A 64,416-nucleotide genomic window follows, 5' to 3' on the forward strand; every position below is an offset into this window, starting at 1 on the left:
AACACCTGCTCTGGGAACCGATAACCTTGGGAGAAACGACCACACGCGTCCGGACAGAGACCCGCGCAGCTGGGCATTCGCCGCGCCCAAGACTGGCCGCCATCCGGATGTCCGCCGGCCGGAGCGTTGAGAAACAGCCGTGGCTGCCAACTGGCAGCAGACGGAAGGGACTATTGTCTCATCCTGTGACAGGGAAGAGCCCAAAGGCTGTGTGAGCAATGAGAAGCGGCCGCGCACAGGGCCCCACGCTCCGTCGCAGGACGTTCCCGGGGGGGCCGGGCCGCGGGGGACGGAGCCAGGCGGGGGGCGGCCTGGGGCTGGGGGACAGCACCGGCTGAGGCTCAGCGGGGACTTCGGGGATGAGATGTTCCGTTCCCCGACCGTGGTGGTTACACGACTGCCTCTGAGTCAAAACTCATTGACCTGCACATTTCTGGAGGGTAAATTTCTCTGTGAATCATGGCTCCGTCGCCTGACTTTCAACGGGTACATTTGCATAAGAAGATACAACACGGTGCCGGCGAGGGTGGGCTGGCCGGAGGATGAGGGGACACAACCCGTCACATCTAGCCGGCTGACAACGGGCACAGCCCGATGACAAAAAGGCCCGTGCCCGTGTGCACAGGAGGCTTGTCCGGGACCAGGCCTGGCGCTCCACGGTCACAGCCAAAAAGGAAAGGAAGGAGTGGGGAGGAAGCGAACCCAGTGTTGCCCATCGGACACATGAACAAGAAAGGTGGGCTTTCCCCGCGCGCCGCACCACCAGGCAGCAGCCAGCGCTCCACCCACCGGCACGGGCAAGCCTCAGACACACAGCGTGGGACACAAGAGCCCGCTGCCCTCAGACAGGTCACAGCCTGAGCCTTCGGAACACGCCACCCAGCACCACGCGTCATGCATACGATCACGCACGCAACGGAAGCCCAGGAGGAACGCCAAATGCTTTGGGTGGGCGCGGGGGGACAAAGCGTGAGAAATAAGCACCTCAGGGTGGCTTGAACATTTTCTTTCTTTTCTTAAGTAATCTCTACACCCATCATGGGGTTCGAACTCACAACCCCGAGAGCAAGAGTCCCATGCTGTACTGAGTGAGCCCGCCAGGTGCCCCTAACGTTTTATTTCTTCAGGCAACTGATATTTTCTGTACTTTTTTGTGTGTGAAATGTTTCCCGTATTTTTTAATGTCTCTTATTATAAGAGAGAGGGAGTGTGCGAGAGCGCACGCAAGTGGGCGAGGGGCAGAAAGAGAAGGAGAGAGAGAATCTGTCTGTGCGCACCGTCAGCACAGAGCCCGACACGGGGTTCCATCCCACGAGCCGTGAGCCTAAATCAAGAGCCGGACAAGGTGGGGCCTGGGTGGCTCCGTGAGTTAGGTAAGCATCAACTTCGGCTCAGGTCGTGATCTCACGGTTCACGGGTTCAAGCACCGTGTCTGGCTGTGCTGACAGCTCAGATCCTGCTTCAGATCCTCTGTCTCCCTCTCTCTACCCCTCCCCCGCTTCCTCTCTCTCTCTCAAAAATAAATAAACATTTAAAAAAAAAGTCAAATGCTTAATCAACTGAGCCACCCAGGCGCCCCTCAGATGTGATACTTCTCATTCACGAGGGCTCTTTCTCGTTTCTCCACCTGTTTCCCCAAAATGTCCTGTTCTTGTTGCGGGGGCGCCTCACCTTTTGCTGTCACTGCAGGGTGACCGGCGTGGCCCCAGCGTTTCTGACCTCTTGTTCTGCTTCCTCCCGCATCCGCCTTGCCCTCGGCTCTTGGTCTCCACAGCACATCTGCTGGTCTTCCATTTTCCGTTCATGTCTAAGAGCGAGGTGCCAGGACGCTGCCTGGGCTTTAGCCGGGTCCGATCTGACGGGTCTCATCTAAGTGCAGGGGCGCTCAGATAGGCACCCAGTCCCCTCTTGTCGATAGAAGGGGACATTCATGTGACAAGCTGTGGTGAGGAGCACAAAGCCCGGAACAAAACCACGTCCCAGGTCAGGCAGCGGCGCCCAGGGAAGTCGCCCGGAGGCAACCATCCAGGCTGCCAACGCGGCTCTGCCGGGGGCTCTGGCTGGCGGTGGACCCCCCTTCCCGCTCCACCTTCTTTACTGCAGCCCTGACGCGCCTCCGACCCGGGCTCCCTCTGCCCGGGGTTTCTGTTCTGCTGGGGCCACCGGTCTGGCCAGCCGAGAACATGAGGGCGGGCGCCTGTCTGGTTCTCTGCAGACGCGCAGCAGGTGCCCCGAGGCCGGCCGAGCACCTGAAGCGGGCCCCGCGGCGGCCTTCCCCGTGGTGCGGACACGGAGCCCGCGCTCCGTCCGCACCCTGGGTGTCCCCAGAGCAACACGCCTGTGCCAGCATGCCTCCAGGGACACGCCACTCCCAGCAGAGCCCTGGGGACTCCGGGGGCTCTGCAGAGGGCAGGCGCCCCCCCACACTCAGGGCTCCGGCTGCGTGGGAAGGCCCAGCCCCCTCCATTCCCAGCTCCCCACTTGTTCTGTCTTATGACTCCAGTTACGTAAATAGAGGCAGCCCAGCCCTGGGAGGCTTCCCACCCCGTCTGTCCCATCCCCTTCTGACGCCCCGATGCCCCCGCGTCCTCAGTCCACACATCACAGGCCTTGAGCCCCCATCCTCCTCCAACTCTTTAGGTTGGGACCCAGCCAGGACCATCTCCCTCGGTCACCGAAGGGGAGCCACCCAGGTCTGTCCCCACCCCAGAAAAGTGGGGGGGACCGAAGGGGATGGGGGAGGGCAGACAGAGGCAAAGGGAGTCTTTGGAAGCTAGCGCCCCGCCCCCAGCACCTGCACCCTGCTTCCCGTAGCCTCTACGCGGAGCCAGAATTTCTGACCTTTGCCTCTGACCTTTGCCTTCTGCCCATTCCCAGAAGGAAAACAGAAAGGCTAGCTCTGGGGGCAGGGTCTCGGGTGGGCTGGTAAGAACGGGGTCTGGAGGTCACCCCCACTCCGGGAGCGCCTCCTCTTGAGTCTTGACGCAGCAGCTGGGCACAGAGATGCGCGAGAGACCAGCTACCTGTGGCTCCGCGGGCCCAGCTTTAGATCTGCTCTGGCCGCAGGAGGGGCGCAGCGTGGCCCGCAGGTTCCAGTGCCCCCTGAAACAGAAGTGCAGTGGAGAGAAGGGTCCCAAAGACAGAGGACGGCATCTAAAACAGGAGCCGGGCCAGGGAGGGCGTGCTGGGTGACAGCGGATGGCCCGACAGGGGTTGACAGTGGAGAGGAGGCCCAGACGGATTCCAGAGAGACACAGGAGAACGGAGATCTGCTGATGGACAGGAGGCCTTGGGACACAGCCAGGTGTCCAGAAGCGGGTGGGTGGAGGAAGTGCCTCTGGGAGATGGGGGTTTGGGGGAGGGCCCCAGCGGGGGGGGGGGTGCTGAGCACCTGGAGGCCCAGGTGGACTGGGGAGCTGTGGGAAGGAGAGTGAGAGAGCAGGGGAGTGCAGAGGATGAGGTGGGAGTGCCACCCTGGAAGCCACAGACATGAGAGAATGTTCTAGAAGGAGGACAGGACGGTTAGGGTCCCAGGATGTTGAAAGGGCAGGAAAGAGGAGGCCCCAAAGTGTTCACGGGGTCTGGTGACCCTGAACTCACTGGAAGCCTAGCAGGGGCTGGGGGGATTCAGGCTTTACACTCAGGGGGGTGGGCGGGGGAAATGGGGGAGGAGAGGGCACCCTCAGGAGGGTGAGTGAGGGCAGAAGTCTGAGGGGGAGGGGGTGTCCCACCTGGCTCCACTGAGCAGCAGCCCCCGCAGGAGTCGGGTTGGCGGACTGCCAGTGAGCCGAGCTGGAGGGGCCCTGAGAGCCCAGGTCAAGGGGACACCCAAGGGGCCGCCCTGCCCCCACCCAGCCGGCCTGGCCCGGGGCGCACTCGGAGGAAGTGTCCCCCAGGGCCGCGGTGGGGGTAAGTGGAGTCCAGTCCCTGAGCAAGTCAGCGCGGCACCCGGGAAAGGAGCGGGGGGCACGGGCGGGGCGGGGCGGGGCCGGAGGAGGGGACGTCGAGTCACAGCCCCCCCCCCCCGCGTCTCCTGGGCCCGGGGATGGCGCAGGCCCGTCGTCACCCAGCCTCTGCCGGCCAGTCCCAGGGGTGGGGGTCCGCGGGGTAGCCATGCGCAGGCAGGGGACCGGGCGCGTCCCGAGGCCGGAGGCGGGGGCGGGGGCGGGCGCCAAGGAGGGGGCGGGCGGGACCCTCCGTGCCGCCCCCTCCCCCCACCCCGCCCCCCGCGGGGCCGCTCCCGCCCCCGCCCCTCCGCCTCCGCCGCCGCCGCCGCCGCCACCCAGCGTCGCCGCCGCCGGAAAGTTTGCGCGCGGCTGGCGCGGGAGCGGAGCCGGCGCCGACCGAGAGCGCGGAGGGCAGCGAGGAGCGGGATCCGGAGCGGGATCCGGAGCGGCACACGGTGAGCACCCGGCCCGGAGGGGACGCCCCGGAGCCGACCCGGCCGGGGGGCTGCGGAGTAGGCAGCTGGCGGGGACCCCTGTCTTGGGACGGGCGGTCTCAGGGCCCCGCGGTGTCGCCGTCCTCACCCGGTGACACCTCCGTCCGGATCCGATTCGCCCTTCCAGCCCAGATGGGTCAACCAGGTCCCGCACCGTCGGGCAGTCTGGGGTCTCTTCCCTGGGGCGGCAGCCGGGGTTGCGAGGTGGCCCCGGCTGCTGAGCCCTGCCCCGCGCCGGGTCAGCTCTCCGCTCCCACCAGCTCCGCCGTTGGCCGCCCCCCAGGGGCTCCCCAGAGACCCCCGGCCTGAGCAGCCCTGCTTCCCGATTTGGCTCCAGCTCCCCAGGACTCCCTCAGCATCATCCCGTCTACCTGCCGGGCCCCAGGAGGGGGCGAGGGGCACCAGGACCCCACCACGCCCATTCCTCCGTGGGGCCCACACTTGTCACTTTGACCCCCAGCGGCGGCCAGTCGCTGTCCTCTGCTCGGCGCCGCTGCCACCACCCCAGGACCCCACCCCTTGCCCACTTCCAGGCCTGGGGGTGTCTGTCCCCACCCTGAACCGACTGACCCCTGACGTCTGGGCACCCGCATGATCAGGGGTCTGGCCCTGGCTGTGTCCGGGTCCTTCTGTGCTGGGGACGAGGGGACGAGCTGGGGAAGTGAACCCTGGCGGGCATCCAGCTCTGCCCCGCCCCTCAGGGGTGGGGAGGACACAGGACTCAGGCTTTGTCAACAGCCGGTGGCCCCTGATCCTGCCCTGGGGCCATGACCTTCCAGCTACTTGCTCTGGTTTCACAAAAACACTCCCCCCTCACCTTCCACCTCATACCCTTCTGAGGCTGGGAATCCTCAAACCCGCCCATTTGGATTAGGGGACAAATGGGGGTGGGGGTGACCAGTGCCGCCTCGCCGGTTCCATGGGCCATCGCCCCATCTGGGGGCCCCTCCTCCGGCTCCAGCCTGGGAGTGCGTCAGCTGGTGGGATGGCGGCCGGGCCCTGAGCACCCAGGAGTGGTGCCTTCGGCCAGGCTTGGGGCAGGGCGCCCCCGGCAGGCAGGCGGAGGGCGAGGGGAGCATCCAAGGGGGGAGGGAGAGGGCTGGGAAGGGGGACTGGAGGGGAGCTGGGGCCTGGGGAAAGACCTCCCGAGAGGCCCCTGACTCTGACTATCCACTTGAGCCCCTGCCCACATCTCCAGCACTGGGCTGACGTTTGTGCAGGGGCAGTAGGGAGGAGGGTCGGGTCCCCAGAGGCCGTGCCCCACCCCCACTGGCTCAGGCTCGGGTAATAAGGTGGAAAAGAGCGAGCTCTGGGGCTGCGGCCAATGGGAGGCTGGGGGGCCCCGGAGCTGCACCTCTGCTTCTGAGCACCTCATCATCTCGGCTTCAGCCGCCATCCGATTCAGCAAATATTTATCCCGGGGCTGGGTTTCTGTGCTCCCCCTCGGTGGGGGGGCGGGGGCTGGGCGCGGTCATCCGTGTGGCAAAGCTCATTTACTCTTCAAGATGAGGAAGCAGGGATCCCCACTTTACAAATGGGGAAACTGAGCCTCTGAGAAGTTAAATTCTTTGCCTTTGGTCCCAGGGTCAGAACGGGGCTGGCATGTGATGTGCCCGCCCTTGTGGGGCCGGCCTCACGTCTGGGGGCTGAGAGTGGGGGGCCTGAGCCCCTCAGCCTTGAGCTGCCGAAAGTCAGCAAGGTGAGCTCCCCCTTTCCGGCCTGTTAGTGAGGGGCCTCCGGGCCTGCCCGGCCGCCACCCCCAGCTGTGGTGTGAGCGACTGGCTGGCCCTGCAGCTCTGCCGCCCCATCCCTAGCTGCGGGCAGTGTCCTTCCCCCCATGCCCCCTCCCTACCTGCAGCTCCGCTGGGCGCTGGGCCCCAGCCAGCCCTTGCCTCCCCCTCCTTGCCTCTCAGGCCACCCCTGCACCGCTGAGCCTGCCACCCGGCCCTCCCCTCCCGCCTGCTCCTCACCCTCCAGCTCAGGGGGGCGGGGCGGCAGACCGTGCTGGCCGGTCAGCATCAGGAGCCAAGGGCCCCTGGGCGGCCCCCGGGGCTGGGGATACCTGAACTCCCCTCGTTCTCCATCTGCCGCTTTCTTTGCCAAAAGAGTCCTCCGTGCTGCGGCTCCTCCACTTCTGAGCCCTCAGCTTGCGTGTCCCCTCACCGGGCTCGGAGCCGGGACCAGGGGCCGTCGGGTGAGGCTTCCACCGGGCCGGGCCTGCACCCGTGATCAGGGGCTGGGTCAGGAACCCCACGTCGGTGCCCATCCTGCATCACTGAGCTCTCACGCCACGTGGTGATGTCTCAGGGTCCCCTCAGGGGTGAGGGTGAATCTCAGGGGAGCCTTAGGTTGCGCTGGCCCCGCAAGGGCCCAGCTGGACCCTGATAAGAGGAGGCTGAAACCTTCCACCTGCCTGCACCCCGTCCCGCCCCCCCTTCCCCCGGCCGTTCACTGTCTTCCAGCCAACTGGTTGTCTATCTGTCCGCCCATCCATCCGTCACTTGCTCACTCCTTGCCAGGGTGCCCAGAGAAGGGCCCATCCAGAGCCCTGGAGCATGCAAGTCACTCCCACACTCAGGCCTTCAGGGGCCCCTCCCTCCTGCCCTCCTGGGATTCAGTCAGAGCAGAAGACGTCTCTGGAAGCGAAGAAAGGAGAACTGATCTGCTGCCGCAGATCTCCGCTCAGACTCAGGCCGGGCCCGGGGCGCCCCTGCCGGCACCCCCAGGGCAGGGGGCCCGAGCCTGGGTGCCTGGCAGCCAGCGTTAATCACCCCAAAGGCACGTGCCGCCAGCCACCTGCACGATGTGCCCCACGGGACCCGGAAAGCCAGGCCTGATCCTCGGGTGGGGCCGAGAGGGCACACCTGGACCCCCAGTCCCGGGAAGAGGGCATGTGTGTGACGGGACCATCCTAGGCATGTGCCCGGCACCCCTGGACCCCAGACGAGGCCGGGAGCTGGCCGGGGCCATCTTGATAACCCCAGCGCCGTGATGGATGGCCCTGGCACCCCGCCCCAGCCTGGCAAGCCGCCTTTCCCAGGGGCTAAGAATAGGTGGGGAGGATGGCGAGAGCCGAAGGGAGGAGGGGGAGCTAGGGGCGCTGCTTCAAGCTGCTTTGCTGCCAGGCAGGATGGTGGCCGCCACCGGCACGGGGCGGGGGGGCGGGGAGGCCGCGGGGCTCCGGGGCTGTCAGAGCTGCAAGACGGAGCCACCAGCCGTGGGAAACCCAGCTCCACCCGGGGGAGACGGCACAGCCTCCACAACCCGGGGCAGCGCCTCCTGGCACAGGGCCGGACCCCGACCCCGTCGTTGGCAAAGAGCGACTTCTTATGGCATCTTCTCCCTCCCAGCCCCCACCTCGCCAGTAGGACCGGAGGCTCAGAGGGGCGGCTTCAGGGAAGCAGGAAAGCCTGCCGGTCCGGCAGAGCCCAGCTGGCTCTCCTCACCCGGTGGGGGTCCCTCCGCAGGCCCCGCCGCTGCCCCTGCACAGCCCCGGAGGCGCGTGCGTGCCCAGGAGGACCCCTTGGCCTCGGCGGTGTCGTCCCAGCCAGATGTGGGGGGCGGCCGCTCAGAGGCATGCCCCCCGCCCGACCACGCCGCCGCCACCTCCTCCTGCTGCTGCTGCTGGCCTGTCAGGTGAGCGCCGCCAGGGGCCCCGCCAGCCTCCCCGCGCTCACGCCCACCGCCTGCCTCCCCCTGACGCAGCCCGTCCCCTGTCCCCTCGCCCCCCTGCCCAGCCACAGGTCCCCCTCGCCCAGGTGATGGACTTCCTGTTTGAGAAGTGGAAGCTGTACGGCGACCAGTGTCTCTACAACCTGAGCCTGCTGCCCCCCCCCACCGGTGAGCCCCCAGCCTCTCACCACGTCCCGTCCCCCCACCCCCTGTTTACAGGGGAGCCTCAGAAAGGCCAGTCAGCGACTTACCCAAGGCCACACACCAGGAAGGAAAAGAGCTGGCCCAGAACCGGGGGCTGCGCAGCGCCCCTCACCCCCGTCGCTGGTCCCAGGGCTCACGTCTTTACCCCGTGGAGCCTCAGGCCCGGCGGGTGGACGGCGTGGCGGGCGAGGCCCGGGCACAGGGGCAGATGGGCCGCCGCGCAGACGGCCCAGGCGGGCACGGGGTGCACAAGTTCGAGGGTCACTTGGCGTGGAGCGAGACATCAGGGCGGGCGGAGCTGCCCGGAGCCCGGGAGCCACTGTCCGGCGGAGGGAGAGGGCCCGTGCCGGGCAGAGCAGAGGAGGGCGTGCGAGCCACAGAGTCGGTGCGGCCCCCAGAGAGGGAGGCACCGCAAGGGGGGCGTTGGGAGTGTGTGCGGGGAGGTAGCCGGGGTGGGGGTGGGGGTGGGGGGGCGTCTGAGACTCAGTCCCCGCCCCCGCCCTGCCTTGCAGAGCTGGTCTGTAATAGGACCTTCGATAAGTACTCCTGCTGGCCAGACACCCCTCCCAACACCACGGCCAGCACCTCCTGCCCCTGGTACCTGCCCTGGCACCACAAAGGTAACCGCGGGGGGGAGGCGGGCTTGGCCTGGGGGGCCCGGGCCGGGCGCTGACCTGCCCCTGCCCCTCCAGTGCAGCACCGCCTCGTCTTCAAGAAGTGTGGGCCCGACGGGCAGTGGGTGCGCGGGCCCCGGGGGCAGCCGTGGCGAAATGCTTCTCAGTGCCAGATGGACGACGAGGAGATTGAGGTCCAGGTCGGCCCGCGGCGCGGGGACGGCAGGGGCGGCGGGGGGCGGGGCGCGGTGGCACCCCATCCCTGACCGGCCCCCACGCTTTGCAGAAGGACGTGGCCAAGATGTACAGCAGCTTCCAGGTGATGTACACGGTCGGGTACTCTCTCTCCCTGGGGGCCCTGCTCCTGGCCCTCGCCACCCTGCTGGGCCTCAGGTACACCCGCCCACCCTGCGCGCCCCCCCCCCCCGAGGCAGGGCGGGGCGGCAGGTGCGCATCGACTCACTGTCCCCGCAGGAAGCTGCACTGCACGCGAAACTACATCCACGCGAACCTGTTCGCGTCCTTCGTGCTCAAGGCCAGTTCCGTGCTGGTCATCGACACGCTGCTCAAGACCCGCTACAGCCAGAAGATCGGTGACGACCTCAGCGTGAGCCTCTGGCTGAGTGACGGGGTGAGCACCCAGCCCCGGCCTCCGGGCCTCCCAGCCCCCGGGCGGCGGGCGGCCGCGGGACCGGCGCTCACGCTGCCCCTGCGGCCAGGCGGTGGCCGGCTGCCGGGTGGCCGCGGTGTTCATGCAGTACGGCGTCGTGGCCAACTACTGCTGGCTGCTGGCGGAGGGCGTGTACCTGTACAGCCTGCTGGGCCTCGCCGCCTTCCCGGACAGGAGCTGCTTCGCCCTCTACCTGGGCATCGGCTGGGGTGAGTGGGCTGGGGCGGGGCGGAGCGGAGCCGGCTGGCCGGGGCTGCGGGACCACAGCTGCCCCCTCCCCGCAGGCGCCCCCGTGCTCTTCGTCGTCCCCTGGGCAGTGGTCAAGTGTCTGTTCGAGAACGTCCAGTGAGTGTGGGCCGGCCTGAGGAGAGGTGCGGGGGTGGCGGGGGGCTCGGCTCTCCTGGCCCCCAGGGTGCTGGGCTGGGTGTGCGGGCAGTGGCTGGATGGCACTGGGGGGGGGTCTCGAGGCAGGGGTAGGGACGGGGGTGGGGGCTGGGGGGAAGCAGCCTGCCCAAGGGTGAGGGTCATCTATGACGGTCTCCCTCCCTCCCCCGAGGCACTACTGAGACCCCCACGGGCGGGGGCGGGGGAGGCGCAGGCGGGACGCGGACCGGCTCCGCCTTGCAGGTGCTGGACTAGCAACGGCAACATGGGCTTCTGGTGGATCCTGCGCTTCCCTGTCTTCCTGGCAACCCTGGTGAGGACGCGAGGCGCCACGGGGAGGGCAGAGGCTGGCCGCGCTCGGCCCGGCCTCTCCTGTGCCGGCCTGGGGGCCCGAGGAGGCAGCCAGCAGTCCTGGCGGACAGGGAGGGAGGCCCTGGCCCTCAGCTGGGGCGCTGGCCGGGCACCCACCGGCGCCAGGCCCAGCCACAGGAGGGCCAGGTGGGGGCGCAGGGGCTGCCCTGAGCTCTGCCGTCCACACACAGATCAACTTCTTCATCTTCATCCGCGTCCTTCTCATCCTCGTGGCCAAACTGCGAGCCCGCCAGATGCGCTACACTGACTACAAGTTCCGGTGGGTGCGGGGCGCTTACAGACCCAGAGACCGGCAGGGACCGGGGGAGGGGGGAGCGGGGGGGCGGGGAACAGGTCCCCCGCGGGCAGGGCTGGGGCCGGCGGCTCAGGCTCCCTTCCGCAGGCTGGCGAAGTCCACGCTGACCCTCATCCCCTTGCTGGGGGTCCACGAAGTGGTGTTTGCCTTCGTGACCGACGAGCACGCCCAGGGGACCCTGCGCTCCGCCAAGCTCTTCTTCGACCTCTTCCTCAGCTCTTTCCAGGTGCCGGCCCTGTCCTGCAGCCGCCTGGCCCCCTCCTGGCCCAGGTGCGGCCCTGACTGCCTTCTCTCTCCAGGGCTTGCTGGTGGCTGTTCTGTACTGTTTCCTCAACAAGGAGGTAGGTGGGGAGGTCTGGGGCCAGGCCTGCGGTTGGGGTCGGAGGGGAGCATAGGTGCCCTGGCCTCACCCATGCAGGGGGGTGGGGCACTCGTGTCCATCTGCGTGGTCACGCTCACCACGATGCCGAGTGCTGGCCCCAAGACGGCCAGCCTTAGCCTGGCGCTCATGCTGTGCACGGTGAAGCGGGGGGCCAGGAATCGGAAGACCCCAGGGTCCCGTGGTGGTGCAGCCTGCCTTGCTCTACACCCAGGGCACCCAGCAGTCCTTCAAGGCTGGGAAGTTGGGGGTCCTGGGGGGGGTGGGACTGGCCTAACCTGCCCCGCCCCCGCCCACCCCCCCCCCAGGTGCAGTCGGAGCTGCTGCGGCGCTGGCACCGCTGGCACGTGGGCAACTCGCTGCGGGCGCAGCGCCACGTGCGCGGGCCCTCGGCCTCAGCCCGGCCCGGGGGCGGCCCCCCCGGCGAGAAGCCACTGCTCTCCAGGGGCGGAGGCGGCAGCAACGGGGCCAGCCAGGACCCCTCTGCAGAGACCTGCCTGGTCAGCAGCCTCCCTGGGGCAGTTGAGAGCCCCTTCTAAAGGCCCCTGGGGCCCCGGTGGAGACCGGAGTCGGGCGCCAAGAGAGGGCACCTGCTGGACAACCCAGAACCCAGGCCGGAGGGGCAGGAGCCAGACAGTGGCCCCACCGCCCCCCTGCCCCCCAGTGTCCTGGTCTGAGGAGTGGGGCCTCCCTTCTACACGCCTGCCCTGTGCTGCAGAGTGGGGGGCGGGGTCCGAGGGGAAGCTGCTCTGTGAGTGCCTTGCAGGTGTCCCTGGTGCTTAGGGACGTGTCTCCTCCAACAATAAAGAGTCTGAGCAGCGGCTGCACCCCGTGGAGAGCTGGGCTGAAAGAGGGCTGGGCCGGGCCCCGGGCCTCCCCATGGAAGGGAGCAGCCTTGGACGGGGCCTGCAGCTGGTGTGCTGCCTCTGGGAGCCCCCCATTTTGCCGATAACTTGGAGCTGGAACCCCTCGTGGGGCGGGGGGGTCCCAAAGCATGAGCAGTGGCTGACAGCGCTCCTCCCCATCCCCGCTGGAGCAGTGTCTGGCCACCCTCCCATGCTGGTTTAGGTGGGGCTCACCCACACCCTGGGCCAGAGTGGATGGTCCCTTCGTTTTGGCTCCCAAACCCCAGATGGTCACATCTGCCAGCAGAGGGATGCGAAGGGGCAGGTGATGGCTGAGGAAGGTCGGCAGGCACCACGCTCCTTCCGTGAACCCCATGCGAATACTTCTGGTTCTTTCCTGGAGCCAGGGCTGAGCTCAGGCCCGATAGGGGCATCAGCAGACAATCCAGGACTGAATATCTTCTACTGGCCTCTACTCAGTCCCGGCTCTGGCCACACCAATTCACAGACCATATAGCAGACGAAGCGGGAAGGAACAGCTCGTGCCCCCCCCCCGCCCCCCAAATTGAAATGGTAGGAGTGATGGCAGTGGCGCCATTTTCCCAAGACCTCTGCGCAGTCCCGAGATGTTCGTTTAGCAAAGAGGCCCGATCCACACCACTCAAGCGTGTGGAAGGGCAGGCAGCCGTGGGCAGCAAGGACACTTCCCACGGCATGATGAGTGGGCACCTGCTTGGCGGGCAGCAAGGGCTGGTGTTCACCAGGGAAGAGTGGAGGCTCAGGAAGACCCAGGCAGTGCACTTAGGCGGGGAACCCAGTTGCTTGGGGATGCGCCCTAAGGTGCAGGCTGCCATCTTGGGGATAGTGTGCGTGATGCAAGGGGCGGGGGCAGGGGCAGGGGCCGGAGCCGGTGTGGGGACTGTGGTCACCCCTCCAAGTGCCTGCGCGGCCAGTGCTGTGACACCGGCGTGGAGGTGTCAGAGGAGGAAGGAGCCAGAGGAACAGAGCACAAGCTAGACCAGCCTGCCGGGTGTCCCTGCTTCAAGGACCTGGGAGGTGACCACTGGGCGCTGGGGTGTGGGGTGCCCACAGCCCCCACAGGCCACGTGGGCTGGAGCTGCTCAGGCAGAGCCAGGCTAATTGGAGAAAATGAGAGGACAGAAGGCCTCTCAGGAAAGGTAAATAAAATTACTCACCCGCCAGGCACTGGGGCCCTCCTGAGGGGGCCTTCACCCTGTGCCGCCCACGCCCACTGCAGGCCCGGATGTGGCAGGGAGTGAAGTGAGGAGGGGTGGCCAGGGAGGGGCTGGAGACTAGTTAGGGGAGACTGAGCTCTTGCGTGACCGAGGTGGGTCGCCAGCGTCACTGCGATTGACGGGAGTCTGCAGAGCAGACTGTACCTCTATAGGACTGGTGGGCAGTGCCAGTCATGCAGCTGGAAGACTGAGGGCCTTGACGTAGAGGCTTCAGGCTACCTCTTGTGCCAGAACCTCCCAAGCCCCTGCCCACAGGCCACCCCTACCAGCCAGCCCTGGATGCCTGGAAGCCTGTGTGGGCACAAGGACAGCCTAAGTTCTCCTTCACGCCAGCTGAGCTCAGGGGTGGTGACTGCCTTGGGGAGTATGCCACTCACCTAGTGGCCCCTGACAGCCCCCCCCATCCTGACTCCCTCTGCCCTTATCCTCCTTCACCCTTGTCCCTGTCCCCAAGGGAACTGGAGCAGACCGGTAGAGCCGAGGGTGGAGGCAGAGGTCTGGCAGGGGCTGGACTTGCCCAGCCAATAAACACTGGCTCTGACCAGGCAGCTGTGCAAGTAGGGAGGAGGGGGGTGGTTTGAGAAACCCGCTTTCTCATAGCCCAGCAACCCCACATCTCTCTGCCCAGGAGAATGAACACTCCAGGCCCTCTGCCTTCCTCACCTCTACTACAGTCCTTCACCTCAGGCCTTTCCCCCCAGAGAATACATGGGTACTGTCTTGCATGTGTGCACATGCATATGTGTGTACATACATGCTACTAAAATGAGTGTGAAGAACCAGAAAGAGGAAAACCTGGACTACAATAAACAGGGATCAAACCTAAGAGAGTTGAGGGGTCATTCCCCAGAATGGCAGCTGTCTAGCAGGCTGAATGCATCACTAGAGGCAGGGGGCTTCAAGCAGGGCAGAAAGCTCCAGGAGAGACACCCTCAAGAGGACCAAAGTAACTAAACAAACCGAGGGGAAATTTGGATGACATGGTGGAGAGTTCAGGACTTAACTAGTGTTAGTACATAGAAAATTAGGCAAATGAAAAAGGAAGGCAATTAATAACTTCAAGGAAAACAAAAAGTTGGGCAGAACAGAAAAACTTTCACAACTTACCACATGGTTCAGCTCCGAATACAAATATAGTCACCATAATATAATCAACACTGATGTAACCAAAGTTAGGGGAGAAAAAAAACCGTCTAGGAAGAATGGTGGACGGGAAGAGCATATGTATGTAGCAGTAGCGTGGGGAAGAGGAGAATGAGATCGGAAAATCAAGAAGGAACAGCGTATATATGCTATTTAGAAATAGAAATACAAATCAAAGAATCAGCTGAAGATCTGAAAAAGGTTGCTTGTGGGTGGGGGGAGAGTGGGGAGAAGACAGGGCTGCTGGCCCACTCTGAGCTGCCTTCATCTCTTCCTGGATGTCTTGGCCACCCTCAGCCCCAGGTCCTCCCCGTGCTTGCTCTTTCTCTGACCTCATTTTCCACCGCTCAGTCCCTTTTCCTGCTTCCTCCTCCCCTGCCTGACAGCGCCACCCAAGGATCAGGCCACCATCCTCCCTTCTTCAATCTGTGAAAACTTATCTTTCTAGATGGTTCCCAATTTTATCTCCAGCCCCTGTGGCTCTCCCATATCCACACTTTGGACCCATCTTCCTACTTAACACCTCAAATCCCACAATCCACCTAGAGCTCCTCACCGGCTCACCCCCACCCCCAGCTTCCTCTTTCTCGAGTTCACTGAGGTAGCCCTAATGGGTCTACTTCTACCCTGAATCTGCCTACAACCCGGTCTCAACATTAGCAGCCAGAGTGATCATATTACATCCAAGGTCTCTTCCTATGAATCCCATCAGGCCTTTATATCTCACTTCAGTTTACGGAAATGCGGGGGACAGAGGAGCCCAATAACAGAAGGATGTGACTGGGCAAATCCAAAATGTGGGAGACTCCACTCTGAAGCACCCAAGGGTCTTCAATACCGTAATGGGGCAGGGCAGCTCTAAGACTCAGGGGACGTGTCACGCAGAAGCAGCTGATGCACTTTGCCTTCCCACCCTGAGTTCAAAACCCACTGAAAACGTTTTTAGATAAGGGAAATGTGGACTGGGTATTAAATATTTGGGAATTCTTTTTCATGCTCAATACACATGAACATGCTCAGTATTTACTAAATTAAAATTTTGACAAAAACTAAAGGCCTAAAATGTGGATAAGGTCAGTATCTTATAGGAGGCCACCATTTCATTTGTGAACATAGGGTAATAAAACTTGCCCCACAGAGTTGTCAAGATAGAATGAGACGGCGCTGTGCACATGTGCAGCATAGAACGTGGAGAAACGGATGCAGCCCTCGCCCACCACGCTGCCCGCTGCCTCGCTGTTGAGAGGTGAGGCGTCCCCAGCCACTGGCAGGCAGCCACACAGCGCCGCTGAAGACCCCCAGTGCTTGGACGGGGAGGTGGCAGCACAGCTGGGGCTGGGCTCAGACCATAGGACCCATGCCCATCAGGGAGCTGGGCCAGGCCAACAGGGAGGACTTCCGCCCAACCACCACCTCCCACGAGCTAGCACCCCTCCACCCCATGTCTGCCCCTTCCCCCTGGTCCCCAAGACCCCCTTTATGATCACAGAGTCCTCACCCATGAGTCATAATCTCCAAATGGGGTATCTGGACCTCAAGTTAGGGAAAGGGCGGCTCCACACCTGACCAGTATGCCTCCTCCGACCCCCACCCATCCCCTGCCCCCAGAGCCTCCACCTCCAGTGTCGCCGTCGGAACCCCACCCACCCTCCTAGCACATTCCCCCCTTCCAGGTGTTCTTGGCAGAGACCGCAGGCTGAGGGCCTCCATTTCACAGAAAACCTAAGTGGGCAGGGACATGGAGAGTAAAAAGGCTCTGAGGGGTGTCCTGTGGTGGGGTGTACCGGTCCCCCACACGCAGTGGTGGGGTGTACAGGTCCGCGGATATCACCACTAGTGCAAGAAGCCGGGGAAGGTAGCTGTGGGCATTCAAGCCCTCAGCAAAACACCCCACAGGTCCCCAGGGAGCAAACAAGGCCACGTGGTTAGAGACTTGGCTCAGGGCCCGGCACTAGCCAGCGCCCACTGGCAGCGAGCCAAGGCGGCTGTTTATTGCATGACCTGTCCTTCCTGTGCCCCTTCCCTGGGGAGCCCTCCCTCCTCCGCCGGGGAAGATGCCTCCTGGAGCCACCTGTGGGGCCCCAGAATACTCTTCCAGGAAACAGTGTTCCCAAAATAAATTCCGGTTTGGCGTATCTGGGCCTGGCCTGCCAGGGCTTTCCAGGTTTGAAGGTCAAGTGCGCTTGGGTCTCTCTCAGGGCTCAATGGCCATCTCTTCATCTGAAGGGCAGCGAAGCCACTCCCCTCCAGGGTCCAGCAGGTGGGCTCAGGGCTGCAGAGGGCCTGCGGCGCCCCCACCCGTAAGAGAATGGTCCCCTGAAGAATGTAGGAGAGCCACCGCAGCCTCTCTCCCCCACAACTCCCCACGCCCACCTCCCACTGGCCCCCGTGAGACCTGAACCCCCCACAAGAACCCAGGGAGCAGATGGAATTTCTGGATTCGGGCGCCTGGACCATGACCTTGGATCTCCAGCCCTGTGTGGACGGCTGGGGCAGGGGCCTGACAGACCAAGGGGCCGACCCAGCGCCACCCACCTTTATTCACTGGCCCTTGGGCTTCAGTCACAGACACTTGGCTTTTGGAGAGCACAGGAGGAAAGGGGGGCCCTGGTGGCCATCCCAGCGCACAGCACAGGGCCAGGGTCAGCCTCATGGCCCTGCCCGAGGCGGCTGCTGTGGCCACAGGGCCGCAGACAACAAGGGACTAGGCCTGGTTGCCCAGGACCCCTTTTGAGCGGGTGCCCGGCAACACCCCAGGCCCACACAGCTGGTGCCATCCCGAAGCTGATGCAGGGAAGGAAAGGGCCGGACTGGAGAGCGGGGTGGAGACTTAGACGCTCCCCGCCACGTCCAGGCCAGAGAAGCAGCAGGACTTGGTAGGGAATACACAGCAGGTATGGCAGGGCCACCCACGTCCTGCCTCCGGGCCACCTCTGGGATAAGCCCAGCCCAGGACCACCAGCCTGGGAGACAGCAGACGCCCCCTTGGTCTCCCTCGTGGCCTTGGAAGTGGCCACGGGGGTGGGGGGTGGGGGGCCATGGGAGGTGATGGGAAGTGGAGGGGAGTCAGAGTCAAGGCCCCGGGGTGGGGTGGGGGCGGGCAGAGCCAGGCAGCTCTGAAGAGACCACTACGGGGAGAGCAGGGGCTGGCAGGGCCCAGAGCCCCCCCCGGGGACAGGGGCAGCTTGCGAGCCCCTGAGAGGAAAGGAGGGGGCTCAGGGAGGAAGGGCAGGCCTTGGCCACCAATCACGCCCGTCCTGGTGCTGGGGTTGACGGCCCCCTGGGCGCACGGCCCCTCCCCTTCCCGGGAGACCAACACGGGGCAGCACCCGGGTCTCCCAGAGGCGAGGGGGGGGGGGGGACACCGGCACGCTTCAGGACTTCTTGGCGTCAGGCGTGTTCCGGCGCTTCAGGTCACTCAGGTCGATGGGCTTGAAGGCTGTCAGGGGACAGAGTGGTCGGTGGTGGCACGGGAGACCGGGCCCCTGTCCCGCGCCTGCTTCTGGAAGCCCTGGGACCGGGTGCGCTCTGCCAAACTGTGTTGCAAGTAGGTAGCCTCCTTGCCCCCCCGCCCCACCCCTGCGCCCTGGCACGGCCCCTCCCTCCCGAGGCAGCTCCCCACTCACTCTTCAGACTGGGGTTAGGGACCTTCTCCACGTATTCCTCCACCAGGCCCCGCTCGCTGCCGGACATCTGGCTCCGCAGGTCTCGCTCCACCCCCTGCCAGGCTGCAAAGGGCAGGGGCGGCGTCAGCGTGCAGGCCCCTGCTCGGTGCCCTCACCCCTCCCAGCCCTCGGAGCTCCACCCCCGCCGCCGTTTCACAGCTGGCGGCCCCCAACCCGCCCCTGACCCGAGGCTGCCCTCAGAGCACCCCCACCCTGCCGCCGCCTCCCGGACCGGCCCCTCCGGCAGGCCACCCCCTCGTCCGCCTGGTGACCAGGGCCGCAGTCACAGGGACACACCTGACCTGCCAGCCCTCCGTCCTCCACCAGGCTCCCCACCTCTCCCACCTCCTGGCACACTCGTCACGGGCACGTGGGTGCACACGTGCTCAGACACCCCAGCCACACTCACTGACGCTCCTGGAACTGGGGGGCGCGCCGTCTGCCCGTCTTCCTCAACGGTCCCCTGTCCTCGAGGAAACCTGACCGGCTCCCAACGCGGCCTTTTCCCAGAGCTGCCCGCCTCCATGTCGAGGCCCGGGTCTCCTCACCAGCCAAGCCCCCAGTCACCCCAGCTGCTGGGCCCCTGAAGGCCGCGGGAGAGCCCGCACCCCGGGATGGCAGGAGGGGGGCTCCAGAGAGCTCCTGGCTGGGGGTGTCCCACGTACCTTCGTAAATGAAGCGCACATTCTCCTCATGGGCTGGGGTAAAGATCTCACTGCTGCTGGGGGGCGAGCGGGGGCTACTGTTCCTCTTGCCGTTGTAGACGACTCTGGAGACAGGGGAACTGGGGGGGCCCAGCATGTGAGGAAGGGCTGGGGGCAGAGTAGGGCCCGTCCCCCGCCCCCACCCCACCCCACCCCAGGTGAGGCCGCTCCACTGCCAAGACCCACCTGGTCATCGCGGGGGTGTCTGGTCCTCACACTCCGCTGCCGGGTCCCCTCGGCCTCTAAAAGAGAAGCCCAGACCCCAGAGGAGGGACAGTCACCCTCTCCACGGGCGCTCCAGAGTGGGGAGGGGTGTGGGACAGGCGCACCTCCTCCCTCAAGCTGCCGACAAATCGCCATGGGCTCACGCCATGGGGGCGCCTCACGGCTGGGGCGCAGCCCCGATGTGGGCAGAGTCAAGCACGTGGAGGCTGAGGGCCAGCAGGTGCACGTGTGCTCAGAGCAGCCTGGGTTCTGGGCAGACCCCGGCACCCGGACCACCGCTCCCCGGGAGTCCTCCCGACCCCCCACTCAGGCAGCCGGGGACGGCACCGGCAGGAGAGCCCAGGGTCCCGGGACACCTCTCAGGGAAGCGTGCGCCTGCGGGAAAGGGCTGCCACCGCCCTGGCGCACCCTGACTCCACCCTCACCGCCTGCAGGGCCCGGGTGCGGTTTCCACGGAGCCCGGTTCCCATCTGTGCAGGGACGTGCTTCCTCACAGTGAGGAGCCCGGTGGAGCCGGAGGCCCAGTGGACGCAGGGAACATGCCCAGCTTCCTGGTCCCAGAGGCCAGGGCACAAGCGAACCGGGGCCCTGCACACGGAACCCCACAGGGAAGGGGGCCCAAGGAAAGGCGTGAGCCTGGAAGCAGCAGCTGGGCCAGAACCGGGGACTGAGACCCCGGGGTGCCGCCTGGTCACAGCCTCTCTCTCGGCTGATTTTATAGCCCTGAGTGGGGGCTATTTGGGGGCTCACTCTCAAACCAGCCTGCTGGACAGGCCTCCGCTCCGGCCGACGGCACAGCGCAGGCCGGGATGCTGCCTACTGCCCACACGGGCCGGCGCCAGGCCTGGCCTCGGCACAGGATGACCCCAGGGGCCGGGGGCAGACGGAGGGGGCCTTGAACACAAGAGCCCCCGGGCCTGGAGCCCCAGCACGGCTGCGGACCCTCCCAGAGGGGTGGATGGGTGGGACGCTGCGGGGGCCTGCTCTCCGGTTCACTCAGCCGTCTCGCAAATGTTGAGGCACTTACACACCCACACAGGCAAACACAAGCCCAGACACCCAGGCAAGAATGACAAAACAGCACGGAACCCGCTTCCTGGAGGGCCCATGGAGCCCTGTGCCCCCCTCACCAGGTGACTTCTTTCCTTCTTGGACTCAGGGGTCTCACTGCCCTGGTCCCCGCTCCCGGCTGTCAGCCCCCCGAACACCAGAGCAGCGCGGGAGGCCTCTCTGGCCTAAGGGCGCCCCGGGACACTCAACCCCAGGCGCTGTCAGCAGTGGGACCCGGCGGGGAAGCTCCGGCCCCGCCACAAGATGCAGGGGGCAGGAGGACCGGCCCCGAAGGCCACTACCCAGGGCACCGCCTTCCCAGCCTCCTCTGGCTGCGGCCTCTGGGCGCCACTTAGTCTTTCAGGGCCCCCTATTCACCCTCCCAGGCTAACTCAGGCGCTCGCCCCCCGCCCGGCTCTGGTAGCGCTGCCTGCTCGCACGTGCCCTAATGGGGTTCTCTGGCCGCCTCACCTGCCCCCCTGTATCTACGGACCTAAGGCCTAACCTGGGCCGGCCCCGCAGTAGCCGGCCTGCTGTGCCTGAGACCCGAGGTCTAGACCCACAAAGCGCTCGGTCCCGACACCGGGGACGCAGCCCCACTGCCCGCCCGGCTTCCTGACCAACACAGGAGCAGGATGGGTCGCATCAGGTCCGTGTCCCAGGCCCATGCATCCCGCCTGTGAGGACTTCCTGCTTCAGCTGAGCGGGTTTCTGTTACCCGGACAGACAGGACTGCTCAGACATTCAGCAGGCTCCCACCCCCTGGGGACCTGAAGAACAAGTCTAAAATGACACTTAAAGGAGCCGCCTTCTGCCTCCCTTTGCAGCAGAAAGTCACACCCCACCGGGCTGACTGCCACAGCCCAGGTCCTACCAACCTTTCTTCCCCGAAACCTGTGGATCCTCCCACCCCCTCCAGAGCTCAGCTTCGGGCCCTGGGCCGTCACCACCAAGACCCTGCCCTGGCCCCATCCCCACCTAGACCCTGCCACCCGGCAAGACCCGGGGGCACGGGGAGGCCTCTCCCGGACAGAGACCTGGAGACGGGACAGCGACCTGCCACTCACTCGCCCTCATCGCCTCCTCCGGTGACCGGGCCTCCACTCCTGACCCCAAAGAAAGTTTCCATTAAAAGAACCCGTGAGAATGGACACCCTGAGAGCCATCTAAACCCACTACGTCCCTGAGGCGAGGGCCACGCGGCCACTGGAGGCGCACAGCAGCAACCCTAGGGCCGCCACCGCACAAGGTGCTGTGTGTCCGGCACGTTCCTGCCACTCGACAGGACACAGGCGGGAGCGCAAGAGCGGACACAGCAAGAGCGGGCCGCTGGGGGCCCCGAGGACGAGCACAAGTCGCTGACCCTTCCGGAAGGGCTGAGGACGCGCCTGGGGACCCGGGCCTGCTGGGAGCCCGGCCACAGAGGCTCAGACGGGAGAAAGGGACAGCGGGGGGACTTGTAAAGGGCCGGCTGGAGGCGAGTACGACCCGGACCGAAGTGACCACTGGGCCAGCATGACAAAATCTCCACCGACCTCAGCAGGAATGGTCTCAGCGGAGCAAAGGGAGGAAGGGGGCAGTCGGCCACGGCTGCCTGCCCATGAGGACTGGCCACGAAGCCGCGCTGACCACGGGGCATGTCCAACGAAGCAGACGGAAACCTGAGTGTGTTTACCGCCAGGGGAAAGTGCTGAGCAGGGCCACCAAAGGGGCAGGCGTGGAGGGGCCAGGTGCCCAGAGCCCTGAGGATGGTGCCACAGGCCTGGGGAAGTGCCACGGACACCTACAAGACAGGTCAAGCCATGGAGGACCATGGAGCCTCAAGTCTGGCGGGACGGAGACCTGGTGCTCAGGGGAGGGGCAGAGGCAGCGGCCCCGCGAGAGGGCAGGTCACGCACCCTAGTCACAGAGCCCTCGGCCTTCACCACTTCCCAACCACCTCCTTCTCTCCCCTCACGTGCTTTCCCCGTCTGCTCACAAGGACCACGGGGCACGATTATCTCCCCAGCTCTGGACCTCAAAGTCTCGTCATATATACTGCATTCCATCAATTCCAAGATCCCTTTTCACATTTTAATGGCCCATTTTAATGGCTGGCACGCTGATGTCTGCCAGTGTCCTCTGGTCTTGGTAAGTGAGATATAAGGGGCAGCTCAGTCACTAGTGTCTCAGATCTAATGACACGATGACAGTCCCCCCCCCATCAGTGAGCCCAGGGACATCCTTCCCAGAGCCTCTGACCAAGATCTTGTACTTGGCCCCATCCCCACCTGGGCCGTGCCATCAGGCAAAACTCGGGGGGCAGTGGGAGGCCTCTCCTGCGGCTTTCCTGGAGACCGAAGGGAAAGGGACCTGCCACTCAGGCACCCTCATCACCTCCCCCCTCCCCCAACTACCACGCCCCTCACGGGACAGCCCCCTGTACCACTCTCCCCTCCCTTGTCCTAACTCCCCTCCCTGCATGACCTGGGCCTTCTAAAGCCACGAAGCCCTCAGTCTGGCCCCAGTCTATTTCTTCAGGTGTCACTGACTGCTGGGCTCCAGCCCACCCCCCACACAGCCAGCGCCGTCACCGCAGAGAACCATGTGCTAATCCCCCCTTTGTGCGCCTTGACTCCTGTCCAAGGCTGTCTAGCCCACGGCCCCCAGGGGCTGCGTGCTGGGCACGCGGCAGGGTCCAGAGCCGTTCCGTAGCTGGTGCTCACCCAGCCCCGCTCTGCTGCCTCCGGGGAAACCCCTTCCCTCTCTGGACCTCAGAGAACTCATCTCAGCCGAAGCAGCCCCCGAGATGGCTCGCTAGGTCCTTCTGCTTGACGGCGACCCCAGCACAATCATGCGGAGCCACCACCCCAAACGAGACCTCTGTGCCTCTTTGTCCAACAGGACCGCAGACGGGACTGTCCTAGGAAGAACGTGCTAACCGGGCACTCCGGGGGTGGAAGGGCCACCGCCGACCACGGAGCACGACTCTGGACAGTGCTGGACGCCCCAAACGCAGAGCCACCCATTCAGAGGAAGGCAGAGGCCCAGGAAAGTCCGGGACGAGGGCAAGGCCGCGGAACTGCCGGCCACACGGGTACAGCAGCCCGGCAGCCGGCAACACAGGGTCTGAACCCCAAGGAGCCCCCAGCCTCGGAGCCTCCAGCGCAGCAGACAGGCCCAGGCCCAGACAGCTCAACCGACCCGAGCACCCCAGAGCCCACCACTGCCCTTGCCTGCGCCCCCACCAGGTTCCCGGGACACCCCCGATGACAACCCCTCCCTCAGAGACAAGGAGGAGGTCTTCGCGGCCGGAGCGGTTCTGTACCTTGCTCTTCCATGGGGACCAAGGACATCAGAGACCTCCTGGGGGAAGGCAGGGCACAGGGCGAGACCCGAAGCCCAGCCTCTGGCCACCCAGTCTCAAATCCTCCCCCCCCCACAGCCATACGCTTTAGGACAGGAAGGAAGATGCTACTCTGGCGTCTAGAAAAGTGGCCATGAGCATTCCGGAATCAGAATCCGTGATGCAAATAGTGGTCATTCCTTTAGAATTTCTGACATTAAATGGTTCTTAGATCCCAGTTTCCCATCATATCCTGTGTCTCTGGGGTCCTCAACCGTTTCAGCCACTAAGACTTCTCGAAAATTATGTTACCCCAGCAGGGGCCTGAATACCGCTGTACTCCATGCCCAACAGGGGCCTTCCTTTGAAGACCCCTCAGGCAAAGGCCCGAAGCACTGCACCACCCCCACCCCTTCTTTCCTGGCTGAGGGCAGCAGGCCCCACCCCAAGCAACAGGCCTGAGCGTGTGTCCCCCCTACCACGTCACCCGGAAACCTCAGCTCACCCCAAATCAAGCCCAAGCCCGGCTTCCTCTCCTCCCCACTCCCACTCCTCTCTTAGAGCTCTCTACCCAGGACTCCCTCACTGCTCGCCACCGCCACCCGAGGGCCTCTGCCCAAGGTGTCCCCTCTGCCCAACACGGTCCTCCTCATCCCTGGGACTCAGCTACCAGGTGGCCTTTTCTTGGAAGTCTCCCCGGGGGCTGGGCGGAGGACACAACTTTTGCACCTCCGTGTCACCTGATGTTTGTGACAGCCCGGGTTGCTTTCGAAATTAGGAATACGACCTACACACGACTTCCACCCCATCCAGCCCTCGGTCCACCACCGACGCTGGGATCCCCCTACGGCGGAGCCAGGCCCTGCAGCCCAGGCCGCTGCCTGAGGGCGGGGCGGGCGCAGGCCCACCTTCCCCGGTTCCCACCCCGCAGCGGGCGCTGCACCGCCCGGCCCGCGGAGGCCGGGGCTGTGGGAAGGGCTGGATAACGGGAAGCAGGGAAAACCGCGGGGGGCCTGGCCAGCTGCGTTCCCAGAGCCAAGAGCGCCCTCAGGAATGCTCCCTTCGGAAAAGGGGGAAGGCAGGACGTCTGTCAACCTGGGCGGCGGCGGCGGCTTCAGAGGATGGAAAGGGCGGGCCCCTCGCCGCCCCTTCCGAGCCCATCTCCCCCGGGGGGATCCAGGCGCCGCGTCCCGGGACAGGTGCCGACCGGCCCCGCCACGTCCCCACGCCCCCTCCTCACCGCACCGCCCGCGGCGGGATGCGCACCCCCCAACAGGCCCAGGGACTCGGGCGCGGCGGACGGAGCGGGGCGCCCGGTCCCGGCCCTCCGCGACCCCGCCCGGGCCCTCCTCTCGCCAGCCGCCGAGCCAGGGCGGGTCCCGGCCGCGCCCGCCCCGCCCCGCCTCCGCCCCCGCCCCCGCCTCACCTCGCCCGCTCGGCCACCGCCGCCGCCGCCAGCTGGGGCCCGGCCGGAAGTGACGCCACCGCCGCGCGCGCAGGCGCAGGCCGGGGGGCGGAGCGCGAAGGGCATGTGACCGGCGCGCGCGCCCGGGGCTGCGGGGCGGGGCTTCTGGGGGCGGGGCTTCTGGGGGCGGGGCCAGAGACCCGGGACTGCGGTGCCGGGTCGCCGGGCTCTGCGGGTCCGGGGTCGGGAGGGTACAGGGGGAGCGGCGGGAGTGGGCGCTGCGGAGCCGAGGGGGGCGGAGCTGAGGGGTGGGGACGGCGGGTCGGAGACCTGAGACCCGGGAGCCCCGAGACTGGCTCTCTGCCCTGGCGCCGCCTGCTGCACCTGTAAGCCTGGCACTGGGATGGCAGGGCCCGCTGACCACCGGAAGCGGGAGAACTGGGACGGCCCCGTGCCCAGGAATCAGGCTACCACCAGGGGCTGGGGAATGACATTTATTGAAAAAGTAAAAAGTGTCACAATAAAAAATTCACCTGGAGAAAAAGCCAGGCCAGAAGTGTGGGGGTGGGGGTTGTGCCCAGGTACGGGGTCCTGGCCAGCTGGCGGCCCTACGGTGGGGCAAGTCCTAGTACTTGGGGGAGGTGGGCACCCAACTGCTCCCCGGAGGGCCAGAGCCCTGGCAGGGCAGGGCTGGGCTCAGTCCACCCGCGTCCCCCGGAAGAGCTCTACCAGGTCCTTGAAGTCTGGGTCGATGAGGTCGGAGGGCAGGTCTCCATCGTCGTTGGCCGCGTCTCTGTCCGCCCCCAGGGAGATGAGGTACCTGGGGTGCAAAGACTGTGGTGGGTGGGGAGGCGGCCTGCAGGATGCTCACCCCAGCCCCCCGGGCAGCAGGCTGGAGTCCTGGGGTGCATCTTTTTAAAAAGTGTTTCCAGGGGCGCCTGGGTGGCTTAGTCGGTTAAGCGTCCGACTTTCACTTGGGTCATGATCTCGCGGTTCGTGGGTTCGGGCCCCGCGTCGGGCTCTGTGCTGACTGCCAGCTCAGAGCCTGGAGCCTGTTTCAGTCTGTGTCTCCCTCTCTCTCTGACCCTCCCCTGCTCACGCTGTCTCTCTCTCTCTCTCCTAGAAATAAATAAAACATTAAAAAAATAAATAAATAAATAAAAAATAAATAAATAAAAAGTGTTTCCAGGAAGTGTGAAGAGGAGGAAACTTTACTCTCCAGAGGCAGTGGCTGACTTTTCCAGTTTGCTCTAGGGAAGGCCACAGGGCAGGGAGGAGATTCTAGACACTCTTAGGGCTCTTGGCTTTACTACCAGGGCCACCTTTCCAGGGAACCGTATCCTGGAGGCCGCCTGAGGCCAGAGCAGTTGGGATGAAGGCCCTGGCCCGGCCCGCTCACCTGGCTATGTCCGGGTACCCGTCGCTGCAGGCGATGTGCAGGGGCGTCCACCCAGTCTCGTCTCGCTGGTGAATGTCAGCTCCGTACTTGACCAGCAGCTTCACGCACTCCAGGTTTCCAGAGAGCACCGCTTCGTGCAGGGCCGCCAGGCCTGGGCAGAGCAGGGCAGGAGGGGTCAAGGCTGAGGCCTTCCCCCAACACCCCACAGACCCTCGGCTGGCCCCACAGGCACTCACCTGAGGGGTGGATGGTGTCCAGGGTGACTTTCCGCGCCCGGATGAAGCGCCCCACCTGCTCCAGGTCACCCTGGCGGATGTGGTCTAAGAACAGGACGTCGTTAGGGAAGCGCACGCTGCGATCGGCCAGCATCCGCCGGCGCCGGCGCCGCGGGCTGTATCTGGCGTAGCGGCTGGTCCTGCTGGGCATCCCGGGGGCTGTGGCGGGTCCACCTTGCGGGGACCCTACTGCTCGAGGGAGGGACGTGTCCGGCCCGGATCAGACAACGCATACAGGTTCTTCCCACGCCACTGCCGCGCCTGTGCTGCCCTGCGATGAGGCTGTGCCCCTCTTATATAGGGCCCGCAGTGCTATATAAAGCTGCGCAGTCATGCTCACACCGGGAGGGGCTGAAACAGAGCAGCTCTGTCCTGCGCACAGGATCATGTTTAGTGGCTCATCTTTCAGCCCACCTGTCGCTGTGCCCCGGCCAAAGGGGTCAGATCCTTCCTGGCCACTGCTGTCTGCCCCACAGCTGGGTCTAGAAGGTGCCTTACAGAGGGCAAGAGAAGGTACTAGAAGGACAGGACCCGTAAGGAAGGCAAGCGGGTGCCAAGGTCATGGAGAGGGCCCAGGCGTCTACCACAGTCCTGGGAACTCAGGGAAAAGGGCACGAGGTCTGGTGGGGGCGGTGACCTCCACCTCCTGGAAAGCCAGGGGGCTGCCCACATCAGAGGAAGCACAGGGTCCCGACCGCGCCTGCGCGGGTCCAGCCCTACCCATCTCCCTCCCAGCCACTCTTCACCTCCCAGCTGGGCCTGCACCACCCTGCCCTCCGCCTGTGAAACTTCCCAGATGCCCCTGCTTGCACCGGCCCCTCCCACTCTGCCCGTCAGCTGGCCCTCCCCGATACGCCCTTATTTCCCTCTAGCCCCATGTCCCCCACCCCCAGTGCCCCTGGTACTAACAGCCAAGGACACACATGCTCACACTTGAGGGAGCACTCAGTCTGCTCCTCATGGAAAGGCCATCACAGCCCGGGGACGTACGCACTCTGCCTGGCCCAAGCTTCCCCGTAAGAGCCTAACCCCGGGGGAAGATGCATCGAAGACGCCTGGCAGGCTGGGCCAGCGCCAGCCGTCTTCACCGCACCAGCCAATGTCCAGAGGTGGCCTAGACTGCGGTGGGGAGAAGAGCCCGTGGAAATGAGCCTGCCCGGAGCTCCGCAGGAGCGGAGCAGGGCCAGGAGCATGCTTGAGGGGTCGGCGGGGGCAGCGCCCGTGGCACGTGCTGTTGGCTGGCTGGTGTGTTTGGGCTGCTGTGACAAAGTACCAGACTAGGGGCTTAAACAGGCTTTATTTCCGGGGCACCTGTGTGGCTCAGCCTGTTAACTGTTTGACTTTGGCTCAGGTCGTGATCTCATGGACACGGTGAGTTCGAGCCCCACATCCGGCTCTGTGCTGTGACAGCTCAGAGCCCAGAGCCTGCTGCGGATTCTGTGTCTCCGTCTCTTGCTCTGCTCTGTCTCTCGAAAATAAATAAACATTGAAAAAACAAACAAAACTTTATTTCCTCACGACTTTAGAGGCCTGAAGTCCAAGCTGCAGGCGTCCGCAGGATTGGTTCTGCCCTGAGGGAGAACCGGGCCCACCTCCTGGCCGCTGGTGTCCGTCTGTTCTCTGGCTTGTAGACACGTCAGCCCGTCTCTGCCTTCGTGTTCACATGGCCTTGTCCCTGTGTGTGTCTGTGTCCAAATTTCCCCTTTTAAAAAAAATTGTTTATTTTTTTGAGACAGAGACAGCGTGAGCAGGGGAGGGTCAGAGAGAGAGGGAGACCCAGAATCCAAAACAGGCTCCAGGCTCTGAGCTGTCAGCACAGAGCCCGACGCGGGGCTCGAACCCACAAACCGTGAGATCATGACCTGGCCTGAGCCAAAGTCGGACGCTTAACCGACTGAGCCACCCAGACGCCCCTCAAATTTCCCCTTTTTATAAGGACACCTATCATTGGATTAGGGACCACCCTGCTCTAGTGTGACCTCATCTTGACTGATCACGTCTGTGACAACCCATCACATTCTGAGGTCCTGAGGGTTAGCGCTTCAACATGGGAGTATTGGAGAGATGCAGTTCAAGCCATGACATTGGCGAGAAGCCCCCGGGGAGGGGGGGGGGTCCCTGGAGTCCTGAATAAGGACAGAACCGAGATCGACTGGCACTCTTCTTGGGGTGGGGCCGGCCGCCTGGTCACCAGCGGCCTTGCATCACCAGGCTGGTCTGGATCCAGCAAAACCAAATCAACAAATGTATTTAACACTCTCTAGGTGCAAAGCCTTGGGGCCAAATGCTGTGGAGAAGTGGGGCACCGCCTAAGACAGACTCCCCGCCCTGACGAGGTTTTCTTGGCTGGTTTCGGAGCCCCCACCTGCTGGCCGGGCCTGGTCCCCAGGGCACCCTCCTCCTAGGCGGGGCCTCGCAGGGGTCCCAGTGCAGGGCTGGTGCCTGGGGTTCCTGCACTTCAGGACTCAGAGGATGATGCTGGGTGATCTTAACTCTTGGTCACTTGGGAGGAGTCAGTGTACTTTTTTTCTGGCGTGTTTACAGGAGAAAGCACTTTCCTTTGATGTGAAGATTGCCTATTCTGGTGTTGTGGAAAGTTCTGTCTGCCCTCCCTGCTCAGGGGATCAAATGAAAGAACCCTGGATGAAGATGCCACCCAGGGCCCTTCCCGAGTGGCCAGGCCTCGGGCTAGACACAGACCAGCGCAAGCCTGTCGGCAAGCCCATCCTACTGAGGTGAGCTGAGAGCTTGGGGGCGGGGGGGGGGGGGGGGTTGGCTTTGGGGTTTTTTTCTTTCTTTTTTTTTTAATGTTTACTTATTTTTGAGAGAGACATAGAGAAAGTGTGTGAGCAGGGGGAGGGCAGAGAGAGAGGGAGACACAGAATCGGAAACAGGCTCCAGGCTCCGAGCTGTCAGCAAAGAGCCTGATGTGGAATTCGAACTCAGAAACCGTGAGATCGTGACCTGAGCTGAAGTTGGACGCTTAACCGGGCACCCCAGGCTTTTGGGTTTCAACTTGGGTCAGAGAAGGGACTGGTGCCGAAAGATCCCCCCTCCCCCCGCCCGCAGTCACAACAGACCCCCTGAAAGGTATTTAATGTGCTGTTAATTGTAACCTGGGCCTGGAAACTGTCCTCTAGACCATGGGCCTGGCCTGAAGCATCTCACTTTGGAAACCTTTTGTCAGAAGCCATCTGTGGGGGCGCCTGGGTGGCTCAGTCAGTTAAGCATCAGACTTTGGCTTAGGTGATGATCTTGTGGTTCATGGGTTCGAGCCCCACGTCTGGCTGTGTGCTGACAGCTCAGAGCCTGGAGCCTGCTTTGGATTCTGTGTCTCCCTCTCTCTCTCTCTGCCCCTCCCCTGCTCACACTCTCTCGCTATCAAATATAAATAAACATTAAAAAAAAAATGTTTAAAAAGAAGCCAACTGTGAGCGTCTCACCTGAGAATGTTGGCTGGCAAACCCTAACGTTTGTGGAACTACATCCGAACCGAACCTGAATTCGTGTGGCTTTGTTCCTGAGGCCCGTGGGAGCCCGCGATCCCATTTGTAAGACGGTGGGTCTCTGCCTCCTACAGAAACAAGCAAGCTAAAACGTTCAGTGCAAAAAGCCCACTCTGAAAAATCCGAGGGGCGCGACTATGATGCTTTTGTGCCCAGCAGGAAGCAGGAGCCCGAGAGCCCACGGGGGACTGGCTCAGGGCCCGCCTGCCCCTGTCGCTGCTGGCAGCCTCTGGGCCTGGGGACGGGGGTGGCGCCTCTGGTGAATTCCTCCGGCAGTAACTTCCTGCCACCTGGAGAGAGAAGAGGGGGGCGGGGGGGGGGGAAGAGAGGGAGGTGGGGACGCCCGGGCTGCTAAGCCTTAACTGACCACCCTGCGCCTGCCAAGTTGCCTGCTAATCCACCGGCCCTGCCAGGTTTTGGACTCCGCCCCACAGCGTCCCAGCAAACCCAGGCCCTGGAATGTGCTAATCAGCTGCCTCTGCAAAAGGGGAAAGGTATGGGTGACTCACTGCCTCTCCCAGGAGCACATGACCCCGGTGCCCGCTCCCAGCTCTCGATGCCGAGGGCCCGGCTCTGGCGCGGCTGGGTCCACAGGGTCGCCCACACCTGTCGCTGGACCCAGCAACCCCCCCCCCCCCACCGCTCCCCGTAGCTGTGACTCCTGGCAGCCTTGCTCTGTGTGGGTGTCCCCCTCTGGAGGCCGTGTGCCCCTCTGGGGGACAGCTCACACTTGGGGGGGCAGTGCTGCCATCCTCTTCCCACGGAAGCTGGACCACCCGAGTTCACCTGCAGGATGGAGGCACGACCCACATAAACCCCGGCGCAGACAAGCTGGGAGGCTGCCCGGGCACAGGCCACCCGAGAACGGAGACCGGGGAAAGGAAGCCCCGCTGTGGGTGGCTCTCAGCAAGGCCTCCCGAGCTGGGGAAGTAGCCCAGGAGCCTGGCCGGTGCTGCCCGGGGTGTGGACAGCGGGTCCTCCCTGCACACCGGCTGGGTGCCACTCACCGGGGCCGGGGACAGGAGCGGCCCCGGGGTTTGGGGCGGCCTGGATGGCAGGCTGGCCCCAGCAGGGAGGACAAGGGCAGGCCCTGGAGAGCCGTGTTCACGGCACCTCTTAAGGTCACGGGTCACGTCTCCAGCTGCGCGGCAGCACCTAGAAGCCCCGAGCATCACGTGGCATCGCAGCTGGGGGACTGGGGATTGAGTGACGTGTGCGCACTCCCTATTCCAGGGGCACATTGGAGCGGAGGGTGTGGTGGGATCCGTGCGGCGACAGGCAGGGCCCTGGGAGTCCGTTCTGTGCGCACTGTCCTTGACCTGCTGCGGACTGTGCCCCCCCCCCCCTCCTGGGACACCGTCAGGTGGCTCTCCGGCCAGGCAGTGCTGTCCTCCGGGCACACACCAAGCCCTGCCAGCCCCTACGTGGAGCTCCTCTCCTCTCATGAGGGACCCACGGGTGTGGCCAAATGCCCCCGGGCCCTGAGGGGTCACCAGGCCAGGCTCAGAAGTGCCGTCTGCCCAGCACTGCACGCAGCTAGGCGGGTGCCTTCCAGTCTGCAGATAAACCAATTCTCAGTGTGAACTGCAAGCAAGCTGAGGTTCTAGAAGTCAAATTACATTTCAGGGGCTCCTGCGGGGCTCAGTCAGTTAAGCGTCCAACTCTTGATTTCAGCTTAGGCCATCCACGTCACAGTTTGTGAGTTCAAGCCCCGCGTCGGGCTCAGGCTCTGGGCTGACAGCAAGGAGCCTGTTTGGGATTCTCTCTGCCCCTCCCTCACCCCACCCCCTCTGTTTCTCAAAATAAACATTAAAAAAAAACACACAAACAAGAAACCAGGTGAATTGCTATTCTAATAGCAGACCCTAGTTTGTGAAGGCTCGGTGAGAAGCACAGCGACACTGTTCCTCAACCACCCCTGCACACGTGCCCTCAGTCTGTTGGACCCTTCGGGGCAGGGAGACAGCTCTGACACAACAGATCCAGCCACTTCTGCCAGGGCAGCCCCACCCGTGGGCTCCCTGCATCCCGAAGAAGCTGCTGCCGCGTGTGAGCAGGATCCCCGCTGCGTGGCCGTGGCCGGATGCCCGAGGAGGGCGCCCGCACGGCCCCACCTCCACCTGGTCACCTGCAGGCACTCACCACCTCGGGCCGTGCGCACTTGGGTGACGACCCAGCGAACTCCCCACAAGACTCCCGTGGCTCCCGAGTCGGCGCCGTGTGCCAGGAAAGGTACCCTGGCGAGAAGCCAACCCAAGCCCGGTCCCTGCAGCCCAGGAAGACTGTAGAGCAGAGACAACGAGAGGTAGTAAAATTTCCATTTTATTTGGCCAATGTGTTCAATTCCAACATTGTGGTAGAAATGCCTGAAAACTGTCAACATTGGGTTCGGCTCAAGCACTCTTGACCGTTTCCCAGCCTGGAAATGGAGGGTTCTGGCTCTGCCCAGTGCAGGCCTCAGGCTACCCCGGAAGTCACACAACGGGAAGCCTGGCTCGGAAAGGCGGGGGCTGCCTGGGGCTCGGCTGGCACCCCCTCCCCCCCGGGCACAGAAGGCCCCCCACCTCTCGACCAACGACGTGAGAACCACGCGCAGCCGCGGCAACACCGGCGTGAGAGAGGCTGTCCAGCCTGGCCGGGCCCCTCCCCGCGCAGGGGACAGGAGCCTCCGGGGAGCCACAGCCAGAGTGGAACGGACACCCTGACGTCCAAAAATGTCTAAAAATCCCACCAATGGCATGTCTAACAGTGACAGGATAAACCTAACAGGAAGGAGACTTCACCTGTCTGAGATTCTAAGACATTTTAACGAGCACTTTGGACAAAACCATGTACGAAAAGGTACATCACAATTTAAAAAACAAACGGCCCACGAAGATGGGCTGGCCTGGAGATAAATCCCTTTCCAAAAATCGAAAAGCAAAAGGCGATGGGTTTAAATTTACACGGGTGTTAGAATGAAGTGTTGCTTCAGAAAAAGTTCCCTGCATTTCCGACGGACGCTCCCTCCTTCCGGGGAGGGGCCTCGGCTTCCGGAGGCCGCGCCGCTGGGTGCGCGGCCGGGAGGCGCCGTGTCTGGGCGCCAGGGTCTGGCCTCCGCGTCACAGTTCGTCCTTCACAGCTTTCTGACCGTCATCTTCCTCCAGGTCAGGCTCGTCCGCCTCTTCCAGATCTTCCAGGTCCTGGGGCGCGGGAGGAAGAGGGCGGGGGTGAGGGCCAAGCGCAGGAAGGGCGGGGCGGGGCCTCAGCCGGCTCTCGGCTCTCAGAGCTTCTGCTCACGAGACAGGGCGCGAGGGGGGCCAGGGGCCCCAGGCTCCGGGGTTGGTGGGACCAGCGACAGCCCACCGGCCACACCGCCAGCGCCGTGGCAGGCTCCCCCGCCAGACCTGCGGCCACCTCTGGGCAGGCGGGGCCGGTCCGAGCAGACCGCCGCCCTGGCTCCGGCCTCACCTGGCCCCCACCGCCACCCTGCCCCCCGGCCTGTGCACACACTCAGCTCTCCCCAGCCGCCCGCGGCTGACACACACGGGCCCAAGCTGGTGTCCAGCGGAACGCCTCAGCCAGCGGCTGGCCAGGAGCATCCGGGCCCAGGTCGGCAGGGAGCCTCGTGGGACGGGTCGAAGTCTCCTAAGCAGACGTCAGCATTTAAAGACCCCTCTTGAGCGCTCTGTACAGCGTGTTCATCAGGGAGAATGGCTTCGCAGGGCATGGGGAGGGCTTCCCGGCAGACCTCCCAGCCCGGCCCTCGGACCGCACGGCGTGGCCTAGAGGCTGGTCGGGCTGTGACCGCCGACACTGCACTTACGTCATCATCTCCGGCCCCGTCCTGCCCACCGCTCTCCAAGAACTTCTTAAAACCATCTAGTGTCCGCTCCCCGTTGTAATCGATGACCTGACGCGGAGAGAGAGAATGAATCGAGGAGCCGGCGTGCCCCGTCCCCGCCCGGCCCCCGCCCCAGTCAGAGGCACACCGTTCTGTCGGCGCCGGCGGGGAAGAACTTCAGCGTGGGGAAGCTGTGCACTTTCACGGCCTCCACCTCATTAGCTGTCGAATCCATCTTGGCGATGACAACGTTTTCGTGGTCCTTATACGTCTCTCCCAGCTTCTCCCAAATGGGAGCTAACTGTTTGCAGTGCCCACACCACGGGGCATCTGAAAGAGCAGCAGCTGAGTCACCCCCCCCCGCCCCCGCCCGAGGAGCTGCTGTCCACCCGCCCCCAGCCTGCGGGCCTTCGTGGGGAAGACACGCGCAGGCGGAAGAGACTTCACTTACAGAATTCCACAAACACGTTCTTTTTCTCGTCAAAAGCAACTTCTTCAAAGTTTTTCCCGACCAGCACTTTGACAGGCTGCTTGTCCCAGTCTTCAGGCAGCTCCTGGCTCATCAGGTGGGGCTGGGGGGCAGGCAGAGCAGGGTCAAGGATGCCCATGGTCCCAATGGCCCCCGGAGCTCCCACCCCAGCCTTAGGCACACAGTGACCAGAGCTGCTCACGGAGCCTCGGGAGAGGGCCAAGCTCCGTGCGCCCCAAGCCTCTTCACACCACCTGGGGCCCCGTGCACGGGAGTCCGCACTCAGCTGGGACATCTTCCAGATGCGGCCACGGGGAGCCTGGGACCCTGAGCCCTGAGGGCCAAGAGGCTGGCGCAGGCCAGCTCCACGCCGGGATGTGGCTCCCCCACCTTGATCTTGCCCTCCAGGAAGCGATGGCAGAACTCTTCAATCTTCTCTGCCGTCAGCTCGTCCGACTCCGGCTTGTACTTGGTCATCTCCTCCTCCAGGGTGATGAGGCGCACGGCGGGGCACTCCTCCCTCTTGAGGCCGAAGAACTCCAAGATCCGCTGGTTGTCGGTGTGGTCGCTGTCGATGAAGATGAACAGGATCTAGGGGAGACGAGGTAGGTGAGGTGGGGGCCGGAGGCCGCTTCTGCTCCCCTGCCCAGCTGCTGTCCTGTGCACATGGTGCAGACGCATGCAGACGCACGCAGCCGCCGCCTGGCCCTGCGGAGGGTCCCGGGGGCCGCCCTGCAGCCTGAGACACCACGCAGCTGCTCGGCTCACCTTCCCTTTTTTTTTTTTTTATTTTAAAAAATTTTTTTTTTTAATGTTTTCATTTATTTCTAGGAAAGAGAGAGAGAGAGAGAGAGAGAGACAGCGTGAGCAGGGGAGGGTCAGAGAGAGAAGGAGTCACAGACTGAAACAGGCTCCAGGCTCCGAGCTGGCAGTCAGCACAGAGCCCGACGCGGGGCTCGAACCCACGAACCAAGAGATCATAACCCGAGCGAAAGTCGGACGCTTAACCGACTGAGCCACCCGGGCGCCCCTCGGCTCACCTTCCCCTTGAAGCGCTCGGCGGCTGCCTTGAAATTGCCCAGTTTGCTCTCATAGTCAGACACGCTCTTGGGCAGGAAGAGCAGGATGTGCGTCTTGATTTCACCTCCGAAAATCTTCGGGGCTGTCTGTGTTATAAGCACAGGTTACGGGGTCTGAACTACGAACTAAGCCATGTACACAGAGCGTTCTCTCAACAGCTGCAATGCCACAGACGCAATCTGTGCATGGGGGTCCCCAGGGCCGGGACCCCAGGATCCTCCCACGCAACCCCCGCTCTCAGGCACAGGACCCGCAGGAGTCCGCACCTGATCGGTGAACTCGATGACCAGCGGTAGCTGGTTGTGCTTGATGAAGTCCAGCAGCTTCTCTTTGGTGACGTCCCCCTCAAAGTTGTTCCGGCCTTCGTCAAACTGTGCACGCAGAGAGGACCGTGAGCGCCTCGGCGCTCCCAAAGCCTCCCGTGGGCCCCCCGCCCCCAGAGCCCAGGTGTGGCCCGGCGTGGCAGCCTGCAGTTCTGAGAGCAGCAGCCACTCGCCTGTGTCCGCTGACCAGAGCCGGATGAGGGCTGCAGAGAGCAGCGTCCCCCCGCCCCGGGCAACAGCGACACCAAGGGGAGAGCGAGGGGCCCTTCCAGAGCGGCTGCAATTTCACGCTCTCGCTCAGAACACGCCCTCTCCCGAGCGTGCTATGCCCTCGGACAGGAGCAGAGTGACAGGGGACATCCTGACGTCAACCAGGCCTGCCCTCCACAAGGTGGAGGCCAGAGACCTGCGGCGCCCGGACGCTCTCACCACTCACACGTGGCGGTCTGGGAAGAACTAACTTTCACAAGACCTGATTGCACGTAACTTTTAGACAAACAGACTTTTATTTAAATAAGCTCCACGCGCAACGTGGGGCTTGAACTCTCAACCCTGAGATCAAGAGTCCCTCGCTCTACTGACAGAGCCAGCCAGGCACCCTTAGACGAATACAGTTTTAGACACATTCCTGGGTTCTACTTCTTGACCCAGTGAAAACCAGTAGGTATAATCCACAACAACAGAACCCCTTTGGGATCCCCGGTAACACGTAGGAGTCTCGGAAGTCCTGGGGCTCTGACGCTGGAAGCTCCCTGGTAGACCAGAGAGGCCCGTGGGCGGCTGGGGGCCGAGCTGCAGCCTCGCCTCAGGGCAGGTGCAGAGACTGCTCCCAGTGCAAAACTGATACTACATCTACACCCATTCAGGTGACGTGCACGGGAGCCTCCCATCCTTCCCTCAACTCGCAATGAATCCCAGAGAGAAAGTACTCCCCTTTCCTTGCCAGTCATTTCCATTTACACTTCCCCAAACGAACCTCCAGAAAAGAGGGCGCTGACTCCCTGCTCCTGCCAGCGTTAACGTTATCAAATGACCTTCATTCAGCACGAGCACACCACCAGCTGTTCAAGTCACACCAGATCAAGGGCCAGGCGCTGGGAGCCACGGGCACCGCACCCCAGGAAAAGCTGAAGCCTGCTCTCTGCTCCCCGAACCCATGAAGGGGAAGAGGGGGTTGGGGAGGAAAAGCACCAGCCAGGAGGCCCGGCTCCATCAGGCGGGCCGCTAGGCCCCTCCCAGGGGGCACACGGGTCCACACTGCTCCAGAACCCCCAGCCAGTGGGCAGCGAGCAGCCTGCCCGATTTCACACGCACAGGCCCAAGGAGCAGAGCTGCTATAGACACCTGTCCTGACACACGGTCTCTTTAGCAACAGTGCCGCGTCACACTACAGGCACCGTCCGCTCTGGTAAAAGGCAGACACCCAGCTCTCACCCAGCCAGGGACAGCAGCGGGGCGGTCAGGTCACAACGAGCCCACACCTGCTCCTAACCCCCACCTTCAGAAAAGAAAAACCAAGTAAACACCAAGACAAATACAGACATAGATAATAGCTCTTAAACCAAAAGTCCAACCGCCAGTGACCCACGGCCCAAGCCCCCGCCCTTCCCAGCAAGCAGCCTGCCCTGTCCCCCTGGGGAGGGGCCTGTCTCAGGGAGGCTGCCCACAGCGGCCCTGGGTGGACCCAGCGCACTTCAAGGAACTGGACAGATCAGCCTGGAGGACGGGAAACAAAAAAGGCTGAGAAAGAAGCCCGATGCCGGAGACACGGGGGCTGGCCCGGCAGGCCGGCGAGGGGCTGGCCCTGAGCCTCCTCGCTCTCGTCCGTGGGGCGGCCTGTGTGACTGCAGCTGGGACCAGAACACACCCAGCGGCGCAAAGTCCCCGGGGCCCTGTCAGGCCTCTGCTCAAGGCTGCCCCCCACCTGGCACCAGACCCAAGGGTGAGGGCCGCGCCCAGGGCCCATGGACAAGAGGGAGCCGAGGCCGAAGGACGCACACGCTGCCAGCCGAGCTCCCACACACGGAGCCTGCGCAGACCTTCGAGGACTTGTGAGCACCGCCGCCGCCCCAGATCTCCAGGAGGGAAAGCGCTGTGCGGACGCGGGAGGCACTCGGCCGCAGAGACGCTCTCCCTCTCCGTCAGCCTCAACCTCGGGACCCAGGACCCCAGCCTCCCCGGACGCCCATCCCCCTCAGGGCCCCGTGGGGGCCTCACAGCCCCTCCGTCCCCTCGGGGGGGCGCTACAAGGATCTGGCATTGTTCCAAGGAAGGCACGATTAAATAACCGGTGGCGTGACAAGGACGCCGGAACGAAGATGCCGGGAGCCACCCTCGCGCCTCCAGCCAGCCCCCGGCAAGGAGCCCGACGCGGCAGTTTCTACGCAGTGACTCGTCTTAGGTCACTTGGCCCCGCGGACCTACGCGTGGGCCGCGCGCGCACACACACACACACACAGTGGCCCTGGGCCAGAGGCCAGCGCCCTGTCTGACCACAGGGTCTCCTGCTTTGTGGGAGTTCCAAACCTGCCCTCCTCCCACCCGGACCCAAGGGAGAGGCCCGCTCTCCATCCCCGAAGACACACCCCCTGCCCCCACCCCCTCTCCTCTGCCTGTGCCCCGACTGGCCTCGGTTTCCAAGGATCAAAAGCGGAGCACACAGAGCAGCGGCCACACAGCACCATCAACGGAACTGATGTCGTGCGTGGAGAATCACGTGCTTAGGAAACGTAAGGATGGCAAACTCTCCAGCGTGTTTTGCTATTCTTTTCCAGAAGCACTACACACTCCGGAACAGCTCTGCTTTCGTTAAACACGGCCCTGGAGCTGCCCCTGGAGCTGGAACAAAGGGCCCACAGCGCAAAGTCTGAAGGCCGCGACGCGAGCGGCTCCTACGGTCTGACGTTGCAAAAAGGGCCCCGATAAGTGCAGCCGGCGGCCCAGCGCCACCCGGGCAAGGTTCTCAGGCGCTGGGAGCGATAAGGCGGGCGGCCCGCACCTCGGGATCTCCATGCCCCGGGCGGGGCCGCTGGACGGCCACTCACCTTCTTGAAGAGCACAACCCCGTCCTTGTCCAACTGGTATTTGGAGAACACGTCGCTGTTGGACGTGATCCCAAAAGGTATGTCATCGATGGCCTCCGCTGCCAGCAGGAACTGCTTGGCAAAGTCCGACTCCACGTCCTACAGGGAGAAGCAGAGGTGGCCGCTCACCCGCGTGCCGAGGGTCCCCCGCCTGGGTCGGCAGGACAGGCCGCGCCCAGCCTCTCCCCAGCCATGGGACGGAGTGCCGACGCCTCTACCTTGAAAAAGCCGATGACTGTCACCTCACTGGACTCCAGCAAGGCCTCAGCGGCGGCCACGTCAGACAACGTGCTGGCGGCAGGGCCGGTGCGTTTCTTCAGCCAGTTCACGATGTCCTCGGCTTCTCTGCCAGCTGCGCCCAAAGACATGCGGTGCCACTGTGAGCCAGGCCCCTCCCTGCCCGCTCTCAGTGCTCTGCCGAGCCCGGGGCTCCCTGCTCTCCTCCCAGATGGAGCACCTCGTCTACATGCCTGTGCAAATCCTGGGACTAAACAACCTCTCCTGTACCTTGAGAAAGTGGGACTGAGAGTGAAGCAGGGAGACGCGGTGGCTGCCCCCACAATCACGCCGCCACCCCCTCCTCTAACCCCTCTGCGCTTTCTAAATTTCCTGGACGTTCATTAACCACACACACTTTTGCCCAGTGGCCTCACGCTAGGCTCTGTCATAATTAAACGTGATAAAATTAAAAAAGAAAAAAAAGCCGGTTAGTAAACCAGCTCGACGACCGCTTTCCCTGAGCTCAAGCTGGCCTGGGGCGTTGGGGCCACTTGGGTGGCCCTGTCCATGGCCTGGCCTTCCCTACGTGCCTCCCAGATGAGCCAAATGAGACAGATCTGGCTCCTGCAGGCCACCCAGGGCCGACAGAAGGAAAAGGTAGAAGCTCGCTCCTCCTGGGAGGGAAGCCAGAAACTTCCTCCCCTCAGGAGTCTGGCCATGGCCCGCCAGGGAGAAGGGTGCCGAAGGGTGCCGAAGTGCACGCCTGGAAGAACTCTCCGAATTGGCAGCAAGATGCCGACTCATCAGTTACAGGCGGAGTTAGGAGCAGGTGCCTCATTCACCAAACCTAAGTGTGAGCCACGGGACCGTGGGAACCCTGTGCTTCCGGGCCCGAGGGCTGGCACAGGTGAATGACACCACAGCAGCCTCGTATGAACACCGCAGCTGCTGACGCCAGAATTAACGAGGCTGCTCGAGAGCACTGCCAGAAGAGCCACAGAACCGGTTCTGTGGACAAAAGTCTCTCTTCTTGTCACCGGTACCTACCAGGCCACAGAGGGGCCCAGCCCCCAGGAGGCACCCCCAGAAGCAGCCAAGAGGGCTTGCGCCGCCCGCGGGGCCGGGCTTGCATCTGAGCTCTGCCAGGACAGTTGAGTGGCGCCAGCCTGTCACCCAGTGGCTCTCGGCCTCAGCCCTTGCCCCGTGGAAGGCCCTGGGCACTTGGCTTCGTGGCCGGCAGTCCGAAGTCGCTACACCTGTTGCTCCAAGTGGTCCCGAGGGCCCCGGCCTTCCTCGCCTCACTGCTCAACCTCAGGACAGGCCTCGGCTTGCCACGCGCCCGTGAAGAACGTCCCTCTCCCATCTTCAGGGATGGGAGAACTTTCCCCACCAGAGCGTCCAAGGCTGAACTAGACGGAAAATGCAGCCGGAGACCAGGGTCCCCGCCATGCTTCCCTGCCCTTCCAGTCTCTTCCAAAGCCTGCGGGCACACCCCTCCCTGCGGGGAAGAGGGGGGCAGGGCGGCGCTCCCACCTGTGTACTCTCGGGGGGCAGCGGTGTCTCCGTTCTTGAAGAACTTGATTGTAGGGTAGCCACGCACTCCGTACTGCTGGGCCAGGTCGGACTCCTCAGTGGCATCTACTTTTGCCAGTCTGATCTCGGAGCCTTCCGCCTTTAGTTTCCCAGCCGCTTTGGCATACTCGGGGGCCAGAGCCTTGCAGTGGCCACACCACGGGGCGTCTGGAAAAGAAAAGAGGGTGGTAGAAAAGCAGCGCTGACCAGGTTCCGCCGCGTCCCTCGCCGTCCCCTGGTACTTCCTCTCTGGTACTTATCTACTCACCAAGATGACCCCCTGAACCCACAGGGCTGAGCTGATAGCTCAACGCTCTTGGGCAATATTGGTACAGAGGCCACGAACGACAAACCGACACCAGACCCCAAGTTGCTTGGCACGGGACAAACTCTTAACGATGGGTAACTTCCTATCATCTGCAGGCAGTGAGGGCAGTGCTCTCCCTGCGGTTTCCCACAAAAGTCAAGAAGCTACTGCCGTAGCACCTGCACGCTCCGCGAGACCTGGTCGTAAATGCGCAATGCACACCTGTGCACATCTGCCTGGAGACACCCTTACAATTTAAAAGTGACTCTTCGCGCTTTGGGAACACAACTGTCCGTGCGCGCAAATTAGGGCGCTGTTGGGCTTGAGACGTCTACCCTAGTTAGGGCTTACCCACTTCTACACACAGAAGGGGGCTCTGGAGTCCGGGTGACAGCGCTGAAGCCAGCTGTCTGGGGCTGAAGGTGGGGCGCTCTGGGGATCAGGGACCTGGACCCCGCGTGCGCCCCTGTATCGGCGGCAGCTCACACAAGGCTGCCGGAGGGCCCCTGCCATGTGGACATAAGGCACAAAACACGTCCTGGCTGTCGGCCTGCGGCCAGCCCTAGGACGCGGCTCGGGCAGAAGGGATGCCCCCAGGACGTGGGCAGCGCGGGGACGCCGACAGCGGCTCTGGGCGCCGCACCGGCCGGGGACTGCGCCTCCCGAGAGGCGGCTGGGAGGCTGGCAGCCCCGGAGACCCCCGCCCGCCCCCGCGGAGCCCCTGCGTCCCCGCCCCGGGACGGCGAGGCCCGGCCCGGCCCGCGGCACTCACAGAACTCCACCAGCAGGTACTTGTGGGCCGCCAGCGCCTCCTCGAAGTTGCCCTTGTGCAGCACCAGGACGTGGTCCTCCTCCTCCGGGGCGGCGGCGCCCGCGCGCGTCAGCGCGGCCAGGACCAGGCAGAGCAGAGCGCGGCGCAGCATGTCGGCAGCGGGCGCGGCGCTTCGGTTGGCGCCGCCGGGACAGCGAGGCCACGAGAGCGCGCGCCGGCCGCCCCGCCCCTATAAGCCTGGCCGCCGCCGTGCGCGCACCCGCCTGCGCCCACTCTCGATTGGCTGGCGGGCTCCGGGGCCCGCCTCCAAGACGCTCGCATTGGCTGTCCGTTCTGGCCCCCGACCCCGGATTCGAAATCACCATGGGGGCTTCCCTCGCCCTCGCCCGGGATTGGCCGAGCAGCTCGCGCTCGCACTCTTCCCGGTTTTTTCATTGGCTCCCGATGGAGAACTTTCTCTCCCTCGACTTGTGACTGGTGGCTTTCTCCTGCACCTTCCGCGAGTCTGGAATGGCTGCTACCTTTGGAGGCCGGGATGTGCGGCTCCTGATTGGCCAAGAGATGCGCGCACCCCCCGCGCGATCCGTCGTCAAACGTGGCAGTGGGGCGGAGCTCCCAGGTGAAGGGCGGAGCTGCGCCTGCGCCTCTGAAACCCTTCGTGTTGCATTCTGATTGGACGGCTTGTCCTTAACTGGCACCGCCTCCAGCTCTGAGCGTCTGTAGGCGAGCTAACGCAACTTCCGGTGCGCGTGAGAGTCGGGCGGTGCGTGCCGCGAGCGCAGGTTAGGGGTGTGGAGGATGGCCGGCGGGACTCGGTGCGCAGGGGCGCGGAGGCGGCGCGCGGGGTCGCGGCGGACACCGAGGCCGAACGTGATACGGCCGGAAAGCCGGCAGGGAGGAACCCCGGAGCGGGCGCAGGAAGAGGGGGTTTGAGCCGCTGCAGCTGAGGGTCCGAACGCGGGGAACGCGGGGTCCCGGGGGAGGCCGACGCGGGGGGCGCGCACCTCCCTCCCCGCCGGCTGCCGATTCCTACCCGCTGTCCGCGCGCTGTTCCGGGCCCCCGGGCGCTGCCTTCCGCGGCGGCCGCCATCTGCCCTCCGGGGCTACGGGAACGCCCGTAACGTGTTGCGTTTGTATTTTGCATACATTGGGCTAAATTAAAATATTCGACTAGCTTCTAGAAAGTTTGAAATATCGATTGTGGCTCCCACCCTGGTTTTGCAGGACGGCGCTGCTCTAGAGCGATCCGCTGCCCCTTTCCGTCACTGCCCAAAGCCACCACGTCGGCTTCCCCTGACTGCCCGCCCCACCCCCACCCCTGGGACAGGCAGTTTGTCTCCAGGAAACCTTCCTCTTCGTTTGTATTCGCTTCCTCTGTTTCGAAACGCCACCACCACTAGCTTTGAGACTCATCACTTTAATAACTTGGCAGGAAGAAGAGAAACACGCCCACATTAATTGTACACGTTGGCTGTAATAACATCCTCATTTCATAAATGGTAAGGCAGAGAAAAAAGATGCTTTTGAGAGTTGGCAGTTGTTGATGGGTTGCTTTAGGGAGGGCTTGTGTTCCCATCTGTCCTGTGTGGGACTGCCTGGACTGGAACATGAACTCCTGAAGGTCAAGGCCAGGTTCTCTGTGCTCTTCCAGCAGTGCCAGGAGAGCAAGGGTCACAGAGGCGCTTGTACCTGTTGGCATCCCTGTCTTCACAGGGACGACTTAACAGGAGCCGGAACTTTGGGTATAGAAAGGCAGGTGCCAGCTGGGGGTGGGGGGCAAGCCTGGGGCTTCAACGGACAAATGACAGCTCTTCGTAATGAACAGTCGCAAGCAGAGTCCGCTCCCCTCTGCTCCCTGGGGACCGTGGGGATCGCCTCATGTCTGCTGCGCTATCTCCCCATGCTTCTGTGATCGCCATGACCCTTACTTTACAGACTGCAATTTAAGGCCTGATCCAAGGCCTAGATTTCAGAAGCGCCCATGAGACCAGGGTTTAGGTGCCTAAGTAGTGGGGCTTGAGTTTTTTCTGCTGGGGGCAGAGTGGAGAGATTAAAGATACCACGATGTTGATCAGTTGGTGAGGGTTGGAGGCAGCTTCACCCCAGAGTGTATGGTCCAAACGAAAGATGAGAATGATGGAAGGGAGAACAAATCAGACAAGGATCCAGTGGCCTCGAGTGAGCCTCTGGTGGAGCCTGCGCCTCCAAGGCTGTCCTGAGGGCGGCCAAAATGCCCCTCCGGGCAGGTGAGCGGGCTCTGACCAGAACCGGGCACAGTACTTGGCCGCACTGATGTGCCTTCTCAAAATGCCTTTGCTCATCTTGAATTGGCCTCGTGTACCAACCCACGCAGAAGCAGCAGAGCCGGGTTCTCAGCCGGAAGGAGGCCTGGCCGGAGGAAGGGCCGCGACACCCTTTCTCTGGGGCTGGTCCCAGAACACAGGCTGGTTGGCCAAACACGTCTGCAGGCCTCAGCTTTGAAGGGAGGGCTGGCCTCTGTCTCTTTCAGGAGACCCACTCACATACCTTCCAAAAGCTGCTCCAGAGAGAGCCACGGGGCTCGCCCTGCGCCCAGGCCCTGAGCTGGAATGTGCCCTTGGAGGATGGCACGCCGCCTGCCCCCGTGGCTGCGGCTCTGGTGTCTCTCGGGCCCAGCACAAGTTCCTCAGGACACCCTTCAGGCAGCATGTTCTCGGAGAAGGTGCCCATTAAATATCAGAGGTTTTGATAAACACTGTTCTCAAAAGTTGAGTTCTCGGAATACACCTGCCTTCCAATCTGTGGTAGGGTTGGTGTTGAGGGGGTCATGGCAGGCTCATGGACACCCCAGACGTGCTCGCTGTGCCACTGAAACTCCTAACTAGGTTCCCGGTCAGGCACAACAACACGCGGCCCTGCACGTGCGCGTGGGGTGGGGGCCGTAGGAATCCTGGTTGTGGAGTGGGGCTGTGCGGGCCATGAAGGTTATCATAAACCACAGTAGTTGATAACCAGTCAGTCACATCAGGGGTCCTGACCTGGTGACCACGGCACCCTCAGCGAAAGGAGGGCCCGCCCGGGAGATGAGGTGGCAGCCTGGGGCTCCTGGGGGACAGGGAAGAGGACGGGAGGGAAGAAGGCCACAGACGCTGGCTCCCAGACTGTCCAGACTGGTTCAGGGTGGAAGCAGGAGGGTAGGGTTAGACTTGGGACCCAAGAGACACATCCTGCAGGCGCCACCCTGCATCGCCCTTAGGCAGGGGAGGAGCCAGAACAAAGTCCAGGGGATTGGCGTCGTGCCCGTACAACTCGACACTCCGGGTCCTGAGTTCACATGTCTGGTAAAGCTGGGAAAATCCAGGAGCAAGAATAGTAGACCTTCTGGCCGGACAGGCTCGGAAGGCCTTGGCGCCGCATGAACTGTTGACAGCACAGGATTACCCAGGCTTGAGAGGTTTCACCGGCTCATTCCGGAAACGCACTGGGAGGGGATGTGGGAGGGGACGTGGGAGGGGACGAGGCCGCAGCGGGCCCCAGAGCTGCTAGGAGCCGGCTGCACTGGAGCTTTATGCCCGAGGAGGCGGGATGAGCATTAGGCAGCCTCCACGCCGCGCCCGGCCCCCAGCTTGTCTGGGGACTGCTGGGCTCTGGCTCTGGGAGAGGCAGCTTCGGGTCTCTGCCCCTGCGGAACCAAGAACTGAGGCCCCGGCTGCTTCCTGCCTTGGCTCTTGGGTCTGTGTCTGGGCAGGAAGTGCCATTTCCTCATGTCATCGAACAAGGCCCCCCCCCCCCCAAGGAGGGCAGAGGCACGGACCAGCCCTGTGGGCGCTATCCTGGCACGGACGGGCACGTGGTCCCTGGCACACCCCAGCCGGTGATAAGCAGCTGGCTCGGCACCCCGTGCCGGAAGCAGTGGGAAGAGGCAGGTTGCCATAGGTGTGGCCAGCAAAGGCTCTCCGTGTCCCCACCAAGTGCGGCATCCGACAGCTGGTCTAACTCACCAGGGCCAGGTCCGAGGGTTCCTGGAGCTCCGGTTACCCAGCTGCCCCGTTCCCACACGGCTACCGAGTGCCCCCGAGCTGGTGCTTGGAAAGGAGGCAGGGTCACCCCCGCCCCCCGCCGTCTAGGGGACTGGCTGTTCTTCGGGATCCCTTCCTGCTGCTTTTGCACCTTAAGCAGCAAGGGTCCCCTAGTCCCCTCCGGCCTCTGCCCCACTTCACCCTTGGACCCCTGATCCTGCCCGGCCCTGCGGCCCACAGCACGGACGTCCCCTCCCTCCCAGTGCAGGGCCACCCCCGCACATTATGGGAGGGGGCAGCAGGGCCCCTCTCGCTCTGTGCCCCCGCGTCCTGCCTCCCGCACAGGAATCAGACCCCCCAGCGAAGCTCCCCTTCTTCAGGGCTGGGCACTTCCTCTGAGGAGCCAGTGCTCCAGACCCCTAGACGGGCCTACCACGGCCCCCCCCCCCACTGGCCACTCAGGCACTTTGGGGACCCCAGACCTTCACCCAGTGAGCCCTGGCCACTCGACACTAGTATGAAAGCAGTCACAGGAGCAGCGGCCGCTGCCACCCTCATGCCCCCACCCGCCCGGAGACAAGCGGCAGACACCCCGGCTCCTTTGGGGGAGTTTATTTCCCGGTCAGAAAAGGAGAAGCAGGTCAGGCTCCTGGGCATTCTGGGCCCCGTCCCGACAGGGGAGACAGGGGAGGGGAGGCACAGGGGAGGGCTCCGACTGTGCGCGCTTGGTCCCACGGTTGTCCTGGCTGGGTCCGGGGAGGGCCTGCCGGGGATGGTGGCACCGAGCCTGGGGGCGGAGGCGGCAGGCCAGGGGGCCCAGAGGACGGCACGTATGGAGGCAATAAATACTGACGGGCCAGGCACACGACCCCGGGCCGGCAGGCCCAGGCGGGACACGTAAGGCTCGGCCGCTGGCTCTGTCCGGCGGGGGCTGTCTGCTGGGGCCGCGCTCCGGCACCGCCCACCGGGACACAGAAGGCAGAGGCGTGAGGACACCCGGCCTCCCAGATGGGAACGGAGGCAACTTCAGTTTTGGCAATTTGGCTTTCCCCAGGCCCTGGGAGCCGTCCCCACAGCCCTGGCCGGGGGAGGGGGCCGGCTAGGCCCTGGCGGGCAGGGGAGCAGCAGCACATCCCACACCCCTCCCGGGGCCGCGGGGGGCGCGGAGGGGGCGGGGACCGGGGGAGACCACATGCTCATGCAGACACGGGGGGGGTTTTTTTTAAGAGGTTAGTGACGCCCCCACAGCACACGTTCCACATGTTAAGGCATCATGGTTAGACGGTTACTGACAGCGATGGATGAACTGACCGGGGACAGGTGAAAGCAGGAGTGTGGCCAGCCCCCGAGAGGCCTCCGATCATGCACCCCACCCCACCCCACCCCACCCCCGAAGAAGAGAAAGAACAGGATTCAGGGCAACTGCAAAGGCCCACAAGGACCTAAGCACCCTACGAGGCTCCCTTGGAAAAGCCAGGGCCTCCAGTCGGGTTAGGACGGGTCGGGGAACCTGAAGGGGTCCGGAGAGGGAGGCGGAGGCCTGGGACGCAGGCTCCCTCCCCCCCCAGCCCCCCCAGCGCAGGCAGAAGCAGCAAGGCGAGACCACGGAGGAGGCCGGGGCCTGTGGGCAGGCCGGGAGGGACGGGCAGGGCCGGCCAGGGGCAGGCCTGTCAGCACTTCGGTAGGGGGCTGGGATGGGGCAGGGGTGGTGGGGGTGGGGCACGTCAGACAGCTCCATCCGTCCGTCCGAAGGCCTGCCCGCCCCCCCGGGGCCAGGGCTCAGTCCTTCCATTCCTTTTTGATGGTGAGGTTCCACTCCCACGACAGGTGGTCAGTCTTGTCGTCGTCTGTGAAGCGGGACTTGATGTTGTAGCTGCCGCGAGCCAGCATGCCCTTGGGGGCCTCCTCCATGGGCGTCAGAAATTCGTACTCCTCTGCCCGGGGCCCATAGCTCCCCACCATGTAGTCGGTCTTGTCGACTGCGTGTAGAAAACGCATGGGTCACCAGGGCCACTGCCCCCCCCCTCCCCGCGGCCGGTGACGCACACCACCTCCTTCCTCTCCCTACTGATCCCAGAGCCCTGGGTGGCCACCTCCACCTGCCCCTTCCCACGGGCCAGCAGGGGGCCCAGGCACCCGCCTCACTCACTCTTGACCCCTTTCCTGTATGTGTGCTGGATGTACTTCATGCCGGACACAATCTCCCGGTTCACCTGCAGGGACAGAACCCAAGCCCAGCTCGGTGGGGCTCTCCAGGCCCGACTCCTCCCGGCAACCCCCCCCCCCCCCCCCCCCCCCCCCCCCCCCCCCCCCCCCCCCCCCCCCCCCCGCTTTGAAGCCTCTGCCTTACTCGGAAAGAGATTTTTATCCGGTACTCCACGCCCTCCTTCAGCACAAAGGACTGCTTCTTGAAGCTCTCCAGATCACCTGTGCCGAGGAAGAAGCCGGTACTGAAAGGCTCAGCTACAGAAGCAGCGCTGACTCAGCATCTCCCCCGTGTGCAGCTGCAGGGCACCCCTTCCGCTCCCACGCTGACCCAGGCGGGCCCAGACAGCCCCACCCAGGACCCAGGCCTCTCCAAAGCCAGAGCCCACGAACACTTCCTGGCTGCACTTCTCCGGCCCCTCACAAGAGGGCACCAGCATTCCAAAAAACTATTAGCAGCAGCAGCAGCAGCAGCAGCAGCAGCAGCAGCAGCAAGATGCTGGGCGGCCAAGGACCCCAGCATGCTACTCACCTGTCAGGTCCAGCTCCAGGGGGCCAGGGGCTGTGCTACACACCAGGGTCAGGCGGGTCACGACAACATTGGGGACGTTGGGGTCTGCGGAGCGAGAACAGATTAAAGGTCTACCCCACCCATGGCTGGCAGGATGGGGGAAGCAGCAAAAACCCAGAAGTGACAGATGTCGCTCTCGGTGCTGCTGCAGCCCGCTTACCAGCAGACACAGCGACACGGCCCAGCAGGGCCTCCTTGTACTTGCGCAGACTCTCGTCATCTTTGTCCAGCTCCTGGATCTCCTGGATGCTCTTCTGGGCAGGGGGCTTATAGTTGACCGAGTGCTCGTCCTCCTCATTCTCGGCTGCAATCTGTGCTAGCTGCTCAGCTGTGGGCTCCTGCTCGGCCATGCTCACCTCTCGCTGGGTCTGGCACACCTGTGGGCAAGGACAAGGCTGTGGCAGCCAGAAGGGACCCACAGTGCCTTCCTCTCTGGCCCCACAGCCAGCACACGTTCACTGTTGAGAACCCTCTGCACGTAACCAGGCGCTGTGTTTGGACCCAAGGGAATAGCTGCTTTCTGGAAGAAAGCCGCTGCTGGCAGAGTTTCGCAAAAGTCCCAGACGCAGGCTCCTCACGGTCCTTGCTCTGCCCACCTTGGGGACCTGCTGGGACAGTCTGGATGAAGCATCCAGAACGAAGTGGGGCTTGGAAGCTGCTCCTCTGAGAGACCAGGCACACGTCCCCCACCCTGGGGGAAGAGACGGACCACCGCCAGTCCAAGTGACAGGGCCCCTACGGAGTCACCTCTTAAGTCCTGCTATTCTTCAGGAGCTGCCTAGAGCCTGTCCTCAAGGGACACCTCCTCCTGGGTCCCCCTGACCAAGCACACTCCTTCCACCGTGTTCTAACGCGGCCTCCTGCAAACGGCAGGGCTCCCCACAGGTGGGTCCCCACAGTCACGAGCATCCCTAACCATCTGCCAATGTTCTTTCCAACTATGAGGGTCTGTGACCTGCCTACGTGGTCTCAGGACCCTCTTTTTGGATCCTGGGGCAGAAGAGCGTGGGACAGCGCTGTCGGGACAAGAAGCAGTGCATGGGGCTGGCGTCGCTTAGGGATCCCCATCGCACCCGGCTAGAATCTGAGAAATATCATAAACCACTGAGATCCTTCTGGGCGGTGAGGAAAGCCGGCTACAGCCCAGTCCACACTAGCCCTAAGACTGCCCCAGAAAGATCACCAACGCCTCTCCCCACGGGACCAGCCTGGCAGCCCGAAGCTGCCCGAGCAGCAGACCGCACAAAGGGCCGCTGGGAACCACGAGCCGGCCGGCCGGCCGCCACTGGCGGGGTGGGGCCCGCGCGCTTTTCCAGGCCTCGCGGCAGCTTCCTCTAAAATTCCTCTAAAAGGTTCACGCCCTAACGCCACCCAAGTGCGGCCGCGGGCGACAGGATCCTCCGAGCGCGACGGCCGCGGCCCACACTTCCTTCCGCGGGGCCCCGCAATCTGGGCGAGCAGGCGCGCCGCGCAGGGTGGGGTGCTGGGGAAGCGGGCAGGGGCGCGGTGCCCACGCTGCTCTGGCCGGCTGCCGGACCCATCATCCCCGGGGAGGGGGCGCCGGGCCCGGGTCCAGCCGGCGCGCACAGGCGGGGAGGGGGCGCCGCGGGACTCGGGCGGCGGCCCCAAAGGAGGCCTTCGCCGGCCCGCGCCCACCCCTCGCGAGCGGCGCGAACAAAGGCGCGGCACCCCCAGCCCTCGCGGCGCCCCCTCCCCAGCCCCGCCCCGCCCTGCCCTACCCTGCCCTGCCCGCCGCCGCCGCTGCTCACCGGAGGCTCGACCGCGCAGCTCTCGCGCTCCCTCCCTCACGGAATGACGAACGTCGCCGCCCCGCCCGCGCGCGCCCGGCCCGCCACTTCCGGGGTCACGCGACTTCCGCTCGCGCCGGGCGGGCGACGGAGGGCGCATGCGCGCGCGCGGGCTGCCGGGAGCGCGCCGCCACCATCTTGTAGAGCCGGCTTCGTGGGCGCGTCCAGCCCTTAACTGCGGCTGTTTCCCCGGCCCGGGCGTCCTCGAGGCTCGGCCGCACGCCGAGGACACTAGACGGTGTCGCGGCCTCCCGTGCGCCTTCAGCGCCCCCCGTCCGTCGTGACAGGTCCGCGAGGTGCCACGCGGCGGCGAGCGGGCGCTGTCGCGCCCCCCCACTGCCTCGGTGTCCTGGAGGAGGGGCGCCGGGGGTTGGGGGGGGTGGCGGCACAGATCCCGGCGCGAGGATTCTGTTGCCTCAGGGCCACCGGAAACCTGGGGAACCTTCGTGTCCAAGCCCCCCCCCCCCCCCCCCCGGCCGTGGACTGCGCGCCCCGAGCGCCAGTGCTGCGCTGCCGGCGCCGCGGCAGGCGGTTCGGCCCGGGGGCTCCGGGGGCCCCGGGGGCGGGTGGCCTGCCGCTCGCGTGCGCTGTTCGCCGCCGCCAGAAGCGGACAGGTGTCTGAGGCTGGCCGCGCGCGGGGCCGAGGGACAGTTCGTAGCAGCGGGAGGGACCTCGTGAGGCGCAGGGCCTTCTCCTCGCAGGCCCGGCCCCCTGGAGGCCCACCCGGGGGTCGCGCCCTCCCGACCCGAGAGGCCAGGCGGGGGGTGGGGCGGGGCGGTTTCGGCAGTGAACTTAACTCAAAACACTGACCTTCCTTGTCTTTTGGAGATTTTTTTTTCATGTTTAAGGAACTTTTGCGAATTTTGTGTAACTTGAGAGGCGCGCTCTCTGCTCCCTGCGCGGAGTTGAGCTGCCCCGACGCAGAGCCTTCCGCGGCTCCGGGTCGGAGGCGGCCCGGGGCACCGCCGCCCGCTGCCCCGCCCTGCTCGTGCTGGGTGGGGAGAAGGCTGCCGTCCGATCGCCCGAGTGCTTAAAAACAAAAGCAGAGAACCCTGTCTTAGAAAATTCCAAACATACATTTTGTTAGTAATCTGCCTGTGTGAGAACGTAGCCTGGAGTTCGGCGGCTGAACACGCTTATTCCAGGGCTTCTGAGGGTCGGGGAGCAGCTCAGCAGGTGGCTCTGGCCCCTGCCGCTCAGGTGGGGCCGGAGAGCTGTTGGCCCGCGGCAGGCTTCGGGGTCTGCTGGAAAGCCGGCCCGGTCCGGTCGAGAGGCCCGGTTCCTCGTGGCCTGGGGGTTGGTGCCCTGCCCCCTGCCCTCCTGGCTGTGCCCGCGGCTGCTCGCAGGTGAGGCCTGGGAGAGATTCGGACAGAACAAGAGCAAGGGAGGGGCGAGCCGCTGTGTCTCTTAGAAGCAAGGTTACTTCTGGCCTATCCTGGGCACACACGCCTGCCCTAGACCACGGGGACCAGAGTACCAGGAGGTGGGGCCGTCGGGCCCATCTGGGAGGTGGCCCACCGCCTGAACCAAAGTGGAAAGAATGGTGTGAACCCAGTGGATCCGCCACCTAGTTTCAGTCGTTATCAGCCTCCGGCCTTTCTCCTTTCATCCTGCCCTCCCCCCCCCTCCCCATACATGCAGCCAATTTGAAGCAAACCTTAGAGGTTATTGCCACCATAAATATTTCAGCACTTTTTTTTTTTTTTTGAGAAGGAGCAAGGGACAGAGAGAATCCTGAAGCAGGGCTGGAGCTCACCCAATGGGGGGCTCGAACTCACAAACCGTGAGGACCATGACCTGAACCAAGGTTGGATGCTTAACTGCCTGAGCCAGGCGCACCTGTCAGCACGTATTTTGTTTTTTTTTTTTAATATATTTTTTAAATGTTTTTTAAAGTTTATTTCTGAGAGAGAGAGACAGCGTGAGCAGGGGAGGGCCAGAGAGAGAGGGAGATGCAGAATCCGAAGCAGCTCCAGGCTCTGAGCTGTCAGCACAGAGCCCGACGCGGGGCTCGAACCCACGAACCACGAGATCATGACCTGAGCCAAAGTTGGACGCTCAACCGACTGAGCCACCCAGACGCCCCAGTCAGCTCGAATTTTGAAGGAAGGGCATCCTTTCTGGGGGAAACGAGACCTAGCGCCTTTATTCCCCGTGTCCACGTGTCTACCGCTGTGGACAGAACCACCCCCACGTGCGGTGGTCTGGAGCAGCGACTTCCAGTTCTCTCTGCTGTTCTGCGGGCTGAGGGCGCTGAGCTGGAGCCCTGCAGCGGCAGCCCGATCGGGGCCGTGCTGGAGCCACGCAAATATGGCGGGTAAGACAGAGCCTGGCGGAGGCTGCCAGCCCCAGGCCGCTCCACGGGACTCCTGCGGGATGTGGGCAGCGGCACCCCAAGAGCAAGTGTTCTGAGAGGCCTGTTGACCAGTCTTCGTGTGAACCCGCTGGGAAGGCCAGAACCAAACTTCTGCGGCTTTCCACTGGTCAGGCCCGAGACTTGAGCCAGCCTAGGTTCAAGGGCAGGGAGTTAGACTCCGCCTCTCTCAATGGGAGGAAAGGCAAAGAATGTGTGGCCCTCTAGGCTCGCCACCATGACCCAGGGTCTTCCCTGCTACAACACTGCCTCCCAGCACCCCCAAAAGGCTCATCCTAGTTTGGCTTCAGCTCAGGGCACAGGTGAGAGGGAGGTTGGAGTGTGGTTTCTGTTCATCTGAAGCCTGGGGCTCAAGACCTGTGCCACGGCGCCACGTGAGCCGTTCCATCTCACCCCCGACCTTCGCGGTCTGCGAGCGCGATCGAAAATGGTGTTTGCTTCACACTAAGTTCTGGGTAATTTCTTACAGAGCCGTTGGCACCTGGAATACCAACCAGGAAAAGTAACGACAGTCCTAAACATAATTAAAGATCCAAACAGTATTTTCCTTGATTGCGTTGTGAGTTCTTTCACGTTTTCTTTGAATCAGAATCAAAGTTACACGTGTTGCAGTTAATAATATGTTAGTGTCTCAGTCAAGAGAATCATCCTTTTTCTGGGGCGTCATGGCGAAGGACCCTGGGGACGCATACAGTCTCCTGTGGCTGAGACCCCACTGGTGACCCCACACCACAGCCCTGACCAGTTCCTGCCCTCCGTCCTTCCTGTGGCGGGGGGGGGGGGGGGGGAGACCTGTGGGAACCAGACCTCTTCAAATGTGATGTGGCGCGCACTTGAGGTTTTGCACTGTCACAAGCGAGCAGTGACAGGGGCGCCTGGGTGGCTCAGTCGGTTAAGCGTCCGACTTCGGCTCAGGTCATAATCTCATGGTTCGTGGGTTTGAGCCCCGCGTCAGGCTCTGTGCTGACAGCCAGCTCAGAGCCTGGACTCTGTTTCCGATTCTGTGTCTCCCTCTGTCTGACCCTCCCCTGCTCACGCTGTCTCTCTGTCTCAGAAATAAATTTTATTTTTTATTTTTTGTTTTTTTTTTTAAATTTTTTGTAGTTTATTTTTGAGAGAGACAGAGCATGCGTGGGGGAGGGGCAGAGAGAGAGGAAGACACAGAATCTGAAACAGGCTCCAAGCTCTGAGCTCTCTCTTTCTCCCTCTCTCTCTCTCTCCCCCGCCCCCCGCCTGCTTCCCTCAAGCTCACTCTCACACTCTCAAAATAAATAAACATTAAAAAGAAAAAAAAGAGAAATTAGCAAAGAACCTAAGAGATGCAAGCCCTGAGCAGTGTTCAGGTGGTCTGGCTCAGGAAACAACCTTTTTTAATTTATTTTTTATCTTAAAGTTTATTTATTTTGAGAGAGAGAGTGTGTGTGTGTTCATGCGAGCATGAGCAGTTGGGGGGGAGGGTCAGAGAAAGAGGGAGGGAGAGAGAATGCCAAGCCGGTCCCACACTAGCCGCATGGAACCCAATTTGGGGCTCAAACTCACCAACCATGAGCTCATGACCTGAGCTGAGATCGAGAGTCAGACACGTTACTGACCGTGAGCGACCCAGGAGCCCACGTCACCTTAAAAGCCTTCCCTGAGGAGACCACCGTGGGTGTGCGCGGAGGTCAGAACACAAGGACGGTGACTGCGGCACTTGCACGGCATCGAACGTTGCCACAACAGGGACCTGGAAAGCACGGTCCAGCTGCGGAACAGGTCCCTGAGTGGCCGCGTACTATCCTGTGTCACAGGAAAACCTACGTGGTAACAAATACTAATACATACTAATTAAAAAACCCTCTGAATTAAAACTTTTCACATGCTTTAAATAAAAATGGTTAATAACATAGAAAGACAAACTAACTTTTACAGCTTTTTAAACGTTCATTTATTTTGAGAGAGAGAGAGCAGGAGAAGGGGAGAGAGAGGGAGAGAGAGAATGCCAAGCAGGCTTCGCTTTCACTGCAGACCCAACGTGGGGGCTCCATCTCACGAATCGTGAGGCCACGACCTGAGCTGAAACCAAGAGTTGGGTGCTTACCACGCTGAGCCACCCAGCTGCCTCGTTTACAGCTTAATCAAGGTATAATCTACAAAATCCGCTCATGGACAGTTTATAATTCAGTTACTTTAGGGTAAATTTGTAGAGTTGAATAAACATCACTGCAAACTTTTCCTGGAGCTCTTTGTCACTGATGCGTGTCCCCCACCCCATCCCTCCCACACCCCGACACCACTGTCCTGCTCTCTGTACCTGAGTCTGCCTCTCCCGGACACTGCACGTAAGCGGAACTACACGATGAATAGTCCTCTGGTGTCTGATTCCACCAGAGCGATGTTTTTGCAGCCCACCCAAGGCACGTCCGCCCTGGTTATTGTGCGAGTACGCCATGTTGTCTGCTTCCCCTTGGTAATTGATGGACTTTTCCTTTCCATTTTGTCTATTACGAACATTTGCACTTGTCTTTGCGGGAACATGTGTTCATTTTTCTTGGCTACATTCCCAAGAGTGGAATTCCCCGATTTCCAAGGTGGATGTTACCATTTTACAATCCAGCCAGCAATATAAGAAGGTTCCATCAGGCACACTTTGACAATGCTTGGCACTGTCTGTCTTTTTGATCAAAGCTGGGTGTGACATGGGGGCGCCCAGGTGCCTCAGTGGGTTAAGCATCCAACTTCAGCTCAGGTCATGATCTCGCAGTTGATGGGTTCGAGCCCCGCGTCGGGCTCTGTGCTGACAGCTCAGAGCCTGGAGCCTGTTTCAGATACTGTATCTCCCTCTCTCTCTGACCCTCCCCTGCTCACACACTCTCTCTCTCTCTCTCAGAAATAAATTAAAAACATTAAATAAAAAAAAAATCTGGGTGTGACATGGTGTCTCATTGTGAGTTGGCTTTGCTGTTCCCTGATGAAGGGTCATCTTGGGAAGGCATCTACTCAAGTCTTTGTCCATTTTTAAATTGCACTGTGTTATTCAGTTGTCACAGTACTTACACATTCTGGATAGGAGCCTTTTATCATGCGTATGATTTAGAAATATTTTCTGTGGCATGACTTTCGGTTTTTTGTTTTTTTTTTCATTTTTTTAGTGTTTATTTTGTTTTTGTGAGAGACAGAGACAGAGCATGAGCAGCGAAGGGTCAGAGGGAGAGGGAGACACAGAATCTGAAACAGGCTCCAGACTCTGAGCTGTTAGCACAGAGCCCGATGCGGGGCTGGAACCCATGAACCGTGAGATCACGACCTGAGCCGAAGTTGAATGCTCAACGAACTGAGCCACCCAGGTGCCTCATGGCTCATGCTTTCTGTGTTGTGTCTCAGAACTCTTTGCCTGAGCCAAAATTGGTAAAGATTTTCTCTTCTATTTTTTTCTGGTAGTTTTAGAATTTCAGCTTCCATTTAGTCCTGTAATCCACTTAGAGTTTACTTGTGTGTGTGGCATCAGTTAAGAGTCAAAGACCAATTGTTTTGTGCAGGGATATGTGATTGCTGCAGCACTTATTGAAAAGACTAATAATTTCCCCCATCAAAATGTCTTTGTTGGGGACGCCTGGGTAGCTCAGTCGGTTAAGCGTCCAACTTCAGCTCAGGTCGTGATCTCACGGTTCGTGGGTTTGAGCCCCGCGTCGGGCTCTGTGCTGACAGCTCAGAGCCTGGAGCTGCTTCGGATTCTGTGTCTCCCTCTCTCTCTGTCCCTACTCTACACTGGCACTCTGTCTCTGTCTCTCTCTCTCAAAAATAAACATAAAAATTTAAAAAAAAAATGTCTTTGTTGGGGTGCCTGGATGGGTCAGTCAGAAGAGCACACGACTCTTGATCTTGGAGTGGTGAGTTCGAGCCCCGTGTTGGGTTATATAAAGATAAATAAATATATATAAAATATATTACATAAAAAAATAAACTAAAATACATATGACACCCAGCGCTCATCCCAACAAGTGCCCTCCTTAATCCCTATCGCCCATGTAGCCCATCCCCCCTCCCCTCCCCTCCCCTCCAGCAACCCTCAGTTTGTTCTCTGTATTTGAGGGTTTCTTGTGGTTTGCCTCCCTCCGTTTATATCTTATTTTTCTTTCCCTTCCCCTGTGTTCATCTGTTTTGTTTCTTCAATTCCACGTATTGGGGCGCCTGGGTGGCTCAGTCGGTTGAGTGTCCGACTTCGGTTCAGGTCATGATCTTGCGGTTGGTGGGTTTGAGCCCCGCATCAGGCTCGGTGCTGACAGCCAGTTCAGAGCCTGGAGGCTGTTTCCGATTCTGTGTCTCCCTCTCTCTCTGACCCTCCCCAGCTCACGCTGTCTCTCTCTCTCTCTCTCTCTCTCAGAAGTAAATAAAACACTAAAAAAAAAATTTTTTTTTGAGAGAGAGAGAGAAAGAGAGTGCACCAGTGAGCTTGGGGCAGAGAGAGAGAGAATCCCGGGAGAGGGAGAGAGAGAGAAGCGCGACTCACTCGATGCGGGGCTTGTGTGGCTGTCTGTTTTAGAGAACTACGTGGAGAAAGATTTGGGGGTAAAGTGGCATCATCTGTGCTGACTGGCGACCAGTTCAGAGTAGAATGGACAGTGGGGTGCTGCGTCTAGGGGTCTGTGGGAGCAGGCTCCAGGGAACTCTCTGTACTGTTCTCCCTCAGATAAATCTGAATATCAAAATGACAAAAGAACACCCAGGAGCCTTCACAGTGGAAGAGAAATAGGCTGGCATTAAGAGAAATAAGGATAATAGTTAACAGATCAGCAGTTAAATCGATTTCAGGAATATTTTTAAATGTTTGAAAGAGTATTTTTCTTTTTTAATGTTTTTTTTTTTAATTTTTAAATGTTTTTTTTTTTTTAATTTATTTCTAGGAGAGAGAGAGACAGCGTGAGCAGGGGAGGGTCAGAGAGAGAGGGAGACACAGAATCTGAAACAGGCTCCAGGCTCTGAGCTGGCAGTCAGCACAGAGCCCGGCGCGGGGCTCGAACCCACGAACCGCGAGATCATGACCTAAGCGAAAGTCGGACGCTTAACCGACTAAGCCACCCAGGCACCCCTTTAATGTTTATTTTTGAGACACACAGAGAGAGACAGTGCGAGTGCAGGAGGGGCAGAGAGAGAGGGAGACACAGAATTCAAAGCAGGCTCCAGGCTCAGAGCTGTCAGCACAGAGCCCAATGCAGGGCTCGAACCCATGAACCACAAGATCATCACCTAGGCCAAAGCTGGACACTTAACTGATTGACCCACCCAGGCACCCCGAGCTTATTTATTTTGAGAGAGCAAGGGAATGGGGGAGGCAGAGAGAGAAAATCCCAAGCAAGATCCTTATTTTTTATTTTTATTATTTTTTTAATGTTTTATTTATTTCTAGGAGAGAGACAGCGTGAGCAGGGGAGGGTCAGAGAGAGAGGGAGTCACAGACTGAAACAGGCTCCAGGCTCCGAGCTGGCAGTCAGCACAGAGCCCGACGCGGGGCCCGAACCCACGAACCATGAGATCATGACCTAAGCGAAAGTCGGACGCTTAACCGACTAAGCCACCCAGGCGCCCCCAAGCAAGATCCTTATTATCACCAAATAGCCCAACATGGGGCTCAAACTCACAAACCATGAGATCATGACCGAGCCAAAACCAAGAGTTGGATGCTTAACCAACTGAGCCACCCAGGCCCCCCTTAAAAATAAAACCTTTAAATAAATAAACAAACAAACCCACTGCAGTCCCAGGGTTCTCTCTGTGCCATCACCCTTCCGTGCTGATTGAATATATTATTATTTTTCATCTCTTTTTAATGTAATCTCCACACCCAACGTGGGGCTCGAACTCATGACCCCAAGATCGAGTCACACTCTCTACCCACGAATCACCCAGGAGCCCCGAATGTGTTATTTTTTCAATTAAAAAAAAGTTGTCATTTTTTGGTTTATTTTCGAGAGAGAGCGCACGTGCAAGGGCGCACAAGCAGGGGGAGGGGCGGAGAGACTCCCAAGCAGGTTCGTGCTGTCAGCACAGAGCTTGAGGTGGGGATCGATCTCAAGAACCTCGGGACTGTGACCTGAGCTGAAAACAAAGAGCTGGATGCTTAACCCACTGAGCCACCCAGATGCCCCCGCATCCTGTATTTCACTTTCCCCCCGTCTCTCCCTAGTTGGAGGGGCCGGTCTATGCGGGCAGGGGTTTCTGGGTTTTGCTCCGTATCCCCCCCAGCACATGAATGGTGGCTGGTGTGTGACAGGCACCGACATACTTGTTGGATGAGTAAATATGCTTTGTATCCTTTAAACTCTAAAATAAAACGATCGCATCACCGGGTTCTTGGGGAACTAAGGGAGAAGTGGCTGGATCGTCCGGCAACGTACGAGTCACGGGTGGTCACCAGGTCCTCAGGGAGCGTCCGCAGCCAGGGCCACAACACGGGGTCTCGCTCGTATGCCCGCTCCTACTGTGGTTATTGGGCTACGTTCCAATCTCCAGGGTTTGTTCCGTGGGACCGTCAGCTCCCAGAAGGCAAGAGCAAACCCGTCCTTGGAGCACAACACGCGTGGGTTCGAGGGCCCCATGGGGTGAGAAGTGCAGAGTCTGCGCCCCAGCCTCCTCCGTGCGTCCTGGGGACTGGTCCGTGAGGACAGGCTGCTGCTGCTCGTTCCCGATTCCTCAGTAACCCCGGGCATCTTTGCTCAACCAGCCGAACACCAAGTTCACGCTCAGGGGCTGACTGCCTCCTCCGCACACAATCCGTGCGGGCTCGCCACCCGCCACCCTGAGTGCTGGCCTCCGGCCGGGCGATCACATCCCTGCTTCCAATCTGCCACTGACCGCGGGCGGGAAGAGGGGTAGGTGGCATCCCGTGTGGGCTAAGGAGGTGACCCGTCGGCCGTGGGGGGCGCTGGCCAAATGGTCCGGCGTCTGGGCGCAGCAGGAGGAAGACATGTAAGACCGCCGGGTGTCACCGCATCTTTCACTCGTGAGACGGGTACTTTGGGGGACGGAGGGTGCTGGCCAGTGCAGGGACGCCTGGGACTGTCCCGTAGGTGGCCAGATGCCTGGTTTCCTCGGATCAGGATGCTGTCCCTACAAACACAACAGCCCCCCTGTCCCCGATTTTCCTCTCTAGAGCATCCCAGCGGAGACAGGGTTCTCGAGCCCTTGAAATGAAACGAGGCCTCCTCCCGTGTCACAAATAGGGCTGCTGAGAGGGAAGGCGTAGACCTGTCCCTGCTCGGGAGCCTGGCCTGCCGTTCCCCGCCGGCCTCACCTGCAACATCTCAGGTCTCCTTGTTGAGTCCCCCTCCCCCTCCCCACTGGTCTCCCCAGCCCGTGAGGTCACCTCCGACCTTTCCTGGGCCACACCACCAGCCGCTGCTCTGCTAGTGTCCGTGTACCAAACTGACATCCAGCTCAAGGCACCCAGCTCCAGGGCCCCTCCGTGTCCGGGGTCTCTGCCCGCCTCCCAGATTCACCACTTCCCTGCTTTCTCCTAGGCCTTCCCCTGCACCATGGCACCCTCAGCCACTGCTCCGACGCCTCTGGGCCGCCACCCTGCCCCCCCCCCGCCCCCCCGTCGCGGTGATCTGGGTCCCTCTGGCTCTGTCAGATGTTCTCTTCAGGTGGCCCACCAGCCCGGCGCCACCTCCCAGGGACTCTCCCGCTGCGCCTGGTCAACCCACCCTCCATCACGCCCTGGTCTCCCGGCCACGGGCTGCTCCTCTCCCCTCTTACCCTGGGGGTCCCCCCAGGGCTAAGCCGACCAGATGTCACCCTTCCGCCCAGGGCCCACAGGACGCAAACCCATCCCAGTGGCAGCCACTGGCTCTGGAGCAACAGATGGAACGCACAGTGAAAGGGCCGCGCCCCAACACGCTTTCTCAGGACTCCGGAGCACTGTCCCCAGTGTGGACCTGGGAGCAGCCTGAGCCACAGGCTGTGCTCTGGCAGGTCTTCCTGTTGCAACCGCCCCCTCCTCCCTGTCCCCGCTGTGAGGTTCGGGGACAGCTCTGGGGCTGTACTCACACAGCCCACCAGCCCTCCTCTCCACGGCTGCACCTTGTCCTTGCTGCCTGCCGCACCCTGGAACGTGCCCGCGGGCCACCGAGCCAGGGCCCTCGGGTCTCACTGGCTTTGGGGTAGAACGCAGTCACCCACAGGCAGCACCTCCAGAGAGGGAGGCCGAAAGTCCTCAAGACTCCAGACAGGTCTCCGTGCCCTGTCTCCCACCGGGACCCGGGCCTCTCCTGGGCTGCCCAGCGTGGAGAGTAGAGACCAGTGTCGTCACCGGACCACTCCGTTCTGTCCCGGGGGGGGGGGTGTCCAGATGGGTCACCCGTCTGCCAGCCCCTCTGGCTCTCTGCACGTCACAGTGGACTCTGCCGCAGCCCCGCAAGCTGTCTCACCAGGCACGAAGCTACAAGGACGCTTTCTGGCTCCTTCCTTAACATCAAAGACAGAGAAAGCCAGGAAGAGATTACGTCGCACAGTCACTGCTGAACCCAGGCCCCTGGGAACCAGAGCTCCAGAAGAAAGGGAACAGCCCAGCCGTGTCACCTGAAGTCTGGTAACAACACGGGACACCCAGCCCACCCCTCACGTCCCGGGGTGGGTGGTGGAGGCGGCTGCTCTCACGTCTTCCTGCCCACCAGGTCGGGGGTCAGCAGAACGCGGATGGAGGCATGGCGGCCAGCACCCTCCGAGCCCAGACACCGTGGCCGTGCCAGGATGCCCGGGGCCCGTGGGGCTGCTCCCCACGTGCTCCCATCGGGTCGTGACACCAAGTCCTGGCCCAAGCAAGCAAGGACTCCGACAGCGGGACAAATCAAACAGTTCCAGTTCTACACACGTTTCTATTTTATTATGGCAAAGGTGAAAACGCCACCTTCCCCACAACAGCAACCGGTAAAATTTATCCCAAAAATAACTCAGTACAAAACAGGTCTGTTTCAGAATTAAAAAAAAAAAAAAAAAAAAGAAAGAAAACAAAAAAAGAAAACAAAAACCTTTACATGAGTTTTTAAATCCTATTTTAAAACACAAAAGAACAAATCCATCGTTGGCTGCACGGCCCCGTGTGCCGCCACCTCCCGCCAGGGAGCTCGGAGGAGGCGTCCGGGTCCCGTTCCGCTCGAGATCTGCCGCTCTTTAACTGGTGTCCATCTGAAACACAAAACTTTCTCGCTCAAGACCAGGCCCCCCGCTCCCAGGCTGCCAGGCGCCGGGCTCTGGCCGCCGCCGCCCCCCGGGCCCCGGCCGGCACTCACCCTCGCGTTGTAAGCGTCCAGCTGCGCGTCCAACTCCTCCGCGGAAAGCTGCTGCTTCGAACTCCGGCCGGCGCCTCTGCCTCTGCCCCGGCTCCCTCCGCGGGCACCTCTCCGGGTGCCTCCGCCGCCCCCGAAACCTCCGGAGCCACGGTTTCTGGTCATCCCGCCTCTGTTTACGCTGGCGAGGAAAGCAGACCTCACTCCCGCGACCTGCGAAGGCCTGCGGGGCGAGCAACCACGCGCCACGGGCCCCCACTCACCTCTGCGCGGGTCTCCGCTGTGTGTCGATCTGTGACGTGACGAGCTGAATGTTCATGGGGCGGCCTGTGGCAAAGCACACAAGAGGGCGCGCTCCAGTTAGAGGGCTCGGGGCGCACCCGCGGGGCTCCGCACCCCGCTCTCCGGGCAAGCGCTGGCAAGGGGCTCGGCGTGTCTCAGAGGCTGCCCGTGAGGGGGCGGCCGAGTGACACCGGCAGGAGGGCGGGCCGTGCCGCCGCCAACCCCGCCGGGACCTCCTCCCTCCTCCTGAGTCCAGGTCAGGCGGGTGTCTGCTCAGGTGTCCGGGGCGCTCGTGGGGGGAGAGGTGCGGGAGGCCTGGCGGAAGAAGAGCCGGTACCTTTGTCTCTACGACTACAGCCCCGCACTCAGAGGTGCTATGGCGGTTCTGAGAAGGCTTCACAGAAGTGAATCTTCCGGAAGGAGCTGAAGGAGGGGAGGGATGTAGCTTGCTGGATGGGGGTTCACAAGAGGTTGGTCCGGATGTGTGGGACAGCATGAGAGGTGGCAGAATGGAAGAGAGAGACCAAGGGGCGAATGCAAAGTGTCCTCGGCCGCAGGGGTAAGCCATGTTCCTGCACGGACCGCGGCCCCTCTACCATCCCGGCTCCAACCTCGGACGCACCGTCCAGAGGGACGCCGTTGTACTGCTTCATAGCTTTCAGGGCGTCTGCCTTCCGTTCAAAGTGCACGTCGGCTGTTCCTAAACTGCGCCCTGAGCGGTCATAGTGCACAGCCGCCTTCTTCAGAGTTCCGAATTCAGCGAAGAGCTCCTGAGGGCCGGAAAGCGCAGCTGTTAGCAAAGCGGCTCCCCTTCCTGCTGGCCCAGGGCAGTTCCTGGGAGGGGGAGCTACCTTTATTTTTGGGGGGGGGGTCTTTCCCTGGGAGGCAGACACGTATGGGGGCAGGGCAGTGCACACTGGGGGGAAGGAGGGGCGGACGGGACGGCACCTCCAGGAGCAGCCGGGCCTGAGGGCTCCTGCCAGCCTGGGGACCTGACATCCGTATCAGGATGCAGGTAAAGGACCGCAAAGCCCACCAGTGAAGGGCACAATGTTAAGTCGCTATCTTCTTCAACGGAGGAAAATTTACAACACACCCAAGGACTGTACCAAGAAACAGCAAAGGCCAAGATCACAGAGCAGGGGATGCTATCCGTCATGTGAACCAGCTCACAGGGCCCGCTGATTCGGGAGCCCTGACCCAGCCCCTCCCCCAGGGCAGATTCTGGCTCACCTTTCCCTCTCCTCCTACTCAAGCCTGCCGCAAAGGCTGAAGTCAAGCGCTGCCATGGAAACTGCCCTGACCTCAGGCAGGCTGGGAGTTGGAGAGGGAACCCAGAGTGTGGGGCTACTCCGGCCGCAGGCACACAGCGGGAAGTGGAGTTCACCAAAAGCGGTTTCCAGTGGAGGCCAGAAACCACCTTAAAAAAAGTGTTGAGACACCGTGAGTGCTCACCAGCCTCGCTCTGTCCTCCCAGTCAAACAAACAGTGGGGCTCTGGGACATGGAAGCCAGGAAGGCCCAGCACCCTGACCCAGCCGGCTCTGGGACCGATCCTCCAAATGCCTTCACTTAAGCAGAACATACATTTATGTGCCTTTGGAGTCCAATCAAAAAGAAGGAAAAAAAGGAAAAGAAAAGAAGGGGGGAAAAAAAGAAACCAAAGAAAAAAAGAAGCTCCAAACAAGGATGGGTTTGAAACCACGCCACTAGCAGGACCAGGGCACAGCCAGGGCACAAGCTCCGTGACACACGCAGCCTGGGCACGGGGCAGGAAGGGCGCCCAGCACCATCCTGCTCCTGCTCTAAGAGTTTACAGAGAAAAAGATCTTCTCCCGACAAATCATTAAAACAAAAGCAAAATAATCAAAACGAACATCCCGGCTCCCGGCTGAGTCAGTAAGGCGAGAAAACACAGGACAGCCACCTCTCGCTGCGGGAACACCTTGGACACCTCAGAAGAGCGGCAGCTCCTCACACTAGGCTGGGGGCCTGTCTTCCAACACACTGACCTACTCGTGGGGCTTCGCACTGCAGTGACCTCTGCTCTGCCTCCCGCCGCTCCTCACGGGGCCTGGAGGGCTCACTGGTCTAGGGTGGGAGGGGATTCAAGGCCATCTCCCGAACGGGACCGAGTCCGTGAGGGGTCAACTGCGCACCGAGAACCCCCCCCTCCCCTTACCTGAATATCAGCGTCGGATACTCCGAAATCCAGGTTTGACACCAGCAGTTTCCCACCCGTCTCGACGCCTGCGCCACCTCCGAAGCCGCTGTCGAAAAGGTCGTGCTGCCACTTGTCGGGAAGTTGTTTCGGCTGAAGGAGAAAGAAAACACAACCGACACAGACCCGTGAGTGGCTCTCCGGGACTCTCCCTCGCGCTCGCGGCCAGGCCACGACGCTCGGGGCCCGGAGGGAAACGCACACGGGCCCGCAGCCCT

General features: G+C 62.4%; 6 protein-coding genes and 1 long non-coding RNA gene across 11 annotated transcripts in view; 2 read left to right on the forward strand and 5 right to left on the reverse strand.

The window, feature by feature from the left end:
• The first annotated feature begins 7,775 nt into the window (after positions 1-7,775).
• Positions 7,776-11,858, forward strand: GCGR (glucagon receptor). 2 transcript variants are annotated; one of them, XM_039226216.1, is made up of 13 exons: positions 7,776-8,077; positions 8,179-8,281; positions 8,830-8,937; positions 9,010-9,131; positions 9,218-9,324; positions 9,406-9,562; positions 9,651-9,810; positions 9,886-9,946; positions 10,229-10,298; positions 10,528-10,616; positions 10,740-10,878; positions 10,952-10,993; positions 11,340-11,653. In XM_039226216.1, the coding sequence occupies exons 1-13, from the start codon at positions 8,018-8,020 to the stop codon at positions 11,568-11,570; spliced, it is 1,449 nt and encodes a 482-aa protein (XP_039082147.1). In that variant the 5' UTR covers positions 7,776-8,017; the 3' UTR covers positions 11,571-11,653. The 2 variants fall into 2 exon arrangements, with proteins under 2 accessions (XP_039082147.1, XP_039082146.1); XM_039226215.1 differs by lacking the exon at positions 10,740-10,878 and having other exon boundaries at positions 7,785-8,077; positions 11,340-11,858.
• Positions 11,859-16,701: 4,843 nt separating this feature from the next.
• Positions 16,702-24,732, reverse strand: MCRIP1 (MAPK regulated corepressor interacting protein 1). Of its 4 annotated transcripts, none has more exons than XM_039226555.1 (5): positions 24,671-24,732; positions 18,831-18,886; positions 18,606-18,724; positions 17,902-18,003; positions 16,702-17,714 (listed from the first exon to the last, which is right to left on the reverse strand). In XM_039226555.1, the coding sequence occupies exons 2-5, from the start codon at positions 18,836-18,838 to the stop codon at positions 17,650-17,652; spliced, it is 294 nt and encodes a 97-aa protein (XP_039082486.1). In that variant the 5' UTR covers positions 18,839-18,886; positions 24,671-24,732; the 3' UTR covers positions 16,702-17,649. The 4 variants fall into 4 exon arrangements, with proteins under 4 accessions (XP_039082486.1, XP_039082489.1, XP_039082487.1 ...); XM_039226558.1 differs by lacking the exon at positions 24,671-24,732 and adding an exon at positions 24,511-24,600; XM_039226556.1 differs by lacking the exon at positions 24,671-24,732 and adding an exon at positions 24,485-24,591.
• Positions 24,733-24,979: 247 nt separating this feature from the next.
• On the forward strand, positions 24,980-29,058 carry LOC120228276. Its single transcript, XR_005527448.1, has 3 exons — positions 24,980-25,035; positions 25,371-25,465; positions 28,868-29,058. It is a non-coding gene; the product is annotated as an uncharacterized LOC120228276 (long non-coding RNA).
• On the reverse strand, positions 25,346-26,474 carry PPP1R27 (protein phosphatase 1 regulatory subunit 27). The gene is made up of 3 exons (XM_039226571.1): positions 26,285-26,474; positions 26,049-26,199; positions 25,346-25,469 (listed from the first exon to the last, which is right to left on the reverse strand). The coding sequence occupies exons 1-3, from the start codon at positions 26,472-26,474 to the stop codon at positions 25,346-25,348; spliced, it is 465 nt and encodes a 154-aa protein (XP_039082502.1).
• Positions 29,059-32,133: 3,075 nt separating the features above from the next.
• On the reverse strand, positions 32,134-41,689 carry P4HB (prolyl 4-hydroxylase subunit beta). The gene is made up of 11 exons (XM_039226450.1): positions 41,478-41,689; positions 40,360-40,566; positions 38,826-38,959; positions 38,569-38,706; positions 35,468-35,572; positions 35,162-35,287; positions 34,512-34,712; positions 34,104-34,224; positions 33,801-33,982; positions 33,635-33,721; positions 32,134-33,011 (listed from the first exon to the last, which is right to left on the reverse strand). Exons 1-11 carry the CDS (start codon positions 41,626-41,628, stop codon positions 32,931-32,933), a joined length of 1,533 nt encoding a protein of 510 aa, XP_039082381.1. The 5' UTR covers positions 41,629-41,689; the 3' UTR covers positions 32,134-32,930.
• A 4,383-nt stretch (positions 41,690-46,072) lies between these two features.
• ARHGDIA (Rho GDP dissociation inhibitor alpha) lies at positions 46,073-50,121 on the reverse strand. The gene is made up of 6 exons (XM_039226520.1): positions 50,021-50,121; positions 48,412-48,628; positions 48,213-48,296; positions 47,826-47,902; positions 47,625-47,688; positions 46,073-47,454 (listed from the first exon to the last, which is right to left on the reverse strand). The coding sequence occupies exons 2-6, from the start codon at positions 48,599-48,601 to the stop codon at positions 47,255-47,257; spliced, it is 615 nt and encodes a 204-aa protein (XP_039082451.1). The 5' UTR covers positions 48,602-48,628; positions 50,021-50,121; the 3' UTR covers positions 46,073-47,254.
• An 11,139-nt stretch (positions 50,122-61,260) lies between these two features.
• The window catches only part of ALYREF (Aly/REF export factor), a 3,878-nt gene continuing 722 nt past the window's right edge, over positions 61,261-64,416 (reverse strand). Inside the window, exons 2-6 of the mRNA XM_039226454.1 lie at positions 64,160-64,291; positions 62,601-62,748; positions 61,960-62,023; positions 61,700-61,877; positions 61,261-61,595 (exon numbers count right to left, since the gene is read on the reverse strand). Coding sequence (XP_039082385.1) covers positions 61,581-61,595; positions 61,700-61,877; positions 61,960-62,023; positions 62,601-62,748; positions 64,160-64,291 — 537 coding nt within the window. The 3' untranslated portion in view covers positions 61,261-61,580. The remainder of the gene's footprint in view (positions 61,596-61,699; positions 61,878-61,959; positions 62,024-62,600; positions 62,749-64,159; positions 64,292-64,416) is intronic.

The sequence above is a fragment of the Hyaena hyaena genome, unplaced genomic scaffold, assembly GCF_003009895.1.
Source record: "Hyaena hyaena isolate Hyena2069 unplaced genomic scaffold, ASM300989v1 scaffold_21, whole genome shotgun sequence".
In the NCBI taxonomy this organism is placed as follows: Eukaryota; Metazoa; Chordata; class Mammalia; order Carnivora; family Hyaenidae; genus Hyaena; species Hyaena hyaena.

Excerpts from the sequence above, each read along its gene's own strand:
- GCGR (XM_039226215.1), top strand. The coding sequence starts at position 8,018 with ATGCCCCCCGCCCGACCACGCCGCCGCCACCTCCTCCTGCTGCTGCTG. Across the intron at positions 9,325-9,405 it reads GCCACCCTGCTGGGCCTCAG|GAAGCTGCACTGCACGCGAA; the intron begins GTACACCCGCCC and ends CTGTCCCCGCAG. Across the intron at positions 10,617-10,951 it reads TACACTGACTACAAGTTCCG|GGCTTGCTGGTGGCTGTTCT; the intron begins GTGGGTGCGGGG and ends TTCTCTCTCCAG.
- MCRIP1 (XM_039226555.1), bottom strand. Across the intron at positions 18,004-18,605 it reads TGTGCGCTTCATTTACGAAG|CCTGGCAGGGGGTGGAGCGA; the intron begins GTACGTGGGACA and ends TGCCCTTTGCAG. Across the intron at positions 17,715-17,901 it reads CCCTAACCCCAGTCTGAAGA|CCTTCAAGCCCATCGACCTG; the intron begins GTGAGTGGGGAG and ends GTCCCCTGACAG.
- PPP1R27 (XM_039226571.1), bottom strand. The coding sequence starts at position 26,474 with ATGCCCAGCAGGACCAGCCGCTACGCCAGATACAGCCCGCGGCGCCGG. Across the intron at positions 26,200-26,284 it reads GGACACCATCCACCCCTCAG|GCCTGGCGGCCCTGCACGAA; the intron begins GTGAGTGCCTGT and ends TGCTCTGCCCAG. Across the intron at positions 25,470-26,048 it reads GGGTACCCGGACATAGCCAG|GTACCTCATCTCCCTGGGGG; the intron begins GTGAGCGGGCCG and ends TTTGCACCCCAG.
- P4HB (XM_039226450.1), bottom strand. The coding sequence starts at position 41,628 with ATGCTGCGCCGCGCTCTGCTCTGCCTGGTCCTGGCCGCGCTGACGCGC. Across the intron at positions 34,713-35,161 it reads CCGAGCGCTTCAAGGGGAAG|ATCCTGTTCATCTTCATCGA; the intron begins GTGAGCCGAGGG and ends CGTCTCCCCTAG. Across the intron at positions 34,225-34,511 it reads TCCTGGAGGGCAAGATCAAG|CCCCACCTGATGAGCCAGGA; the intron begins GTGGGGGAGCCA and ends CCTGCCCCCCAG.
- ARHGDIA (XM_039226520.1), bottom strand. The coding sequence starts at position 48,601 with ATGGCCGAGCAGGAGCCCACAGCTGAGCAGCTAGCACAGATTGCAGCC. Across the intron at positions 47,903-48,212 it reads CCTGGAGCTGGACCTGACAG|GTGATCTGGAGAGCTTCAAG; the intron begins GTGAGTAGCATG and ends TCCTCGGCACAG. Across the intron at positions 47,689-47,825 it reads GGATAAAAATCTCTTTCCGA|GTGAACCGGGAGATTGTGTC; the intron begins GTAAGGCAGAGG and ends CTGTCCCTGCAG.